General features: G+C 34.9%; 6 protein-coding genes across 8 annotated transcripts; 2 read left to right on the plus strand and 4 right to left on the minus strand.

The window, feature by feature from the left end:
- The first annotated feature begins 1,039 nt into the window (after nt 1-1,039).
- On the plus strand, nt 1,040-1,978 carry LOC107499018 (olfactory receptor 1030-like). Its single transcript, XM_016122785.2, has one exon. It carries the CDS (start codon nt 1,040-1,042, stop codon nt 1,976-1,978), a length of 939 nt encoding a protein of 312 aa, XP_015978271.2.
- A 5,619-nt stretch (nt 1,979-7,597) lies between these two features.
- LOC107499175 (olfactory receptor 1019) lies at nt 7,598-32,043 on the plus strand. The gene is made up of 2 exons (XM_016123119.2): nt 7,598-8,188; nt 31,108-32,043. The coding sequence occupies exons 1-2, from the start codon at nt 7,598-7,600 to the stop codon at nt 32,041-32,043; spliced, it is 1,527 nt and encodes a 508-aa protein (XP_015978605.2).
- LOC107499168 (olfactory receptor 5AP2) lies at nt 20,439-25,969 on the minus strand. Of its 3 annotated transcripts, none has more exons than XM_036221019.1 (2): nt 25,957-25,969; nt 20,451-21,376 (listed from the first exon to the last, which is right to left on the minus strand). In XM_036221019.1, exons 1-2 carry the CDS (start codon nt 25,967-25,969, stop codon nt 20,451-20,453), a joined length of 939 nt encoding a protein of 312 aa, XP_036076912.1. The 3 variants fall into 3 exon arrangements, with proteins under 3 accessions (XP_015978591.1, XP_036076912.1, XP_036076911.1); XM_036221018.1 differs by lacking the exon at nt 25,957-25,969 and adding an exon at nt 21,932-21,944; XM_016123105.1 differs by lacking the exon at nt 25,957-25,969 and having other exon boundaries at nt 20,439-21,422.
- Nucleotides 32,044-40,408: 8,365 nt separating the features above from the next.
- Nucleotides 40,409-41,344, minus strand: LOC107499184 (putative olfactory receptor 2B8). The gene has a single exon (XM_016123126.2). It carries the CDS (start codon nt 41,342-41,344, stop codon nt 40,409-40,411), a length of 936 nt encoding a protein of 311 aa, XP_015978612.2.
- Nucleotides 41,345-54,386: 13,042 nt separating this feature from the next.
- LOC107499030 (olfactory receptor 9G4) lies at nt 54,387-55,337 on the minus strand. Its single transcript, XM_016122811.2, has one exon. It carries the CDS (start codon nt 55,323-55,325, stop codon nt 54,387-54,389), a length of 939 nt encoding a protein of 312 aa, XP_015978297.2. The 5' UTR covers nt 55,326-55,337.
- Nucleotides 55,338-63,094: 7,757 nt separating this feature from the next.
- Nucleotides 63,095-64,030, minus strand: LOC107499035 (olfactory receptor 1013-like). Its single transcript, XM_016122825.2, has one exon. It carries the CDS (start codon nt 64,028-64,030, stop codon nt 63,095-63,097), a length of 936 nt encoding a protein of 311 aa, XP_015978311.2.
- Nucleotides 64,031-72,089: the final 8,059 nt, after the last annotated feature.

The following is a 72,089-nucleotide window of genomic DNA, read 5'->3' on the forward strand; positions in this document are numbered from 1 at the left end:
ACTCTTTCAGTTGTTTGGGTAACATGATTATTCTTTCGGTGTTACCATTTACATGTTTTAAATAACTTCAACTGAATTGATGTATTGAGGTATGTTTTCGACATTTTGCAGGTGTTAAAATGAGGTAGAATTTCAGTAAAATCATTATGATCATTTGTCAGCCTTTTCATGAGTGTTTCCTTCCCAAGTAAGTCTTTTAATACATTATCTTTCCCTTTAGCACTTACTCCATGAATATTTAATATTACTGCTATATGTATACATGCACATGTAAACTTACATAGACAGACATACATTGTTCAGGTACTGTGTATATATGCGTGTGTGTGTGTGTGTGTGTGTACACATACATATACATATATATAATCTGTTTTATACAAAAAACACTGATTTGCTTTTTGACACATGAACCAATCTTGCCCCCAATAATTTTCAATAATATATAAAGCAAAGGAGATCCTGAGCTGAGTCTTAAAAGTTAAGTAAGATTTGGTGGTAAGAGGGCCACCTAGATGACAATGGGGAAAATGGACATTACGTTGCAGCTACAGGGAATAGCTTGGCAACAAGCTTGAGTTTAGAGGAGCACGTAGACAGATCCTAGTTAGAGGAGCATGTAGACAGATCCTAGTTTTATAAGGATGTGTGCCACACATCAGTTTTACTTTCCTAAGTCCATTTGGGTATGAAAACGCAGATGAGTTTCAGCAACGATGCATTAAAAGATATATTAAAAAATGGGATTACAATTTGAAAGAAAATGATATTTAAGAAAATTCTAGGTGAGCTTTTCAAATATGAAAAGACTTACAGAAAAGCATCGAAAAATATGACTGCCTTTAAGTAAGGGAGCTCTATGTTAGATATTTCAAACATCAATTGCCTGCTTACAAGGCTACTTCTTTATGCCACATGTATTTATAAGTTTGAGAAAACAGGAAGATATATCAGATGACATGATGGAACTAATGGATGAATGACAAAAGACATAAATTTCTGTTTCTTTTATTTAGACCTCATTTGAAGGGAAGCAATCACAATGTTAAAGAAAAATTACACAGTGGTGACTGAGTTTATTCTCCTGGGACTGACAGATAGAGCAGAGCTGCAGCCTGTCCTTTTTGGGGTGTTCCTTGTCATCTACCTGGTCACAGTCATCGGCAACATGAGCATGATTTTGCTAATCAGAAGTGACTCGAGACTTCACACTCCCATGTACTTCTTCCTCAGTCACCTCTCTTTCACAGATCTCTGTTACACCACCACTGTCGCTCCTCAGATGCTGGTTAATTTCTTATCCAAGAGAAAAACCATATCTGTCATTGGTTGCTTTGTACAATTTCACTTTTTCATTACCCTGGTGATCACAGATTATTATATGCTCACAGTGATGGCTTATGACCGCTACATGGCCATCTGCAAGCCCTTGTTATATGGTCTAAAAATGTCCAGATGTGTGTGCATCTCTCTCGTTGCTATTTCTTATGGTTATGGCTTTGCAAATGGTCTGGTACAGACCATCCTGATGCTTCGTCTCTCCTTCTGTGGACCCAATGAAATCAACCACTTTTACTGTGCGGACCCACCTCTGTTAGTCCTCGCCTGCTCTGATATCTACGTCAAAGAAACTGCCATGTTTGTGGTGGCAGGTTCCAACCTCACCTGCTCTCTCGCCTTGATTCTCATCTCCTACGTTTTCATTTTCACAGCCATTTTGCGTATTCGCTCTGCTGAGGGGAGGCGCAAGGCCTTCTCTACCTGTGGGTCCCATATGACGGCTGTCACCGTCTTTTACGGAACGCTGTTCTGCATGTATCTCAGACCCCCTTCAGAGGCAGCTGTAGAACAGGGGAAAATTGTGGCTGTGTTTTATATCTTCGTGAGTCCTATGTTAAATCCTTTCATCTATAGTTTGAGGAACAAAGATGTTAAAGAAGCAATAAGGAAAGTTGTCCAAAAGAAATTGTTGGATAAATAAAATAGTCATTCTGGAAGCTTGAAACAAAGTATTTTCTTGAAGGCTCTCCAACAGAAGATACTGTTAAAGTGTGTATAAGTACCTATATTCTCTCCTCAGTCTATGTCCATTATTTCTTCAGAAGGTACATGAAACCAGCTTCCTTGATCCAATAGTGGTGCCCATGAGAATGAAAAATTAAAAAAGCTACTTATATTAAGTCCTGTATCTACTCTCTTATTTTGGTAGTCACCATCACAAATATTCCCTACCTATGGTATTATATATTTTTCAAGGTGTAGGTCAATTTACATTTTTTTAAAGATCTTCAGCATCCCTACAAATGTTTTATTGTTTCATATATTAAAACTTAGAGAGATCTTTATGGATTTGTCGATTTCACTTTGTATTTTTTTTCTTTAAACAATCGCAAATATTTCTTAATTATGGTTTAACACATTTTGCAAGGTGTTAAATTAATGATGCTCTGCCCACCTTGATCATCATTTCTTTTGTACTCAAACTGGGCCAATATCCAAACTGTAAGTTGCCACATCCTGATTCAAGCATTCACAGGGAAAACAGCGGCACAAGTGAGATGTGGTATTATTTTACCTTTTAGGCACTATAGGTGGTACATTTCTTGCTGGACAATTTGCACATCCATCCATGTCATAGCACCCTACTACTCATATTTGACATTTCCTCCTGAGTCTTACGAAATTATGGAAGCTAATGGTGCCAAAAAAAAAAAAAATACTACTCTCAGAAGAAATGGAAGCTGAACAGAGCAGCATTATATTAGGTCAATCTAGTTGATTAGCATGCCTGCAAATGTTTTATTGTTTCACATGTAAAAACAGAAAGGTGTTTGTAGACTTCTCTATTTTACTTTGTAATTTTTTTCTTTAAACATTGAGATTATATTATTAGGTCATATCCAGTAATAAACCAGTATTTTTCCTTTAAACATTTTATAGTTTTTATTCCATCTTCAATGACTAAACTGTTTTGTCTGATATTCAAATATATTGTGTATATTTCTACCCTTTTACTTTCAGTTCCTGAGTACCTGTAATTACTAAATTTCATATTTATTTGTGAATATTGGTATATAGGAATATTTTATAACTCCTTATATTGTGCTTTAAAAAACTTTTCCTTATGCTTTTTCCCCTTTTTCTAACCATGAATTAAATTGTTTTCTAATTTATCTTTTTACTTCTTGTTGATTATTACACATTTTGTTTTTCACTTTTAATAAATTACCTTAAATATTAATATACATACTTGGCCTATCTAAATTTTTATTTATCAGACAGTCTGCTGTGGAATAATAAAAGAAACTTAGAATATTTTAATTCTAGTACTTCCCACTTTACCTTATGTATTGAAATTGTAAGTAAAATAAATTATTGATGATAAAGTATTGTTTAATAATAGACTGTTTAAATATTGTTATATGTTAGATATGATTACAATTATAATACATTAAATATTTGTTTAATATCAATGTTCCTTTAAATTTAGCCAGATCTGTCGATGAATCTCATTGTTCTTTTGTATCTCACTCTTCACAAGGGGTTATTTTCTGAGTGATATATACCCTTAATTAGTTCTTTCAGTGAGAATTCAAGTAAGATAAATTCTGTTTTATTTGTCTAAAGATTTCTTGTTTTAACTTTAATTCTCAAAGAAGAATTCATTTGAGCATGGATCTAAATAGATAGAAACTTGCTTTCAGTACTTAAAATATTTTGTTTTCTGGCTTCTATTAGTTTTGTTATACAGATGATTCATTTACCAGATTATTTGTTATGTCTCTATAGGTAAAATATCTTCTTTTTTTAAGTTGGTAATCTTCACTTTCGGTTTTGTCTTTGTTGGAATTTAATTATATTTATCCTTTTCCATTTTCACCGCCTTCTTAGCTTATCTTTCTAAGTCATTTTCTCTTAGTAGATGTTCTCACAGCTTCATGTACTTTGAATTTAGAGGACTTTTCACAATTATAATTTTAACACTATCTGTGTGATTGATTCATGGTTGTAGCTTCCTCCTGCTTTCCAGAACCATAAAACCAAAGTCCATGTCTAGTTTTGCTCACTATTTTAAAGCTAGCATTTATTACAAAACCTAGAATATAGATAGTTCTCAGAAAATATCTGTTGTGTTAATAACTATTACTATTCCCTTTGCATTATGGTTGAGTGCAAACTTTATTCTCTACCACTTGCCAAAAAGATCTTCATGAATTCTTAACCACAGAAACCTGATTATGAAACTTTAAATATGCAAGCCTCATCCTACTCACCTCGAAGTAGAAACTCTTTAAGGACATAATCATCTTTGACTTTCTCTTATGCTGTCTACATTGACAGTAGAGTAACTAATATAAGTTTTTCCTGAACATTTGTTAATTACATGAAAGGATGAATAGATGAATGGATGGATGGATGAATGAATGCTACTATACCTGGAGAATTTTAGTATTGTGTGAGCTCATCACATTTTTTGGCTAAACTATTAACAACTTGATATCAAAAACTTTCGATTGGCTTGTGTGAACCCCAGCCTCACAATTTACTAGTTATATATACCAGGGAAAATTACTTAACCTCTTTTTGCCTGAGTTTACCATCTATAATGTATAGATAATAATGCTAATGACCCATGAAGTTGTGTGATGATTAAGTATTTAACTTCTGCAACCTATAATAATTACCCACATTGTGTTTTCTTTCTTGTGGTTTCTTATACGTACTAGTCACTCATCCCATTTCATGTCACTATAGAGTCTCGTTTTTGAGGGACAAGAAAATTAGATCAATAAAATGCAAAATTACCTAAAAGGAGATAACCAAGATCTGTTGTATATCCACTGAAGTAACCACACATTGTGCACTCCTTAAATTACTCAGCAAGTGTCTATTGATTAACTATTATCTCCCAGAGCCAGTGCTAGTAGTGGAAATCACAGTCCTTGCCCATGACGGTTTACAGTCTAGTGATGGCAATACAGATATTATCAGATAATTAAAACAGAGCATGTTAGACAAGGAAAGAGAAAGTTCTACAATGCTTAGAGGCAGAGAAAGCATCATTTGAGAAGACTTCATTTGAGACTTTCCTAATGCCAGGACCAACTTGATTCTGATGAGAATAAGAACAGCACTGACTGGAGGAAAGTTGAGGGAATATTTTTTTAAATGGTGAGGGAAGAACAGACAAACTGTGGCTGTTGGTTGGGAAATGGCGGCTACGTATAATTGAGAAAGTAGTCAACTCAGTATGTGAAGACAGGAATTCAAATCCTATTCTGCCTCTTACTAGGTACGTAACACTGGGTAAGTTATTTATCACTGTTCTTTTAGTGGAGCCTCTGTTGATTTAGTTAACAGTTAAGGATAAAGTTCTTATCTCTTAGAGTTATTGTGAGAAATCAATTAAATTATTTTCTTAAAAGCTGTCCACACATTGGAAGTGCTTATCAAGGTTTTTGCCAAAGACCCCATCTGTTTCACAGTCGTGCTCATAGCAGACCCTACCCAAGACAGCAATGTTCATCAGAGGGGACGTTGCTATAGGGTCTGGATTTTAAAAGAGGAGACAGTTTGAGTAAAAATGAAAACACAGAATCAGACCATCCTGAAAATTTCAAGATGACAGCTTTTGGTGTGCCTTCCATAGAGTTCTCAGGACAAATGATGAATTCAAAATGAGGAAAAATATGACTAAGGCACACGATTACCTACTAATCCAGCATGTTCCAATTAAACCCAAGAGAGATGATTCCCAATGTAACACTCACTGCTGCAACCCTTAAGTACTCCTGAGATTTCCTAAGGAATAGCTCCCTGCCTCCCACATCCTGGTATAAAAGCAGCTTCATTTTACAGCTTAAATGGACATCAAGAATCTTCCTTAATCAGAGCTTGGGAAAATAGGTATTTATCAGAACCAGAAGTAAGTCTTGGTGTTTTTACTTTATTTTGAGTTGAAGAAATTGTATTAATCTCAAGCCAAGAGCCATATATTCTGTGCATTTTCCACTCTTAAAGGTCAGGTGTATTTTTTGGACTTTGCCAATCAGTGGGGCTCATTAACCATGTGTTTTAGCTGTGAAAGAGGACATGCCTTTCTCTCAGTGGCTGTAGGCAAAGAAGTAGAAAGAAGAGGTCAGCTTTGGAAAGTCTTAACTCTACATCTTGCAGCACTCATTACTTGCCTACTTAATGCAAATTATTTTTTCTAAGTATTTAAATGATTTAAGTATTTTATTCCTCTTGGCAACTGCATTTCCCATTTTATGCAGAGAAAACTTAGATAGGACAGGTTAAATACCTTACAACAAGCATGGAATTCAGAACTGGTGTAGTCAGAGTCAGAGTCACTGACCAGGATTAGATTCATGAAATTCTGACCCTAAATACAAAACTATTGACCCCTTAGACATCTAATATGTTAGAGCAGCCCTGGCAGAAATAAATTCAGAGCATAAATAGGGATAATTTGAAACAACCAAAACAGAACAGAGGAGGGGGTAAAGGTTTAAATTCATAAAGGGAAGCGATAAGGTGCGTGCACAAGTAGAACTATTGTGTGATCAAAACTTTCTTTCACATAAACTTCATGGTAACCACGCAAAAAACAATTCAGGGCTGAGATACTTAACATAAGAAAAGAAGGGAAGAGTAGGGTCAAGAGCAAAGAAACAAAGAAAACATCAAGAGCAGAAAACAAAAGATAAAACCAGGAAAATACGGAAATAACTCCATTCACGCTCCTTCCTATAAACAGAAACTCATTTTTAAAAAAAGGTTAGTAAACAACTTTTCTTCATCTGCAGTTCCCAATGGCATGGATTTTATATATATATATCCCTGTGGACAAAATGTAGATCTACTTCTCAAAAAATTGCTTTGTACACTCAAATTCAAAAAGCACTTAATTCTCCTAAGTTTATGACATTATAAAAAGCTCCATAAGGATCCAGAGGTGAGGAAAACACTTCGAGTAATTCATTCTTTAATGCTACACTATTTTTTTAAAAAAATATATGGTATATAAATATGTGCTTTGAAGTCACAGTACAAAATGGTTGGAACTTGTCCCTGCCTCTGAAGAACTATTATGTAAATAGAAAATAGATGCATAATAATGACAGGATGTTTTAGAGAATAAGTTAGAGGTATAGAGGGTATACTAGAGGCATAAAGTAGGAAGGGGTGAATTCGATCTCAAGTATGATGCAAGTGGAGTAAGAAATGCTTCACGAATAATGGGCCTTTAAAGTGGGCCTTATAAAATGAGTAGGAGTTTGGGTGGTAAAAAAAAATAATGCTGAGAGACAGAGGATTTTTGCTCAGTTGTATATATGGACATAAATATGGGTGTAAAAATAGTTATCTATGGGTATAACTATACATGTAACTGTAGGTAAGATAGAAATAAAATGGTAATTCAATATAAAGGCAAATGATATAATGGCTTAGTAAAAATATAAAGTAGATTTACAGTAGTTTTGCTTTTGAACAACACATGATTTTTAGAGGAAAAATCATTTCAATAATCAGTAACATGATTTGCATCTTCACGTCTTCCCTGTTTCCGTTTGTTTCAAGAGCAGACGCTCAGAAAATGCCCATCAGGAACGACAGTGCAATCACAGAATTCATTCTCCTGGGGCTCACAGACCGCCCTGAACTCCAGCCTCTCCTCTTTGTGCTGTTTCTGCTCCTGTACCTGGTCACCATCTTGGGCAACCTGGGCCTGGTGGTGCTGATCAGATTGGACTCCTGCCTTCACACGCCCATGTATTTCTTCCTCACTAATTTAGCCTTTGTTGACTTGTGCTACACCTCGAATGCCATCCCGCAGATGCTGACTAATTTCCTGTCAGAGAAGAAGACCATCACCTTTGCAGGCTGCTTTACGCAGTGTTACATATTCATCGCGCTGCTCCTCACTGAGTTTTACATGTTGGCGGCCATGGCCTATGACCGCTCTGTGGCCATATGCAACCCGCTGCGTTACAGTATGAAAATGTCCGCGCGGGTCTGCATCTGCCTGGCCGCATTCCCTTACGTCTACGGCTTCTCTGATGGGCTGTTCCAGGCCATCCTGACCTTCCGCTTGACCTTTTGTAGGTCCAATGTCATCAACCACTTCTATTGTGCTGACCCGCCACTCATTAAGCTGTCCTGCTCTGACACTTACGTCAAAGAGCATGCCATGCTCATATCCGCTGGCTTCAACCTCTTCAGCTCCCTCGCCATCATCATGGTGTCCTATGCCTTCATCATCGCCGCCATCCTCCGGATCAAATCAACAGAGGGAAGACGCAAGGCATTCTCCACCTGTGGATCCCACATGATGGCCATTACCCTATTTTACGGCACGCTCTTCTGCACGTATGTAAGACCTCCAACGGATAAGACTGTCGAGGAATCCAAAATAACAGCTGTCTTCTACACCTTTGTAAATCCAGTCCTTAATCCATTGATCTACAGCCTGCGGAACAAAGATGTGAAGCGCGCATTGAAAAAGATCCTCAGACGAAACATGGGCAGTGAGTGGGCAGTGCCTCCACTTTCTAATAAACCGTAACTCTAAACCTTTGGCTCAAGTGTCTTGGCATTTTGATGACCAGTTTCGTATTCTCTATGGACATGTCTCAAGTAGCTTATCGGCAAAAAAAAAAAAAAAAAAAAAATGAGCTACTCTTGTTAACTTGGGCCCCGGCGCCTCAGCATGCAGTCCAGGGTCCATCAGCAACAACGTTACTATGGAGGTTGCTATGATGCGGGAGTGCATTCGGCACCTCAAATCTGCGATATCAAATTGGTGTTTGAATCAAATCCTAAGTGATTTGTAAACACATTAAATTAGAGGAGCGGTGCTTTAAGTGAAAATTCCCCTTCGGCATGCCTGGGGCGCTGGTGTGCTCCTATCGTTTTTCACCGTAGACAGGATGAAACATGCTCTCACTTCAGTATCTTGTCTAGACTATTATTCCCATCGATCTTTTGGGACTAAGAATCTTTAAGAAACAAACCCTTCTGTACTCCTCCCTACTTGCTAGGTAAAACCTGAAACTAAGGGTCATGATAGTGGTTTCCCGGTTTCTTGTGAACATGCTTATAGAATGTGCTTCTGAAGGCTCTTCTGAAGGCATGGGAATGGGAAGAGGGAAGAATAGAATGATGATTCTTTCCTAGACCTGAGTTTGTGGATCTGGTTTGTGGCCTCTGGGTCATAGGATCCCACTTCCTCTCTTTGACCTGCAACCGTGGCTCTACAAATTCAGGTCTAGAAAAAAATGACTGCTTTCTGCATCACTTGGATTTCAAAGATTTAGAATTTACTAAAGTTATTTATCTTCTTTTCTAGCTTTTAAAAATGGACGTTTGGATTATTCGTTTCACTCTCACGTTCTTTTATCATATTAAGTGTTCATATATTTTAACTAAACACTGCTTTAGCTGAAAGCTAATTTTTTATAATTCACTTTGAAATATTTTCTATCTTCCCAAAGATGTCTTTTTTAAATCTATGAGTCATTTAGCAGAGAGTGGTTAAGTGTCATACATTTGGGACTTTACAAGATATTTCATTATATTTTTGTAATTTAGTTCTCATGTCAGAGTACTTACTAGCTGTATGATTTTATTCTTGAAAATTTATTCACTAGTATTTTTCCAGCCTTATTCAAATATAATTGATATATAACATCATATAAGATTATAGCATACAACATGATGCTTTATAAATATATATTTGAAAATAATCATCACAATAAGGTTAGTCAACACATCTGTCATCTTACATAATTACAATGTTTTTTGTTGTAGTAAATAATTGGATATTTGGTAAATGGGAAGAAAGGGTAGATTACTATTTCATCTTTATTCTGTCCGTTTTCATGTGTGTGGGCAAATAAATAACGTTGGTAAATTCCATGCTTACCAGGTTTTTCATGACATATTACTTTCAAACTCCTTGACCTAATTCTTTGAACTAACTTATTACAACGCATTATATCTTGTCCAAATGATTTTATTTATGGGTTTTGTAGTTTAACCACTTTATTCTAGATATAAAAAATTTTTAGCAAGCACTCAGTAGTAATTTTGTGAAAAGGACTATACAAAACACAATCCAGACTAGGAAAATACCACAGAGACACCAAAGTCTGTGAATTATGTCATTATTTTATATCTTTATTAATTTTCAGCTGATCCGATTGAAGTAAATGGTTATCTAAAATGCAAAAATTCCATGAGAATAAACTCCTGATCATCCAAAGGAATCGGTTCAAAATAACAAACTGATACAATCACATTGTGCCAATCCCAAGATTATAATGAGTATAAACCTACATAAATTACTATTTGCCTGCAATTTTCTCTTGTAGTAATATTGCAAGTATTTATTCAGGGTGTATTGAAAAACATTCCAGGAATAAAAGTTTCAAATTACAAGTTGGGTATAAATCATTTCCAATAACTCATCCCTTGAGCCACTAATGTCTCTGAGAAAATCTTTTCCAGAATCAGATAAGAATGAAAATTCTGACTTCTGTGCTTGCGATTTCTCTTTGTATTTCTGTTTTGTACCTTCATAAATAGGACTCAGGTAACAACGGAAGCAGTTTTGAATGTTAGCATAATTTTTAGCCTGTATTTCTCTTTTTGATTGGTTAGTAGAAAACAGAAAATCTTATTAAAATTATGTGTTTACATTAATCATTTTGCTTTACAACTAGCATTTTCTCCATTCATTCAATAATTTAACACACATTCAATAACCTATTGGAGTAAATACATGACAATTATAAACATTTTTTTTAGAATATCTATTGAAAGAGGAATCCCCCCCCCAATAAAAAACTAAAATTGGTAAACAATTCAGAAGATGGACAAATACAAGCATCCTTATAGTCATTCTGGCAAAAATGAAGCTCTCATAGAATTTATAAATCTCTCTTTAAATTATTGGAGAGAGAGACCTTAGGAGCAATTTAATATTCACTAACAGATACATGACTGGTAATGAGTGTAGGATTTGTAACACGATGACTCAGAATGGTATAAACAATGGGAATTTTAGAAATTATTTAGTCCAATATGATACTGAATAAATGAAGACTCTTAAGTCTATAGAAAGAAAACCACTCTATCAAAGTGAAAAAAAAAAAAAACTTTCTAAATGAAGACTCGAAAAGAGATTTTACTAATATGTCATTGGCTAGTAGGAAGTCATGTGTATCATGATCTATAATTTAGATTAACACATTGTAATCAGGTAACGTACCTGCCTTTATATTTGTAAGACACTGGAATGGAAAATCAGGAGATGGGGAAGGTGCTGGAGTTCATTACAGCAGAGTGGAAAGTGAAGGCGTTTCTTGGGAAAGCACAGGTACGTGACATGTGTGGCTCCACCAATTCTATGACCCAGCTAGCTTTTCTCCATTTCTTCCTTTAAAATATCGTTTTACTCAGCTATTCTTGCTTCAGTGTGATCCTGCTACCTAGGACATTTCCATTTTAACTGGACCCTGAAGAGTGCAAATTTTACCCCAAATGACCATTTCGAAAAGCAATATTTCAGGTACCAGTGACACTTGAAGACGTGAGCTTTGCACTTTCCGTTATTGATTGCCATTTATTTATTTATTTATTTATTTGTTTGTTTGTTTGTTTGTTTTGAGTGGGAGAACAGGATGGATATTCTTGGGACTCCAAATTTTTATCAAGTGTTTATCATGTTTACCAATTTACCATAATAGTCACTTGTAGATTTTTGTTTAATAATCTCTACTAAACTACAAATAATGGTTTTTTTTTTTTGCACTTTACATATCAAGAAAACAAACCTATATATGTATAGATAGCCTGTGAATCAAATTCATCACATGATAAAAATGAAGCATCATTAAGGAAAAAAAAATTTCTTCACCATGAACAAAGCTGTGTTGTCTGTGTTAGATAGTTTATTTATGATCATTCCCACCCAAAGGAAAGCAATTTGACATTATTGGGCCAGTGAAAGCTAATGTGCAGTTTTATTTTGGTTATATTTCTTGAAATAAGAAACATAGACTTTAAAAAACTCATTGCTACCTACACTGATTCCTGAACACCAAGAAATTTCAAATTGGGCACCAACATCACAGGGAAAACCCTGTTTTAGAAGGATGTCCGCTTTCCTGCCTCACTAAAGTTTCAATAATTTTTTTGTATGATATTTCTTATGCAGAGAACAAATTATTCATAGGTATTATAAACCGGTTCAACAATCTCTTCATTAATTTAATATGAATTACTTGGCATTCTACATTAGGAGGTAGGAAATGTTAAGAGTCATGGAGCATCAGTTTTGTTACTTTTTTGCATAAATATCACAAAAATAAATAATCTTAACCTCAGAGCACACTGGGTACAGTAAAAATTAAATAAGGCAGATCCCATAGCCATTAAACATGAGGCTTTGACATATCCCAGCAGTGTAAGCTCTATAAGAATTTGCTTATAGAAAGAGAAATAATCTTTAGTTGAGTTTTTATTAAGTATTCCAAAATCATTCAGATACTTACCTTCAGTGGGCAAAGGTTTTAGCTCTAAGGCAGCAAGTTTGACTATGTCATAGAGTTACCAGAAATATTTTTAAATTGCCAATGATATTTCTCATATGCACAGCTGAGATCAAATATTACTTTTTATATGAGATGTTGAAAGTCATGTTTTCCAGCTACTTTTGGTCCTTAAAATGTGAATCAGGCAAGAAACTTAATTAAAGTGATCTTGGAACAGGGTTGTGGGTCAGAGACAGAATCTTAAAAAGGGAGGAGAGGGAAGACTAAAGAGGTATAGTTTTAAAAATTGCTTAACATGTAGTAATTTTAATGAACAAAAATTAAAATGTGTGCAGGTTATATGAGAGCATTGAAAATATTTGTGACTTGTCTCATCTCATATCCATGTGTATTAGTTTAGCATATGCCTTATCCCAAATAGACACATAGTTAAGCAACTGTTATCATTTGTTTGATAAGAGATGATGAGAAAAAAGGTGTTAGTATTTAGGCAGGTGTACAGATGATGTGTTCAAAGGCAGAAAAGATTTGAGTCCACGTGTGATTGATGTACAGAGCTCTGGCATTACATTGTAATCTATTTTCTTCAGAGCTCTTAGATTTTTTCAGCTTGTTCCTATTCCCTCCCACTTATGGAGTAACTTTTACATGCTCAGTATTTCCTGCAGGCAACTTTTTTGAGAACATGAATCAATGACAAGATCAAAAGTGCTTTAGGACACTACCATTGGCACTATGAATGAAGGTAGCTTTCCACGTTGTACAGAATATATCTTACTTCCTTGTATTTTCTCTAACTTTAGGGGTGCAATGATTCCAGCAAACTCTGGTGCTTTTTGTGAAATGAGGTTTTCTTACCCTAAAGAGAACATTTGAAATGCTCCAGGCTCTTTGAACAATTAAGCTCAAGAAAGACCGCACATTCTTGTCCAACTTTTGTAGCTTCAAATGTATGCGAACATATAGATTTTGAGACTTCCTGCAAGAGGGAAATCCATCCTCTCTTTTTCCCCCAAACTCAGCATTTTTCAAACTTATTTTTACCATAAACTTGTTTTGTTGCCTGATATCTAGTTGTTCCAATGAACACAATTTTGGAAACACTAATCTAAAAACTCAGGTGATGGCCAGCTTAATGTTTGTTTATTTGCTCTATTTTCTTCATTCTTAATTGTCCCCGCCCATTCAGTTGCAGGATTCTTCTAAAGGAAAATATAATAGAATAGCATAAATTGCTTGGTAAAACTGAAGTGCCTGGGCATTTGGGAAGAAATAATATTATCGAAATATAGACTTTTCTTCCTAAACTACAGAGTGTGGTCGCTAAACTTATTTACTGAAAAGGGTAGGAAATAGGCAGATTAAATTCCTATCCATTTTTAATATTTTTATTGTCTTTATTAGTTGTTTAATGTAATATGATAACTGAACTGGTGCTACTATTTAAGGCATAGTTGTCCTTATTTAAAGATTAGATGAGTATCTTCATGTCGTTACAATGGAGGATTTACATTATTAAGGCAAATATTTTCCAAATGGACTCCTCCTTCTAGTGAGTAAGGAAAGAACACTTTTTCTATCTACATAAATCCTGATTGTCTAATTATTGTATTTTCCTACTAGAGACCAAAGTTGTAGATTTAAGCCCTGCAAACTTTATTTCAAGTTAACAGAGAATGTGGGTTCTACGTTACCACTGTAATTTGAATGTGACACACATACAAACTCCAAACAAATGTCAAAGACAAATTCAATGACATGTTACCTTTTAGCTTTTAGACATGTTCACATGTCTTAGCCTGTGTTGGAGACTTTCAAGTTCTTGGCTGCTTGCTACTTTCTAAACATTTTATTTGACACAATAGAAAATTTTCTTTGCATCTATGTGAATATGTTTGATTTCTCTGCAAAGCCTCCTGTTACTGCATGTATAGCTCACACTAGCTGAAAATCATTTCTAGCTTGTCTACCTAGAAAATTATGAGTTATTTAATCCCCAGTTAAAGATTATTGTTCTTTGATTTTATCCTGATTCCTGAACTGGAGTAGTTACTTTGTTTAAATCTTTATTATTGAACTACACTTTTAACTTTAATTTTCTCTTCTTTAGTCTCCTTTATCAAGAAGGCATTAATCAGCTCTTTCAAGATAAGTACTGTTCCCAATTATCATTATTCCCCTGGCAAAGTGACTTGCACATACGTAGTGTTCAATGCTGTTTGTGTGCAAAGGTTACCTTATTATAATGATTAAATCATATAACATCTTGGAAACATCACAGAGTCCAAGTAGCAAACTTTTGAGGGTACTTGTTTCTATCTTCAGGCAAAGCTTAGACACTAGAAATAGAGTTGGTGACATTGACATTGCACAGAATTGTTATAGCACTTCAGTAAATCAAGGCTACAGATTTTTTGGTTATTCCCTGGTTAAAGATAAGTTTAAAAATTGTATTATTTGCCAAAATGTAAAATAAAAATAATAAATTCTGATACCTCTTTAAAATTGAAGGGTCTTAAGATCTTGGAACATGGGCCATGTTACCATTCAGTAAAAACTCAAGTAATTTGAGTGGCCATTTCAGATAATATCTGTCCTTTCTAAAGGGATACAGCCTTGCCTGTAATCCAGTCATCCTAAAAGTGTTTAAATTTTGAGACCATCATGTGAAGTCTGTGACAGAAAATAGTTAAATCCAAAGTATGACAGCAGAAATAAGAGAGAGACAGAGAAACAGAGACAGAGACCCAGTGGTACAGAAAATTACAAGCCTATGCTAATTCAAATTAGCTTTGTGTTCCTTCTTTGAAAAAAAAAAACCTGAATATTCCATTACTGTATGTTGAAATCACATTTATGCATAATGAGAGAGATAGGACTTGGAAGTAACTGTTTATTAAAAAGTTTAGTTTCAAGGAACATAGGATAGTTTGTTTAAAAAAAAATGTCATCTAACAGATGATCTTTTTATTTCTAACAGTGAATTTTTAAAATTGTGGTTAGTGGGTACTTTAAGTTCCAGATGCCAGAAGCAACTTCTTGTCTTCCATCACCCTGTGTCTTCAATTGGAAGGATTCTTTTTTTATTTTAAAACTTTTATTGATGGCTCGCTATGAAGGCAGGGAGATATAAAGAGGTCTCTTCTCTCAAGGAGCTTTCTGTGTTAGGAAACATCACATTGTATTTTTATGATTTGCTTCCGTGACTAGGAGCTAGGTTAAAGTTACAATATCAGAATCACAGAAGCAGGAAAGATGGCGAATCATAGAGAAGGTTATACATGTGCTATGTCTTAAAATATGGGAGATCATCTGAAAAAGAATGATGAGATGGACAAAAACCATTGGATAAGCAACAGTATTATGTATTTTTAATATGCAATGCCTGAAAAGCAGAATAAAGGGAGATTAAATACAAGATCTGGTTTAATTTCTTATCTAAAACCATAGGCTGGAACTGAAAGCCCAAATATTACTCAGTCTCTTTTAAGTGGCTGCTTTTCTATTAAGATGACAATCACTCTTTCGATGACAAAGGGATATACTAAGATCACACCTAGTATATTTTACCCTGACCCTACCAATTTAAAACATTTTCTGTTGACATTTCAGTGGTCACTTTCTGTAAAGAAAATCCAGTTCAACTGGGGAGATATCCCGGTCACGAGAATCCCAGTCGAACCAGCTGAAATCTTTAAACTTGTCCCAATCCTATTGCAGCTACCAATAAACTATGTATGTGTGGGCATTAAGAAAAGGATGTCCAACCTACCCTAGCTCTTTAAGCTCAAATGACTTACCTATTCTAAGATAAAACAACATGACACTTTATCTTCAGGATTATGAAGAATACCTCATTTTTAAATCCCAGAAACTTTCACTCCATAAGCCTTGGAGTTCTTTTTCTGTGATTCCCCCTTATATTTACCATGTAGTTTTTTCCCATTATTTTCTCCAGCAGTCTAGATTACTTGCCCCGTTTATAAACACCAGTTGACTTTGGCACCTCTATCAGGATTAAGTTCTGATATTTCTCTCCGGGTCACTGGAATAAGAGGTGGCCTTGTTTTAGTTCTCTGGACATATTTTGGCTCAGCCTACTCCTTATCACCTGTCTTCTGGCAGTTACGTACACCACCATCCAATCATGAGAAGAAGTTGAAGTCATTCCTCCCACTACTTGGCCTTTCTCTGTCCCACCTACTTTCATACTGGGCTTTATACCTTTGAATAGGGATATTTGGTTATTTCCACAGGTTCTGTGGAATGAATGGAATTTGTACAGAGTGATCATGTTCCTCAGAATGCCTGGGGTGTTTGGTCCAGCTCCTTTACCAGCAAACAAAAAACAAACAAACAAACAAACAAACAAAAAGCTCCTTGAGAAAATGGAATGGAACCAGGATAAATGAAGGTAGATTTGGTCATTTCTAAGTGTCCTATACCCTGAAGGTAACAGGCATTTAGAGAAGTGCAAAAACTATTTAATGATCCTGAGACTCCATTGAACACATTGAATAAATTAAATGGTAAACAAGTGATCAGATCCTGCCTCTAAATTTCAGAATTCCACTCAAAATCTGACCCCTACTCATTTCTACTAGAATAAGGTTTTCACTGCATTCGTTAACTTATTTATGCAATAAAATTGAGTGAATTTGTTTTATGGAGGAATAGCCAACAAAATCAGTCTTGTTACCTCCTCATGCAGCTTGCAGCTTGAGCTGGGGGAAACAGCTACTGTACGGTGAGGTGAAAAAAGTAAACTCCAAAACCTATTTATTACCTACAAGTCTTATGGGACCTGCTGCTCCTTTCCAACACTTTCCTTATTGCAGTTTTTTTCCTCCTATCATTGCTCACTCTGGCCCATACCTATTTGTCTTCTTACTATACCTTCAACAAACCAAGGAGAATCTTATCTCTGGCACTTTGTATTCCATACCTGGAATGTTCTTTTATAGACGTTCATATGATATCCCTATTTGGGCATTGCTTAAATGTTATTTCCACAGAGAACTCCTCTCCGACTCCCACGTCCTATTCTATTGCCTTCTTCACTTGTCTTCAAAGCACCACTCATAGGTATGCAAAGCACACACACCCACACACACACATACTTATGTACACATGCATGTACATTTGGTTTAGACAGTAAAGTCTTTCTCATTTGAATATAGATTTCATGAGATCAGAAACTTTATCTGATTTCTTACCTTCTAGATTTCCAGTACATGTTATATCTTATTTTTTCCACTAATAGATTTTTAAACAGCTCCGTTGATGTATGCATATGTTCCAATTCATCAAATTATACATATTAAATATGTGAAATTTTTAATATATCAACAAATAGTTTTTAAGTGGATTATAGTTTTAAAAAATATGAAGAGTATTCATTTTCTTGTTCCAAGCACAAACTAAGGAAGTATAACAGAAAATACCACTTGTAATTTACTCATAGAGAAAGATATTTAAGCCCAATGACACATAAATACGATGTTAAAATACAATTCCTCTTCATATACAAAACATGATTATTTGATAGATGTCCGAATATGATAACTAAGCAAAGACAGATAATTTCTTAACCTTTTAATGTGTCCCTGGATGCCAATATATAAATATAGAACTCAGAGGTCAGAGCTAAAGATATGGATTCTATAATCATAGCAGGCTTCTTAAATCACCTACGAAGTGGATGCAAATGGAGAACCAATGTTCCAATGAATGCATGTAAAGGATTATATCTTTGTCTCCAAGATTTGGAGGTCAACATGAAGAAGGGGAAGAGCCATCAGAATCTGAGAAAAAGTGGCCATGGAGGCAGAAAGACAACTGAAAGAGTGAAGTTGTACAGAAACCTGAAAAAGAGTATTTGGGGGATAGCTGGAGGAATTAACTATGTGAAATCCCACTGAGATAGCAAGTAGAAAGTAAGATAAAGGGTGATCTTTGGATGCAGTTGTGTTAAGTTTTCATATGTCATTGAACAAGATCAAGTTCAATGGAGAGATGATACAAAAATACAATTGGAACATTATGTGTTATGAAACACATATTATGTGTTTATTGAAAACTGTGTAAAAGTTTGAAAGTAGGGACAACGACCAAAGGTAGTACTTTTGAAAAAACATAATAGTAAGAGGATCAGAAATAAGTTGGTGACTGGATGGGACTTTCAGTCAAGGAAATTATTAAGAAGGAAAATATTAGATGATGTTTGTAAACAAATAAGAATATTTCAGCAGAGTTTGAGAAAGTGATGCTTGGGAAGAGTAGACATATAATTTCTAGATTAAAGTTCAGAGAAAGCTCCAAAGGTGTGAAAGAACGATCTTAGGTAGAAGCAGGGATACATTATTCATTATGACAAGAGGGAAGAAAAATGTATGTTTAAATGATCTTATTTAAATATTTATATTTTGGAGGATGAATTATGAGGCAAGATCAGAAACAGAGAGTGAAATTCCGAGTGGTTTTCTCTAATTATACTAAGCAGCATAAGTGTAGGACAGAACGAAGAAACAATTAAGTTTAACTAAGTTGGGATTTAATTGGATGAACAGAATGGAGAGAAAGGGGAACCATGTAATTGAGGGTGATTGGAGCTGAGTCATTATATAATGGACGATGGGATCTCAGTGGCTCAATAGTGACATATGGAGACAAGAGCAGTGAAAAATTAGTGATAAAGTGCCATTTTTCTTAGATTTGTGAATAAGAAGCAGTTGAAGGGTGGCTATTACAGGAGATGACTTAGAATAAAAAGAAACATGAAGGATTCCAGCCATGGTACAGTTCTGAATGTCTTTGAAAGAAACTTTGATGAACAGTTGAAAGTGGAAGTTACATGGAGATGGGAAGACTATTCAGGGTTAATAGGAGGAGTCAACTCCTCCTTCGTGGCCTCTAACGTTGTTCAAGGGTGAGGTGATCTCACTTAGAGTATGTGATGCATGAGTATTCTTCCTCTTGGTCTGCAGTGGATAGTGAAATGGAAAGAAATAATGAATAAACATTTACCTAATTCCAAATCATCACTTAGCCCTCTGTCCACATGCCATCTCATTAAAAAGGTTGTTTCCCCATTGCTCCAACACTGACAGCTTCCTGCCCCACTACAATGAAGAATACATAGATAATTTAATTTGATAAATGTTTATTGTAAACTGTGTACAAATTTGAGAGATAAAAAGTTAAAGTACATCGGTTATTACCCTCAAAATATTTCAATTCACAAAGTTAGTAAAACATTCTCTTTTGTTGCTGTGGTAATCATATTATTATAATACCTAGAAGACTCTGTCTTGTATCTTATTTGGTACTCCTGACATCCTTGTGAGTGCAATAGTGTTATTATTTATAGTAGATGCCATGGTACATGAACCAGATATGCCTTTCATGGTTGAAGTATTTGTTTTTCCAGCTTCCAAGTGTATTGGCAACTGATGCTTCATAGCTGAGTTCTGCTCTTAGAACTGCTACTGCTGAAAGAAATTGTAATGCCCAAGATCATCACCCCTCCCAGTGGTTAAGCCATATCCGAAGGACCCGATACTAATATCTGGTCTTTTTTTTTCACAACTTTTACAACATTTATATATAATAAAACTGAGATTAAGAAAAGCTAAATATTAAAATTGCAACTTAAACCCAGGTCAGCTAACTCCAAGTATTGTGATATTTTACCAGACACTGCCTTCTCCTACTGTGTGAATTTATCGTATAAGCCCATGGATAAACACTTAAGACACCAGGAGATTCGGAAGTTTATCTTACTTTAAACAATCTATTTTAAAACCGGGAAAAGTATTAATATGAAAACTTAATACAAAAATTAATATGAAAACTTATTTTCCTCTACATAACAGGATGATGTGTAACATGGCTTTACAGTATGCGTTTCTGTAAGATCTTCTTTAGGGCCTCTTTTACATCCTTATTTTTCAAACTATAGATGAGGGGGTTTAGCATAGGGATCACTACTGTATAAAATACAGAGACAACCTTGTCCTGCTCCATTGAGTAGCTAGACGTAGGGCGTAAGTACATGAAGAGAATAGTCCCAAAGAATATGGTGACAGCCATAAGGTGGGAGGCACAGGTAGAGAAAGCTTTATACCTACCTTCTAATGATGACATCTTCAAGATGGCAATGAGGATACACAGATAGGAAATGAGGACAATCACAACACAGCTGATGACATTAAAACTGGAGAAAGCCATGATCACAATGCCATTGATGTGGGTATCAGAGCAAGAGAGTTTGAGCAGGGGTGGGGTATCACAGTAGAAATGGTTGATCTTATTAGAGTCACAAAAGGACAATCTGAAAGTCATTCCTGTGTGTATGGCTGCATTCCCAAAGCCCGCTAGGAATGAGGTAGCTATTAGCAAGAAGCAAATTCTCCCAGACATGAGAACTGGGTATAGCAGAGGGTTCCAAATGGCTGCATAGCGGTCATATGCCATCATGGCCAAAAGGAAGCATTCAGTCCCAAGGAAGGAGCCAAAGAAGTAGAACTGGGCAGCACATCCATTAAAAGAAATGGCCTTATTCTCAGCCACGAGGTTCACCAGCATCTTAGGAGTAACAGAAGAAGAGTAAGAGGCATCAACAAAGGAGAGGCTACTGAGGAAGTAGTACATAGGAGTGTGGAGACAGGGGTCAATCTTAATTAACACGATCATCCCCAAATTACCCACCATGGTTGCCACATAGACTAACAAAAACAATACAAAGAGGACAATTTGCAGATCTGAATTTTCCGAGAGTCCTAAGAGGATAAATTCTGTCACTTCTGTTTGATTCCTGCCTTGGACATCTTTCATATTTCCGATCATTTGAACTGCAATAAGAGAGAAGATAGAACATGGAATTTGGTCGGATAAATATATGACAAAGCTATAAACACTTTTTTGCTGACACATACACATATAAATTCTAACAGAAGAGTGCAAAGAGAAAAACATAGTAAAAAGTGTGTTGAACTTGATAAGTGCAGTCCTAGATGTGCAGCCCACTAACAAATGACCTTGAGAAGGATGACTTAATCTCCATTAATGAAGATCACTTCTGGCGTTAACTGCTTATGGGACCATTATATGAACTCATCTTTAAGATGTACCTCTTTTAATTTTTTATGATAAATTAATTTCTACATTAACATAATCTCTAGACACAACTTCTGGAGAAAGACGGCAAAATTAACTTAGGCCACTAACTATTCTTCCATAGTACTAATGAATGAATAAAAAAGACAAAATTAGTAAAATTAGTCAATAGTGTCAAACAAGAAGAAAATAATTGAATCTCCTGGGATTGCAGGGAACTTCTTACCTGAGCCTCACCACAAACCAGTGAGGGAGACAGTTAGGTACCATCCCAATAGTGTTAATAAGATTATCTTTTGTTAGATGACCTCAGCAAAGTATAGGGCTTTCTTGGCTACTCAGTGGTGAACTCTGGGCTAGAACACAGCCCTCTTAATGTCAAATTATTTGTTATTCCTTAACACTACATTACCTCTCTCTGTATTTCACTGAACAAATATGTAGCCTAAATCCTCTTCCTTGGAATAATCTTGCTGTAAGAACTTCAGAAAGAATTAAAAAGAAGAAATGGGTCTTTTTCTCTTGTCCTCAACCAGAAAATTTCCCTGAGAGTATTATTCTAACAAAAATAGTGAAAAGAATAAAGTGCCACAGACGTGTGTGTGTGTGTGTGTGTGTGTGTGTGCGCGCGAGCTAAGTACATAAGGAAAGGTAACAATGAGTAAAAATAAATACTAAAATGTACTAAAATTTATGGAGCATTTCCAGTGCTCAACATGTACTGCATGCGTATTGTTTCTGCTCTATTTTATTCAAATTCTATAAGATAGGCAGTATTATAATCTTTTTGCACATGGGAAATGGACGATACAAAAGATTAGCAACTCTTACCCAATGTCACAAGGTTAACCTAGTACAGACTAATTTATATCCAGCCAATGCAACTCTCATATTCTTATATGAGGTCATTTATAATAATAATAATTATAATAGATGTAAGCTCTAATACAAATAGCAATTGATATTGTAATTCTCAGAGCTTTGTTAATATTCCAGAATATATTTGGTTTCATTTTAAAAAGTCCATATATCTCATGAAGAGAAAATATAATTATAGTGGCTGAAAATTGTCTTTCTAAGAACTTTCATTAATTTGCATCATTAGCAAAATACCATTTGTTTTATATCTGCTGCTGTGAATTACATCCTCTGGTCTCCCCTCTACTCTGGCAAATACATTTCTTGCTTCTCCACAGTATTCCTGCCCCCCCTGCTGAGGTTTTACAGCCAACTGTCTAGTCCAGAGATTCTGATCTTGGATTTCAATTTCTAAGGATTTGTGAAAATAATAGTAAGATTTCCTGAGAATTGCTGGTGTTTAAAAAAGCCTTAAAATCACATTATTTACTGCTGCTTATCTTTCTCCCAATGACTTGCAAATTTTGTAGTAATAAAAATGGCAAAACGTTTACTTAACATACTTTCTTAGCCACTCAGTGCTCTTGGAACTTTGGGTCGATGAGTGATTGGAGAAATTAACAGAATTGTGAATTTTTCTTCATGTCAGTAAGTTACATGAACAGAACGTTCTATATCTTTTCCTTACCTTTCTTAACCGCTGGATTTCTATATGATGCCTTCGCTTGTTCCAGGTCAATGCCCAAATTCATTAGGAAAAAAATTAATAAAGTCTTCTTAGAAATATCACTCACTTAGTTTCTCTCAGGTTAAGCAGGAGGCACAGTTGGAATGAACTTCAGATGCCACCAGTTACAGGAAAGGAAAACTTGAACCCTTTACCTCTTCCTTGTCATAAAAGAGTTACTCTGCATTCAACAGAGACACTTTCTTTCTTTTATTTTCCCTTAAAGATAAGCACCCCCAGTTTGTTATCTCAGGGTAAATACATTTTAAAAGATCGATTATATTGCTGCAGAGCAGCTGTAATATTGTTTGAAGTTATTTCCAATTGTAGAGTCTCCAGACCAGACTGTGAAGTAAGCATCCTAACTCACTTTAAATAGCACATATTTCTTGTTTAGTCTCTAGAGACTGCATTCCTCATTTCACCTTATTTTAATCTACTTGTTTCTCCCCTCTGAAACTAAGGAGATCACATGTTCTTTTCGTATTTCTCTTCTTTACCCTTGGGATTCCTGAGCCCCATAGAGAGTGACTTTTCATCCACATTTCCTACCACTCTTGAACATCTTTTTTTTCTACAGAGAGTTGGCAGTCTGATACTTAATGGTCTGGTCCATTTGGGAACATCAAAAGAATCCACAAAACAGTAGTTCTAATCCCTTGAGAGTCTTGTCTTCTATAAGGACTTTGTGTACATGTAAGTTATGCTGCCTTGCTCATGGTAAGGAGCTGATTGGAGAAGGCACAAGGAGCTAACAAGAACAAGGACTGTTTTAGTTTTCGATCCTGACCCTGTGTCTCACTAATTGTGTGACTTTGGCCATTGTGCCTTAGCTGTTTCATTTCTAAGTGAGAATACTAATGTCTACTTTATAAAGTTGACTCTGGAGATAAAATAAATGAATAAATGTGAGCTGCTGTATTAAATACATATGGACAAGTGTTTAATAAATAAGAGTTTGCCCACCTTAACACTATTCCCTACTGCCCAGAGCAAGAACCAGTTATCAGCCTTTGCAGCCTAGATTGAGACTAATCAGGTTCCCCAAATACATTTCATATAAGAGACACAGAGTTTGAAACAAATTGATCAATATCTGATCACCATTTATATTATCAATGTCACTTTGAGAAGATATTCTAATTAATATGTCTCGGCACCATTTAATTAAAAGATGCATTGAATTATCTCTACAAATTCAGACAAGATTTGCATTATTGGGGTTAAATCTTAACTGCCCCCCAACTTTCTTATTGGTACCTTGGAGGGAAAATATAGTAGGCATCTATCAACACAGAGTCTGAAATATTGGCAAATAACGTAGATTTATTTAATAACTAAATAAATAAATCTTCCTCAATTAAGTGTGAATTAGTCGTTATGTGAGAACAAACTGTGATTAAATTAAATGAGATTAAGTTTTGTGTAATTGGAGTATAGATGGAGGTTGGAAGAAAGATCATGTGGCATTAAGAGGTAAGTGACACAGGATGTGAGGACCCTAGGTGATGACAGAGTGGTGGAATGAGACTTCTAGGCAACGAAGGAGTAGTTAATCGTGGACAGGATAGGTGTTAGGTTCTAGTCATCCCTGGGTTATGAAACAGGACGTCTCAAAGAGTTTTAGAATAAAAAAGGACTCATTTCTAATCCTCTCTTGAGTGTCATTCAAAGAGATACCAAGGGATGTTATAGCTCCCTGCCAGTAGGACAGGGACCATCAGAAGTTAGGCCGCAATGTAATCTCCATGGAGCATTCTGATAATTCACGCTGGATACAGAAATGTGCACTTGGTACCATAAGGGATAAACCATTGACAGGTTACAACTAGCTTTTCATGGAGAACCGTGGGACTCTTAAAGTCCAATAAGTAAACAACAAATATTTTTTGATCAACTAATAGTGGTGATGTAGAGTAATTATGATGTGATCACCCTTTTAGAGAATTATATATAATATGAATTATGAATTCCAGAAACACCTGTTCAGCCAGTCCTCTCTCATATCATAATTAGAAGATACTAGGGCTGAGTAATAATAGCAACTAATATTAACTGACTGTTAATGATTTGCCACTGACTGATACAGTGGTGTTGATTGCTGGGAGAAAGAGTGAATCAGAGGCATTGGGGTGGAAAGGTAGAATAGCTAAATGTTTACCTTAGTAAATGATATTATCTAGTACAGTCCCAGATAGCAATAAATTATCCATGCCCCATACAATTTTCACATATCCTGTCAGTTGATGTACTTAATAGAATTATCCGAGCCTTGAACTTATATCCATTTTACAAGTAAACACATTTTTCATATAAATATGGAGTATTGTTGAATGAATTTTATATGTAACAAATTTGCCACAAATGCATCTATTAAGTAATTCAAGGAGAAAAAAAAAAACACTAGCTTTGGGTTTACCAAGAGCTGTATATCATTTCAGAAATTCATATCATGAACTGAAATGTTGAAAAATTGTTTCAGATGTCTCTACAACAAACCTGTAGCAGCTTGCATTTTTAACTGTCACATTTATGGAGGTTTTTAATATATGTGCAAACATCTGTATTTTTAATTATGTAGTTAATGCCTGACCAGTTAGTTAATAAAAGATGTATTATGTAATTACAAACTGGTTTTTTTTTTTACTTCTTCTATTTAAATTATGTGCATAGGTAAATTAAATTATTTATGAGTACCATTCAGGAGCATAGAGGGAGCAATATAACTTACTTACTATAAAAATGTCATTTGGGTCTGAAAGGGTAAAGACACACTGTTCCATAGGTCGCTTACCATACCAGTCACTAGCCATCAATAGTCCCAATTAAATAGATTTTATATCATCTGGCAAAACCAAGAAAAGAGAGAAAGAAATTTCAGTAAACTAGTAAAATGTAAAGGCAACCTAATAACCTCAGGTAAACAAACATCTCCAGTTAGGAAATTTATGTGGAAGGACAGATCTCATTTATAATTACCAAATATAAAAGACCTAAGCACAACCAAATGAGAAGAAAAATTAAGAGAACATTGAGATAAGAGTCTGTGAAGAAAAAGAGTAAAACTTCAGAAACATACAAAAGTAAATTTCAATATGTATGACCACATACATGCTCTTTGATTGTAAGACTTGGTGATATAAGGTGGAAATTCTGCTAAGTTAATTTATAAATTTAATGCTGTCCCAATAATACTTGTGGGAGTGTTGGTCCACCTTTAGGAAGGGTGAGCACCACTGGGTATCCCACATGCCGCTGGCTACCACATGAACAGTTGAGGCAGATGATGGTAAAAGAGGTCAAATATATGGTAACAGAAGGAAATTTAACTTTGTGGAGTGAACGCACAATGCAATAAACATATGATGCATTATTGAATGGTACTCTTGAAACCTATATAATTTTATTAACCAATGTCACCTTATTTATTAATTAATAAATAAGGGCACTCTATATAACATGAAAGTATTAGCCTCTTTGAAAGGACTTTCAGGCATTGGCAAACAGGCTTTTGTAAATTACCATCAAAATCACACCTTTAGGCAGCTCTGGGCTGGTAGAGGGGTCCATATAGCACTTATGGGTGACTTAATCATCACAACTAGAGTGGCTCATGAAAACTCCCTTGTGCGTCTTTCTAAAATTAAGGCTTAAGGAAGAGAGAGTGAAATTCCTTGGGGGACAACAGCTCATCAAGTCTTTGGGTCTCCTGTGAATGCAGAAAAAAAAAATCATCATATTTCTTCTGGGGATTTTTTGCGAATGAGACTTAAATACTTCCTGCACACAGGAACAAAGATGGGATGAGCAAGCAGCTCAGAGACGACTACCAGAGCGACCAACCATCCTTGGATACTTCTCAGAATATTTGTTCAGTACAACCCATCAAGAAAAGAGAAGACATTCAACTTCTCATCAACAGGTAGAGAACAGGTCAGGTCACAGGTCAGTACTGGGGACAGAAAGACAAAAAGATGTGACCTATTGCGAATGGAGCATAACATTGCTCAGCACTCCTTTGAACAGGGCCTTGCCATTTTTGAATTTGAAAGGAGACATAGACTGTGGGTTTGGCTTTTAAGCACCTCATGATAAAGCTAAATTCAAAAACATGCTAGATTCAGAAAGTTCCATAGAGTTTCATTCTCCATTCCATTCATTTCACAGTTAAGAAAGCTGCATCTAATACGGCAATTCATTAAGTCCAAAAAATTTATTAGTGCAAAAAATAGAACTACAACCAGGATTCCAGACTCTTATCTCAATAGTCTCTTCATTTAAACATGGAAAAGCAGTTGATACATTGAACTCTAAAATACATTTGATCTGTATTTGCTTCTATAAAACAATATTTTTGTTGGTCTTTTAAAAATATTCTTTTATTGTTAACTATGAAATGTGCTTGTTTGCTCACTATTCTACTATGTCTTCAAGTGTCAGATGAACTTTAGTTACATGAGACTGAAAAAAAACATAAAAGTTTTTTCTTAATCAGCCCTGACTTTAAACTTTATAGCTTCATCTCTACTTGTTTTGTCATTTAATAGAAGTGCTGGTAAGAGTCCACGATACATCACCTCTATGGAATAAGCATTGAATTTTTTTTCCTGGGAGTTAGGAGCACACACTCATTGATGGAATTAAATCATCTACACACTTACACACAATTGCCAAATGCATTACGAACTTAGCCCACAGCTGACACTGAGTTCAGCAATACATATATATATACACACACACATACATACATATATACATATATATGCACATGTACACACACAAATATTCTATTGCAGAAAGTTATTAAGGCAGGTATTAATCTTATTTAACAAATAGAAAACTTATTTTAAGAAGACAGGTAGTGTGCTAGAAATCAATAGTAGCGAATGGCAAAGCCTGGATTTGTCTGTGCACTGTAAGAGAGAACAAGCAGAGTGTTTTATGATTGGTGAAACACCTTCTCGCAAACTTCTTCATTTAACCAGAACCTCGAATCTATAAGAGAAAGAGAATGATTTTTTAATCATATTTTCCAATTGAGTAAAGCACATTAGTACATACCCAGCTATGGGTCAGTCATTCCTCCTGGCACTGTGTTCTCACCAGAGATCTCACATGCTTCTAACTCCTGCAGTCTGGTATCACCCCTGGATTTTCAAGCTTGATATCTGGGTCTGTTTACTATACACAGAATGATGAGGTTGGACTAAATGAGTCCTTTCAGTGTCAACAATGATATTATTTTCTCTCTTTCTGAAGTGGAAGAACAAACTGAAAAATGGAAGGACTATGGTATGTATATATATATTTTTTTCATGGTGAGTTATTTTCAAATTCCCATATGAAGCTATAGGGAGAAAAAGAAACACAGCGCTCTACATGAAATTGGCAGTCCCAGATTCAATTGCTGATTCTGCAACTAACTCATTGTGCGACAACAAGTCCCCTCAGCCTAAGGTTTTTTTTCTCAATAACTAAAGTCTGAGATAACGTGTATTCACATGTAGTGAGAATGAGTTGAACCAGGGTAGGGGCAAGTATTTGTTCTTTTTTTTAATAGCTTTACTGAGATATAACCGACATACAATGAATTGAATATATTTAAAGTATAAAATTTGGCATGTTTTAAGATATGTATACACACATGAAATCATCATCAAAATTAGGATAGCAAACTAATCCCTCACTCTCAAAAGTTTCTTCATGCCCCATAGTAATATTCTTTACTGCTCCTCTTCACACACACCTCTACCCAGGCAATCATTGACCACTCATCTGTCACTATTTATTAGCTCGAATGTTCTAGGTTGTTATACATGAAATCATTATGTGGTATGATTCCTTTTTGCTTGTTTTTGTCTTAGCCTAATTATTTTGAGGTTCATCAATCATGTTGCATGTATCAATAGTTTATTCCCTTTAATTGCAAAGTACTATTTCTTTTTATGAACATACTATTATTTGTTTATCCTGTCACCAGTGGCTGAGCCTTTGGATGGTTTTTCTGGAATGGTTGGATCATGGGGTAGATGTGTTGTATGTTTAATTTTATACTGCGAAAGTGTTTTCCAAAATGATTGCACTATTTTACTTTCTCACCAACAGTGATGAAAGTTCCAGTTCCTCCACTTCCTTCTCAACACTTAGTGTGGTCCATGTTTTAAAACTTTAACCACTCAAATAGATGAGTAGCAATATCCCATTGTGATTTTACTTTGTATGTACTTAATGCAACTGATGTGAATATTTTTATACGTTTATTTCCTATTCATATATCTTCTTAGCTAAAGTGTCTGTTCAAGTTTGGAGCCCATTTTTCTTGGGTTGTTTGTTTTCTTAAAAGAAATGTATTTTTAAAATAACTTCTCCAAGGTTTGTCTTTTCATTCTCTGTACAAAATGATTCATACATTCCCAACATATTAAAAATGACTTTATTTGGAGTAAATATAAGTCTTTTATGAACTATAAACTCTCAGACTGCTATATGATATTGATGATTCATTATTATATCCCCTTCTTTGTTGTAGTTAGTTATATTCTATGCACAAATTGTAAGATGGGAGCATTACTTTCATCCACTTTAGGATTTAAGATAACCTATTGTGAATGTCCATGAAAGACACATTACACTATCTGCTTTCTTGTCTTTCCTAAGTGGTAAACCAGTTAAAGTAGATACACTCTGACTTCTGTCTTCAAGTTTAGGTAGAGGATGCTACTTATTTCTGAATTACTTTGTGTTTTGGTTTGGTTTGGTTTTGCCCACTTTCTTTTTAGAATTTTTCAATAGACTAAGTATTCATTCAATTAAAGAGAAAGTAGTTTAACAAATGCATGTCTCTGTGTGACCACAGAGTTGGGTAATAATTGATTTATTCTCCCTGAGTGAGAGATCTTTGAATGTTAACTTTGAACTGAGCTATGCAACAAGCTGTTGGCTAAACAATACCATTGCCCCAAGACACAGCTGTGTCTTCACTCTCATCATGCGCCATGCTCCCTGGGTGCTTCTAAAGATCAGAGAAACAAAAGGACTAATTTTGTGACTATGCATGACAGGCGAGACAGGAAAAAGAAAGGTAGGCATGAAAACGAAGAGATTTAACCTCCATCAAACACATATAGACAGAGAACAACAAAGTGAAGTGGACTCAAGAGTCAGAAAGACCCAGCTCTGCTACTTGCTAACTGTTCACTTGTTGAAGTTACTTAATATCTAGCCTTGTTCTTTTCAGATATAAGATGAATATAACAGTGGCATCTACTTCATAAGGTTGTTGTAAGGATGAAATACATAATGTGTTTAAAGCACTCGCTATAGTTAATAACTTCTACATTTTAAAAATTATTGTTGCTGCCTTTTCTAATATTGCTCACCCTCTGCTCCAAGTATTTTACTTTCCGTAAAATATGTGTGTGATGTGATGTTCTCTACTCTGAGAAAACTGTGTATTTTATTTTTTACTTTTGTGCCTATCTGTAATGAGAGTTAATATTTATTCATATCTGTGTTTATATTTGCTTTGTTTTAGAAAGAAAGAAGGGACCATCAGAACTTCTCTTCTTTACTAATTAATAAGTTGGATAAATGCACAGATCAGGTCATGCATTGGTATCACATGATAAATGACCTCAGAACACCAAGGTCTTTGGAGAAGCAGAATTTGCTATCTCCAAGACACTAACATCTCCTGTTTTGACTGGGCACCTGGAGAGAACACACAACCATCACCTTCACCAAAGTCATTTGAGTTACCCTATGAGTCGTAGAATCTAATTACTAGGAAAATTTTTAAAGATCACCCCAAATAATAAACCAAATCCAGACACACATAAAATTGAAAAGATGGATACAGAGAACCACTCAATGGTGACTGAGTTTATCTTTATGGGCATCACTCAGGACCCTCAGCTACAGATTATCTTCTTTGTCGTCTTCCTCTTGGTCTACCTGGTGAATGTAGTAGGGAATGTTGGTATGATCATCTTGATCATAACAGATACTCAGCTTCACACACCCATGTACTTTTTCCTCTGCAACCTCTCTTTTGTTGACCTGGGCTACTCCTCAGCCATTGCTCCCAGGATGCTGGCTGACTTCTTAACAAAGCGCAAAGTCATCTCCTTCTCCAGCTGTGCCACCCAGTTTGCTTTCTTTGTAGGTTTTGTGGATGCTGAGTGCTATGTCCTGGCTGCCATGGCCTATGACCGTTTTGTGGCCATCTGTCGACCTCTCCACTATAGCATTCTCATGTCTAACCGAGTCTGCTTGGCTCTCATGCTAGGCTCTTACCTGGCTGGCCTGGTGAGTTTGGTTGCTCACACTTCACTCACCTTCAGTTTGAGTTACTGTGGTTCCAATGTCATCAATCACTTCTTCTGCGAAATCCCACCACTATTGGCCCTCTCTTGCTCAGACACCTACATCAGTGAGATCTTGCTCTTCAGTATTTGTGGCTTCATTGAGTTCAGCACTATCCTCATCATCTTCATCTCCTATGCCTTCATCTTTGTTGCAATCATCAGAATGAGCTCAGCAGATGGCCGCCTTAAGGCTTTCTCCACCTGTGGATCTCACCTCACTGGCGTCACACTTTTCTATGGCACAGTCATGTTTATGTACCTGAGGCCAACATCCAGCTACTCCCTGGACCAAGATAAGTGGGCCTCTGTATTCTATACTATTATCATCCCCATGTTAAATCCTATGATCTACAGTTTACGGAACAAAGATGTGAAAGCAGCTTTCAAAAAATTAATTGGAAAAAAGACTCAACAATAACAAAAAAAATGTAAATGTGTTATTATAACAGGTAAATGATAATGGTAGAAGGATGGTGATATGAGATGAAAATGCAAATAACTTTCCAATAATCACTATCTAAGTTACTATTTATTTGCTGAGTGAATCTTAATTACTAGAAAGTTTCCTGAAACTCAACTCTATGATCTGAAAAAATTATAACTTAATATTTTTGAAAGACATGCTGAGCAAGATTCATTAGCTTTTTATTTAACATTGGGTTACATATTGATTATAAATGGAGACAAAAGTTGATAGGGGGAATAAATAGCCAATTACCTTACAACATATTTTTTCAGAGCCATAAGAAATGACAAGCATAAATGTTGACTATTTCTCTACTCTGAAAATTCAGTTAAATACATGGGGAATAGGGATAGCATAAGGAATGACTTAAATCAGCCCAGGATCCATCTACTCATATTCAGCAAAACCTTGTAAATGCTAGATACATGCCAGGTTATGGAGCATACAAATATAAGGCATACATTTGCCAACAAAGAGTTTATTGTGCTTTCAATTATTGCATTAACTCTCTGAACTGCTGTCACCTTTAATCAAGAGCCTTTTCTTTTCTATCTTCAGTCTTCCCTTCTGGAAAGTAGTTGGTTTTACCAAATAATCACTGGAACTCTTTGATCTCCTCTGCCTAATATTTAAAGGGGTGAACATCTAAGTTTTGTCAGCTTCACATATTGACATCCTTTCAGCCCTTGGGGAAACTGCAGGACTCTAGGACCCCATGAAAGATACAGTTTGGGTCAATCACTAAGGCTAATGATAACAAAGTTGTAATGTCTATAGGATTAGTTGTCCTGCTCCCATCTGAAAGTTTCTCTATGCCTTTTTTTCTTCTGATATTCTTTAGATCCCTGACTTTTCCTTGGGTGTCAAGGGTCTCCCCGCTTTCCACCATCATCCCCAGGTCTTTATTCAAGAATAGTCTAATTAACCCTGATGTATCAGTGATTGATAATAGATGATATAACTCCTTTTTTGTGTGTTCTCAAAGCTACAAAATTTTAATTAAGAAGCAAGAATGTCAGGTGTCAACAGCAGGTAAAGGCAGAAGACTGGGATCTGAGGGAAGCTAAGTTTTATCAGATATGCTGAAGCTCCATCACACCATCAGTTTTAAATACTTACAATTGGTAATCTTTCTACCCCAATCTTTCCTCCATGCAATGTAATCAAGTTCAGGAAAACACAATGCTTGTACTAAAATGTGGAGAAGCTACATTCATTATGAAAGACACCAAAGGTTTTAGAGATAAAAGATGCAGGATTTACCAAGCTCTTTAAATGGGTGTCATAATAATGAGTTGCAACTATACCAGTTTACAATTACCCAATCACATCATGAATTTCCAAAAACACATTCGTCTCGTTACATTATAGAGAAAGTATAGTAGCTAATAGACAGATGTAGAGTTGGCAGTTCAGAAATCATTCAGAGATTTAGTCTTCAGTTCCTTTTTTTTCAATCCAACATGTAAATCTATATACTGTGTGAAAAATAAGGAAATAGGTCATTCCTATTTTATTAACTGCATTAAAGAGAAAACCACAGGCCCAAAATAGTGTCATTTGTGATAATACCCATGATACCAAACCTAGATTTAATACCTGACCTGGTTGTTGTTTTAACCCTTCCCACAAACATAATTATGAGCAAACAGTCTGGAATTTTTTAGTCGACCTCAATGAAGTGATCTCATTTTGGCCCTCTCAGTCTCCCATAAACAGAAGAGGCAATCTACATATGGAAAACCTTTTGTGGTTCCCATTCCTCCCAAAGACATCCTGGTCTGAACATAATCCTTTTTTTTGTTTGTTTTAAGTTCTTTTCCCTTACCCTTCTTCCTATAAAAACCTTTCATTTTGTAAAACTCCTGGAGCTTCCTTCCAATTGCTAGATGGGATGAATAAATTAAAGCCAATCAGATCTTCAAATTTACTCAGTTGAATGTTGCTCTTTAACAACTACAAACTAAGTATGGATTATAACAAATATATGTTATAGTTCAAAGAGACGTTGCCTTAGAGTCAGGAAAATCTTTGAATCTCAGTGACCTTGTTGAAGACTGGCTTTATTTCTTAACTAATTATTGTATCTGGTCAATAAACAAAGCACTTTAAATCTCATTAAGTTTCTATAACAATTATTAAAGACAGGCATTATCTTCATTTGAAAGATGATATAAAATAAAGCTCAGACAGGTCAACAAACTTGTCAGACTAATGGAAGAGCTACACTTTTCATTCTGTCTAATGACAAACACCAAGCCTTAGACTGTTTAGCAAGAAAATTTCACCTAGGCCATGGTATCTTGAGCAAGTTACTGGACCTCTGTAAGCCTCAATTTCTTCATCTACTAAATGAGAATGACCATATTTACCTTTTGACATTTTTCAAAGGATATGCTGTAATCTCTGTGAAGAATCTGTCATATAAAAACACTTAATAAACATTAGTTGCTTTTATTTTTTCTTCATTTATATTTTAACTATCCATAATTAAGCTATCAATGTGACGTAATGAAGTACAAAAATTGTTTACTGTGTAGTTGGTGGTAGAAGCATACGTATCACTTATAATGGCAGGTGAAAAATGAATAAAAGTTTGATCACCTTGATCTTAGTTCATTCCCACCAATAGTTATTTCACATGAACACATTAATATCTTTCTACTTCAGTCTTCTTATCAATAAAATGGGGGCTATTATTTATATCTTATTTATCCTTTTAGTTTACTCAACTAGAAAATAAATGTCTTATATTTGAAAAGGCCTGAATTCTCTTTCATATGTAAAAATTTTGGTGCAGTAATAAATTCATAACAAAGGTAAATATATCAATTATATTTTCTATAATAAACTGAAGAAATCATATGAGTTGGTGTTCTTTTAATCAACAAAGAGTTGGTAATCACTATACCAGGAGTTGTGAAAGGCAAAAATCGATGCAGAAGTGGTTAAAAAGGGAGATGTCAGAGATATAGCTGAGATTGAATTCTGCTTCCTCCATGATCAAACTATATAACCTCAGGTGAGTTTTTTTTAATAATAATCTGTGTTTAAGATGTGGTGGACAATGCGATACATTTATGTTTTTTATAACATGATATACATATGTATACATAATTTCCTGACTTCATGAAAATATATGCATAGGGAGATAAGATAATGTCAATTCTCTGTATCACAGAAAAAATAATAATAATAAATGATGAAAGAGAATTACAGGCAAAGTGCTTTGGAAGCTCACGCTAGAAAGACAGTATTTTTTCTTGAGAGATCACGGTATCTTTTTGGAGGAGGGGGCATCTGACCTGTTTAAATTAATCAGGGAAGCAAATGAGGCAGCCAATGCCAGAAGAAGAAAACATAGTACACATAAGCAAAGAGGCTAGAACCATGAGACATGTTCATGGGCCATTTTATCTGGTTGCTCTCTGGGAGAGTGAAGCTAGAATGTAGCTCAATATCTGGAATTAATTGAAGGACATGGGAGTTTATTGCTTGGAAAATAGGGAGTTTATCACTTGTAGATTCTGGAGAAGATTCCTCTTGGCTCCCCAAAATACTGTCACATATCCATCAGCAGAGCAAACTTTAGGGAAAACAATATAACACCATAGTCTGTAGGCTAGTAAATCTGAATAGATTCTGGCTACTTGGAGCAGATTTCAAATGGTGTGCTTTTCTTAATAGGGTTTGGATAAAACTCTTATATTTTGACATATGTCTGGTCTTCTCCCAGAAGAGGAATTTAAACTGAAATCCCTGCCTTCAATCTCTGCCTTAGAGAAGATACCTGGAATAATTAGTGTCTAAGATTCTTTTTCTACTCCAAAGTTAGCCCTCTTCCATAATTAAATCAGGAGCTATACAATTGTCAAAGTCCTTTGTTTGGCATTCAAAGTCCTCTTCCTTAAATCACCTCTCTGGTAGTATTCCTCCCTGCTCTCTTAGTGCAACAGATTCTCCTGTAAAATTATATATTGAATGGTACTTGCATTTTTTTTTATCTCTTTGTCTTTCCCATGTCCAATCTCTGTGTCTTTGATAGCCTCAACTCCATGTCTCAGAACATCCATACTCTTTTCTTCTTCAAAAGACAGCTTAAATACCATTCCTTGAAAATCCCTTCCCCCCAACCTCGCTCTCTCTCTGTCTCTGTCTCTCTCTCTCTGTCTGTCTCTCTGTTGTTCACTCTGTCTCTCTGTCTCTGTCTCTGTCTCTGTCTCTCTGTCTCTGTCTCTCTCTCTCTCTCTCTGTCTGTCTCTCTCTCTCATTTACTAGACTGATTAAAAAACCCAGTCTTCTGAACAGCATGATTCTTTTATTTATAACTTACCTATGGCTGTGTGTTTGGATATTATAGCTACGCACATACATGTGTAAATGCCTTAAAGGCAGGCACTATATAAGATGTATCTAGGTTTCCCCATTGCAATAGTGAGTTCACAATGAATATGTAAAGAATGTTTGTGAAAAATGAGGAGACATGTGTATTGTGCTTTAAACAGCTTCAGGGAGTATTAAACTGTGAAGGTATATGAGGAACTTTGGAAGCAGCATTTCAGTGTCTGTGTGTTTAACTCTGTTAGATCAGTGTTAATGAGAACAGGTCCCTTCATCAAACCAGCTTTAGGACATTGAACTAGGAGCTCTTAATCAACACTATGAAAGGCACCCACAGATGACATCTGAAAATCTACATTTTTTCTACATCCCACTTCCCAAAAGTTCAAATCACATTAAACAATAATACCCCTAAAATTTCTCCCTTTGTATACTTTTGCTTATACTACTAGTCCCTATGCTACAAACTTTATTAACCCACCTAAAAACCACTTCTGTATTATGTTACATATCAATCATCACTTCTATAAAGCATTCCTGGACTCACCAAGAATACCAATAATACCTACAACATGGAGTTGTTGTGAGGAGTAAGCAAGATAATGTGACCATGGACAGTTGTCCCTCTTACTCAAGGCAGTTTGGTTTTCATCTGTTATTCTGGAGTAAGTATCAATAGTGCTTCATTTCAGTCTCAAAAATGCCCTAGTTCAAATATTAATACATATGAAAAACATAGGTAGTACATTTAACCACTCAGGTCTTAATAATGTTATCTTTTTTTTATATACAGGAGAGAAATACGATGCACATAATTCTGCTATAATATTTATACTCCTGAATATGCAGGCTTCCTTAGTAGGCTATGAGATTTTAAAGTAAGCTCATTTTTTTAATTTTCAGGTCCTGGAACATAATAAGTGATCAACAAATGCTCATTGAAAAAATTAATGTCCATGGCCTGCTAGATTAGAGAAGAACTACCAAAATCTAGTCTCAGTTCTGGATCTCAGGAAACCTACAAAAATTATGTACAAGATCTTGAGATTCATAGAAGAGCATTTTTGTCCCCATTTTTTAAGATGATGAAACTGGAGTTATAGAAATTTAAATGGTACATCAGTATTCTCTTAGTTTATAAGTAATAGCACTTGGATTAGAACTAATTTCTCCTGATTTCTCATTCAAGGTTCTGTAGAATAGGGAAATGTAAAGCATTGTAGGAAGCTACAGATTGATCATAATTTGGGAAGAGGTTTGGAGAACCTTAATAAAGGGCCGGATTCATGACTACATTCAGTCAGGTGATTTGATTATATTGATTACTCTGGATTTAGGCAAGATCATATTGTGAAGCACTTATTGAAAGATTCACACTTGCCTATGAGTAGTGAGCCGAGTCTTTGCAAGGTCAAATAGTCTAGAAAAGTCACTATAACATGAATAAGTGAGGGAAAGAGACAGAATAGGAGATGTTATCAAAGAAGCAGTTCAGCTTTCAGATTGCACTGAAAGGGTGATATTGATGATGAATAATTAATTTCATTATAACTATATTCCTTTTCAGTATTTTACAATCTAACTGGAATATTAAATGAATTTTTTTACTTTAAATGGAAAAATACTTATTAAGAAAGCTTGTAACATGATTATATGATAGTAGTATTTGTTATATCCTCAATAACTGTAGTGACGACATTAAAATCTCTCAACATTGCATTATTATCCTTAAAATTAACCAACTAAAACCAAAAAAAAAAAATAAAAATATAAAGCCATTTCAAATTTTGACAGGTTTGTAACATATCAGTTTTATAATAAATCTATTCTAGAGAAAACAGAGATAGCTAGATATAGATAGAGAGATGATAAAGAGATATAGATAGATTAATAGAGGACAATATATAGATACATAGATACATGCATAGATACTTATCTAACCCAATAACTGTCTCATTTTGTAAATGAAGAAAATGAGGCCCATAGAAAAGAAATGACTTACTCATATTAACATAGCTTAATTAAAACTTTCGAAGTATAATTTTATTATTCTCATTCTAAAAATAGTCTCCTAGATTTATAATACTGATCAAAATAAACTAGTCAAAATGGACTAAATAGGTAAAACAATAATAAATTGCTAGAAAAACAAATATCTAATGTATAAACAACCAACTAAACATGTATTTTGTGCTTATAATGTTTGGGAAATTTTTAAATACTACCTTTTACTTCAAATCATTTGCTCAGGGGAAAGTTGGTTAGAAGTATATGTTTCTAGTCCTCTCATTTTTTAAGCAAATATGAAACATATTAAGTCATTTATATATCAAGGCAAATATACAGAAATGTATCCTATTATGTAATGAATTCAACTATTCATTAGTAATTTTTCCTTTTACTTTTAAACGAATTGTAAACCCATGAAATTTCATTTACTGATCTATGTGACCTTCATATCTAGGTTAAAGAAATAGTTGTATTTTAGTAGTTGGTTATCTCCAAAAGGTGAATTACATCTTTTTTATTTTACTCTAAATTGTGAAATAAATGAGAAACAATTTTAGAAAGAGTTTATCTCTAATTTAGCAGCATGTTAATCACAGACCTTATTTAAACTTATTGAGTATATTATTGCTAATTATAATCTACTATTCTCTTAATTCAAAAAAATAATTCTTTGCAAAGATACCACTGGTTGAAAAGATTCAAAACAGAAAATATTCATTTCTACAAATTGGTGATATACTTATATATCTATGTTTCACACAGCATCCAGAAAAACCTTTTGTAAACATAAGTTGTATCATATCATCCTTCTTCATAATACTCCCATTTTACTAAGAATAAATTCCTACTCCTTGCCATAGTCGACTTAGCCTTGCGTGATCTGGCTGCTGCCTGCCCGCTCAGACTCACCGCCCCAGACACACTTCCTGCTGTTCTACTTTTCACTAGTTTCTTTTATTCCCTCAAACAGAGAGAACTCTCTCACTTCTTCACAGTCTTTGTTCACAACCACTCTCTACCTAGAAAGCTCTTCCCAATCTCACTTATACCTCTCTTGGTCTTTGTAGGCAGCCTCCTCAGAGAAATTCACCGTACCTATTATAGTCTGTCGCTGCCCCTTGATGAGTATTTCCTTTAATGCATTTATCACAATTTGTCAGTATAAGTGTATATCTTATATGCATATTATAAATATTTATATAGACATTAAAAAAGAAGTATTTTTATTTTATTTAACATTGCATTATATAGTAATTCAATGACATGTAGTGAATGAATTAATTAATCCAGTAATTAACATTTGACCAAATCTGTTTCTGATCATTATTGTCCTTTATCCACACAATTATCCTAAGAACACCAGGAATAAAACTGTCATCAAATAAAATCAGATTTATTTATCCACTACAAAAAGAAATGTTACACACCAGGATTTTCAGGAAAGGTGAAGTTTAGATGAAATTTAAATGAAGCAATATTTTAATAAAGGTCTAAAGCACAAAGTAGATGCAAAATCCTGTTTCCCTGGAAACTACAAAATTAAGAAGTGAAATGTTGCATCCAAAAATCCTTTATCCAAAGTTCTGACTCAAGTTAGAAATTAAGAATGCCTCTCTATATCAAAATACTTTAGATCCTCCAGATAGGAGTAAGATGTTTCATCTTACTGACATAATTTTAAGCCATTAATTTCAGACAGTCTATGATTTTAGAGAACCAAGATTTTTCAGGAAGTAAGGAAAGAGTAGTCGGTCACATAATGGAAGGAGTTGCTCTGACACAGTAAAGTTGCGGTTTGTCCTTGGGAGAGGCAGGTTTCCTGCCAAGTTTGCAGCTGGATTTATGTGTCTTTTATGAGTGCCAGGGAAGATGTTAACTGTCCAAGCTATTTTTTATTCCCTTACTTCATATTCAGAAGTCAATGGTCTTAGATAAACAGTTAACCTTAGCATCTCATTAAGAGCTCTCATGTCCTCTGTTTTGCAATAGCTCTCCTTAAAGCTCCTTTCACATCCTGGTTCCTTAGGCTATAGATCAAGGGGTTGAGCATGGGTGTAATCACAGTGTAGAACACAGCAATGATCTTTCCTCCAGCCCTGGAGGACTTTGACTGAGGTCTCATGTACATGAAGATAGCAGTTCCATAGAATAAGGCCACCACTGTCAGATGGGAGGCACAGGTAGACAGTGCCTTGTGCCTCCCAGAGGCTGACTGCATCCTGAGAACTGATAGAAGTATCCGGGCATAGGAAACAACAATGAGGAGAAAAGGAATGAAGACAATGATGATACTGAAGATAAAAACGACCATCTCAATGAATGAGGTATCGGTGCAAGCCAACCTCAGGATGGAAGGTACCTCACAAAAAAAGTGATTCAGGACATTAGGCCCACAGTAGGGCAAACTCAAGGTGAGAACATTGATAACCATGGAACTCAGAAAGCTACTGGACCAAGAAACGGCTGCCAACCGGACACAAGTGCTTCGGTCCATCATTACAGTATAATGAAGAGGATGACAAATGGCTACATATCTGTCATAAGCCATGACACCAAGGAGCACACATTCAATCATTCCAAAGGAGAGAGAGAAATACATCTGAGTGGCACAGCTGGAGAATGGGATGGTCTTCTTTCTTCCCATCATGTTGGAGAGCATTTGTGGGACATTGGTAGATATGTAGCAGATATCCAGAAAGGATAAATTAGTTAGAAAAAAGTACATGGGGGTTTGGAGACGAGGTTCTATCTGGATAATAGTGATAATAATAATGTTCCCAGCTACCGTCAATAAATAGAAGAATGAGAACATAACAAAAAGAATGAGCTGCATCTGTGGCTGGGATGAGAGCCCCAGAAACACAAATTCAGTCACAGTGAAGTTTGTTTTTGTCATAGCCATTTTTCAAGCCACCTCTCACTAAACTATTTACTCACATGAAGACAAAATCAAATGCCCTATATGTCACAATGTTGGAAATTTAAGACACAAGAACAAGAGATCTTGGTCTGAGATTATATCTTGAGTATCTGAGTTGTGCTACAAATGGAAAGATTTTATCTGCTTTTAGAGGAAATATTCTTCTAATGAGATAAAGAATTTGAAATTCAAATACTCATTAAAGTTAAGCAGATATTCTTCTCCTTTTTTTAAGGAAATGTGGGGTTTTTTTTTTTACCTGTTTATAGTCTTTCCAAAACCTATTTATTCTTCAAAGCCATGCTCTTACTTTACCTCTTCAAAAAGATCCAATCATGTCTTCGTTCATATCTAACAACAGAGTATCATGATGCGCCATGCAAGTAAACAGCAGTGAAGGGCATTGCTTCATATGCTTCCAACTAACCTATAAGTAAGTGTAGGAACAGCAGTTTGTGCTGCTACTGTGTTACCCTGATGCAGCCTACTAGTGTTTAGACACCCTAGTACCTTAAGAACAAAGACTGTGCATACCAACAGCAAAGACCAGTCATAGAGCACATTAATTGCCAATTCTCCCATCACTACCACTTCCATATTTTGGAGTCTAGGATGGTTTCATTATGGTCTAAAATAAGAATAATAGTAGAACCAATTTTGTGAGAATTTTGAGGATTAAATAATCTGTATAAAAAATTAAGGCAATGTTTACATATACAAAGCAATCCACAAATAAATGCCATCTATTACTAATAGCCCTAATAACATACAATAGTTCTACATTTAGCTGAAATTCACGTCACCAATAATAACCATTTCAGAGAAAAAATATTAATGAATTAATTAGTATCATATATTAACTAAATTGTTTTATATACTATTAGCATATTATATATTAATGAAATTTAATTATTAAGTTAAATCAAGACAAGTTAAAGTCACTAGGTGTAGGTTACTGAAAGCTACTTAGTCCCACCCTGTGCTTTCTTATTCTTAGCTCATATATAGAATTCATAAGTTTGGTAAACTGACTTCCAGTCCGCAGCCAATTAAAAGAAGTGATTTAGAGAGAGATGAGATAATGAAAAGTCCTAGAGAGAGGCACAGTTACAAAAGTAAGAAGTTGTCAGCCATTTATCTACTCATCTGTTCATTCTTTTTTTCTTTTTCTTTCTTTTTTTAATTTTTTCATCCTTTCTTCCTTTACTGTTTCTTCCTGTTTTCCTCTCAAAAATATCTTTTTGACAAACTAATATATACCAGATGGTTGGCATACTCTAGTAACCACAGCATACATTTTCAATACTCTCATCCAGTTTACAGTCCAGTGGAAAGTTGCAAATTGATTCCTGAGGGAATGGGGAAACTTATCAAGAAAACATTTAAGAGCCAAGTAGTTACAGGTCACGAAAAAGACTATTTGATGTAAAACTTGCTTTTTCAAATAATATTGATTCATATGTAATAGATTTTAGAAAGCTTTCTTATATTTTGATTTAAATCAGGGCTTTTCATATCAAATAATTCCATAAACTGGTAAACTAAATTATGTAAAATATGAAGTCTGGAGATAAAAGAAAAATGAGCCTAGAAAGAGAAGAGAGTAATTAAGTCACAGTCCTGTTTTCATCAAGTTAATGGTAAAGGTTATGAAGTTTCTTTCCAGGCCCACCCCTCAAACAGCATTTAGAAAGTTCTGCTGCAAATAAAAAATGTTCTGTTGATTTTTAGGCATGATCATAATGATAACAGTTAGTTTCTCAGTTGACAACAAGATGACACACAATCAGAAAATCTCACACCTGCTGGTGAAATGCATGGGATCCACCTTTGGGGAGCACCAGTGCCATGCCTGGCTCCGCCACTCACCAGCTGAGAGACCTTGCACGATTCATGCCAAAATTCTGTGCCTAACTTTCCTCATCTGCAGGATGGGGAAGCATCCTCATAGAGTTGATGGATGAGGTAAATGAGAAAATGCTTGTAAAACACCTAAAACAGAATTAGACACATATAGTAAAGTCTCAATGTATGTTAATTACTGTGATGATCCATGTGACCCTCATTAGAGGATCTTTGTCAAGTGTACAGACAGGAATTATTGGCACTCTTCGACCCAGCCCAATGACAATGAGATGAAGTCTTTAAAACAGTAAACAACGTATTCACAATCACACAAGGAATTACTGAATATATATGTAAGCATCTAACACACACACACGTATATATTTATATCTATATTGATAGTAATAAAACCACACCAAAAATAATAGTCTTGATTCCATAGGCATGCTTGTATATGTAGAATTGTGTTGACTTAAAGAAACATAAATATTGTGGACCAACATCTAAATACTGTCTATATTTTAAAGACTCAATAAAATACAATAATCTCTTAGTCTCTCTTAATGCACAGTTGTCTGAAAGAGTACTTTTAGTTCCTTTATGACTGTAACTACTAAAAACAAGCTTGAACCCATTCAATTGCCAGTTTGTCAAGGTATAAAATATTCTGTTCCTGTCAGAACACACCGAGTTGCATCTCCATCACAAAGATGAGAGAAATAAAGGAATTTTTGTAAATAAAATAACATCCATAGTATGAAGTAAGCTCACAAAATTAACTGCAGGGTTACAAAAGCCCTGGAAGTTTTATAATTACCCACAGATTCCATATTGGCATTTCAATTAACCAAGCAATTACCTACTTACCATACACTCTCCATTTTTCTATAAAGGCAAAAACTACTCTTGCCAAATACCTTCTAATTTGTCTGCCTGGAAAACTCCTATCTGATCTTTTTGAAATTCTCCCTAATTTCATTCACCCAGAGTTAATCAGAGTGTCCTCTGCTGAATGATTTCCAATTTCCATTTTTTGAACATACTTGTGAATAAAAATTTATTAGTCTCTCTCCAATTGATGGGATTTCCAGGTACCCTGTCATATTTGTTCATGTTTCTCCTGTCCCTAACACATAATAAACATTATTAAATGTTGATTAAACTCAAATAAACCTTTCCTACTTCTACTTATCTTAAGTCTTGAGCTCAAATTAAAAATAAATTCACCATTGTGGTAGCTATGACTTGGTCTAAGTATATAGTCAAGCAAAGTCATTTACTCCCTATTAGTTTCTTTTTTCTAAACAATGCTATCTATTGCTCAAAAAATCCATCTAATTCAGTTTGAGAAAAAGAAAGAAAAACTTGATATGGCTTGATGCCAAAAACGTACATTGTGTGCTAACATACTTTACTCAAGGTCAGGTTATTTTGGCATCACTTAGACACATCATGTTAGGCATTTTATGTCTTCATGGATAAATGACTTATTTTTCTACAAATCTAAACTATATTTTATACCAAACCAGAAAAGGCTGCTGCTTCCTCAGAAATTCCAGATTTTCAAAAGTGAACTCCTTAATCTTTGTAATTTAAACTACTTATATAACTGAATATGTTATTTTTCCAATGTATAATTAAATTGTTCATTAAGTTTGGTAGATAGATTTGATAGATAGTAGCAATATTGTTGGTCTTTGGGAATACCTTATTTTCCAGGGATAATTTTTCAAGGCACTATAGTGTAGAGGTAAAGGCATGAACTCCGGACAAGGACAACCTGAATATGAATTCTGACCTCACTATTTTTCTGCTAGGTCACTTGGGCAAGTTTCTAAACTACACTGAATCCCCTATTTCTCCAGTGTTGAATAGGAACTATGTTAGTACTTAATTACTAGGATTATCTTGATGATTATATTAGAAAATATGTCTGGAAGTTTTAGCAGAGTATCTGACATAATAAGAACTTAATAAATTATAGCTAAAAATATCATATAAACTCCAAGTTTACTCTATTTACTTGTGTTCTAAAGGACTATTAGACATAACCATATTAGAAGTACTTGACGTATTACTACAGAGATGTTTAGAGACTACACAAAACTCATACTATGTGTGTTATTATTGCCAAAATTTGTGATGTATTTTTGTTGGTTTTCACTTTATCAATTAACAAAATTTATTGTTAAAAAAAAATCAGCTTAAGGACTAAGAAGTTTAAGGACTAAGGAAAATAAAAATAGCATCATGATTCTGTTCCCCACCGAGTTAAAAAAGGACATTAGGAAGGGCTACCAGGAAGCCCATAAATATTTTTCTAATGAATCCATCAGAGTTATGGAAATTATGCTAGAAAAAAATTTTTAATAAAAACACCATTTACAGTGTAATTGCACTGTAGGTGATAATTTACCACTTATTATGAACTAGCTTTACAAATCCTCTTGAGCAAATAATTGGAATCTGAAGGAGAAAGAGGAAAATATAAAAGTAGGGTCTCCTAGAAGGCCATGCTCTAAGAGAGAACCAACCCCCAACATCAGCCAGAATGCTATGTAGGAAAAGATCGTAACAAAGTTAACAAATTTTGATCTCCAGCAGAGACAAATAAATCACTCCCCATGCCACCCCAGAAATAAAACTTTCTCTATGTAAAAGAAAAAATTACCAAAAACAAGAAAGAGAGAGAGAGAGAGAGAGAGAGAGAGAGAGAGAGAGAGAGAGATTAATTGCTGCCCACCATAATTCTTCATTGTGTAACAAGCATTTTTAGGTACTTTGGGGATAATAAATTGCATTTTGGCAATAACTCCAAAATACATTTATATCCATTTTGAAGATAAGAAAATTGATGATCGGAGAGGTTATACAATTTTTCCAAAGCCAGAGTATTTAGTAGAGCCATAATTTGTACTAGAGTATGCCTAATTATGTCCGGTAATAAAACAACCAAATAGACAAATAAATAAATAAATGGATGTATAAATAAATAATAAATAAATAAAACATTTTTCCATTAAATAACTGATGGTTTTATTTTATTATTACTATTATTTTTTTTAATATCTCAATAATCAATTGCAAGCCTAAGCATAGTAGACAAAACATACCGTAAGGCCATACACCCTTAACCAATGTGTAGAATTAATCTGCTTCATGCCTGACCTCATCATATACTCATGCAATCAATTACCAGTAAAAAACACAAAATATGCATGTTATCCATTGGCAAAAAATACAAATCCATGGAGATATGATAACTATGACTAAGATACTGCTATAATCCAACTCTGTTCTTTTATAGAATAAAAATAAGAATAATGAATGCATACACAGTGAAGTCCCTAAGTCATCTGAGTTTTCTCATTTTAGGACCTTAGGTTGAATTTTTAGATTCTTGAGGGATAATGTCCCAGATCAGTAATTAACATTTAATTATTTGTTCTGAGAGATTCTTGATTAATGCATTTGTTAGTTGCTCCCCCTCTTCTCTCTGCCCTGCATATGAACCTTTGCCATGGTTAAAAGTTACATGTCTTTCAAGTGTCCAGGGTGCCCTCATCCTTCTCTATTGCCTACTACTGGTAGGGATACAAATGAGTTCATGTATCACAAGAACAGCAAACTCTAAAATTCAGACTTCAGAGACCATATAAAGAGACATTTCCTGGAATCAACTGGATTTTAGAGACGGATCTGATCCTAGTGTACTCTCAAATGTCCACATAGCAAGTATGAATCTTAGGCTCTCTTCTCTCTGATCATAGCAAACTCTGGAACCACCTACTATTGCCTAACAACTAAACACAAAACTATTTATTAGAAAACAGTAAGGCCAGGAAACTTATTAGCCTCTTGAACTCAAATATACCATTTCACTTTCATGAGCTTCAGCTTATTCATCTTTAAAATATCCATAAAAATATCTAGACCATTAAATCGCTCCCTTGTTTTAAAGCTAAAGGTAGTAAAAGAAGGAAGAAATGTAGGAACAGAGGAAGGAAGGAAAGTTAAATGTTAACATTAATTAACTCCCTCCAACGTACAAAGAGCTAGATGAGCCAAATGATGTCTTTGCATAATAATATCATGTAATCTGATGATTCTCAAAATTTTAAGTGCTTTACAGTTGGTCGTTGTAGTTCGTTTGTTTAATTAAATAGGAATCTCTGCAGATAGGACTCAGATATAGGTATTTTTAAAGCTCCCCAGGTGAGCCCTTGAAGCCTTATTTTCCAATATTTTTACTGGGAAAAAAATACATTTGTGGATTTAGACAAAGCTAAACCTAAAATATTCATCCTTTTAGGAAGTTCTCTTTTGCTACTTCCATTTTTTGCCCCCTACCACAGGAGGAAAAAAATTGCAAGAATTGTTGTGTGAAAACAATCTTAAAAGTACCACATCTATCTAAGACTTTTTAGAATGCCCAATTCTACTTTGCTTTGATATAGCTGGAGTCTCCCAGAATTAGGTGTCCCTAGGTATTGTCCCCTCAGAGTGCATCGACTCTGGATTGTAATGGAAACTATTCATTATCTAAAGGAAAAACAATTCATGGCATACATAGCATCTTTTAGCATATATTTTCTCATTTGAGCTTCACAACTCTAGGAGACAGAGAGGACTCTACTAGACTTAAATCCAGAAGGAACATATCGCTTGTCTAAGTTTATATAATTTGTAAGTCACAAGAAAAGCATTTAAAGATTTCTTACATTGTCTAGGGCCATGGTCAGCACCTATTACATATTATTTAAAATGTCCATACTACCCAAAGCAATCTGTGGACTCAATATAATCCATATCAAAATTCCAATGCCTTTTTTTTCCCAAAAAGAGAAAAAAACAATTATAAAATGCATATAAAACCATGACTAGTCAAAGCAATCTTAAACAAGAAGAACAAAGTTGGAGGCTTTACACTTCCTGATTTCAAAATATATTGCAAAGCTACAGTAAATAAAAGGTATGGTACTGGATTAAAAACAGACATATGTCAGTGGAACAGAATAGAGAACTCAGAAATAACCCCACATGTATACAGTCAACTGATCTTAAACAAGGGTGTCAAGAACACAATGGAAAAAGATGGTGTCTTCAATAAATGTTGCTGGAAAAACTGGATATCCTCACACAAAACAGTGAAGTTGAACCCTTATCGCATACCATATATAAAAACCAACTCACAAGTACATATGTAATCTTAAAAAGAAAGATATATAGGGGAAAAATTATGTAGGATCTTTTAGATGAATGCTTATCAAACTTTAATGTGCATATGAATCACATAAGTTTCTTGTTAAAATGCAGGTTGTAGTTCAGTAGGTCCGAGGCAGGGCCAGAGAGTCTTCCTTTCTAAGATACCAGACGATGCTCATATGCTAGCTCTTGAACCATACTTTTAAGTTGTACAGTTTAGGTCATGGTAAGGAGTTTATACTTTATTCTGATTATAATATTTGGAAATTTTAAGCACTGATATATTATTATATAAATTAATGATCTTAAATTGCTTTGGCTGTTATGAAGCAGCTTTGGGAACAAAAAAGAAGCATTGGTAGCATATAGGTGAGAAAAGTTAGTGGTGCCTCTGGTTAGAATAGTCTTGAAGATGGTTAAATGTGGAAGAAGAAAAAGAGAGAGATAAACCAATTCTGTCAAGTTTATACATAGCTTCCATCCTTGCTACCACAGATACTTTGTAATGTGCCCACTTTTCAAATACAGAGCTTTCCAAGGAAAGCAATCAACATTCTCAGTGTGGATCATTTGTCTCCCTGATTACTGAATATCTTTTCTGTAATCAGTGTTTTCTAGCAAACACTTATAATGGAATATGAATATCCTCACACTGTCCTTTCCAAGAGATCCATTCATATGTCCCTCCCCTACTTTCTTGTCACTAATTGTCCTATCTTATTCTAAGTCTCTGCTCAGTCAATCTAGTTACAGCTCATGAAACCTCATGAGTTACCTCAACTCCAGGAAAAGTTCAAATAATATTATTAAAACATAAAAAAAAATTACAAATAAGCATATAAATAATCTTAGGATGTTACAACATTAAATATAGATATAATAAGGAAATTAATAAAGTTTACGGTATTGATGTTAACAATATGTTTTGTTATTGCATTGGGAATGTTTTGTCCTCAGTATTTAAACATTTCAAAAGAATTAATCATATTGAATGTTGAATTACAGTATAAATTCTGAAGGTTCTTGAGGAAACAATGAATTCCTGAATCCAAATGGGTGTACCTGCGTTCATAAATTTGGTTTAATTAAACTTTACACTTCATACTTGTTGGTTTACCACTTTTGGAAACCAAACCTATACACACTCCTCAAATTCCTGTCAAAACAGACTGGCGAGACCAGATAACCTTTTTAGTGCATATTTCCTCTAAGAGCAAGTCTTCAATTTCTTCCTCTGAGCTACCGATATTCAACTTTCACTATAGAAGCATTGTAGAATGGTGAGGTTGGGTGTAGTGAGGATTACATGAGCTCATAAGGCAACTCCTTAAATGTAGTCATTGGAGATTTTTGTCCAGGGGAAAGCTGATTCCCTCAGATTGGGGGAAAGTTAGGAGCTGCCTCTTCAGATAAGGATTTTTGTGTTTAACTTTGTCTTTGTCTGCCCAATGCCCATGTCCTATTATTTTATCATCCCAATTTTTCCCTCCATCAGTTCCTTTAACTTACCGTAAAACCTCTGGCAAGGTTAGGCTTTTAACTGGTATTGCTTTTCTGCAGTTCTTACAATTAGGCCCTGGCTTGGACTTCAACCATACATTTCCTAAAGAACTAAAAGAGATGAGAAGTGCCTTTAAACCTGCAGTCGAGGCTTTCCAACTGCCCTATCCTCTTCACAGTAGGATCATTAAAGTTTTCAATTCGAAAGACCCCATAATTTTTACAACCAATATTATTGTGGTTGTGATCGATGATACACCCAATCAATCTATCAACACTTTGCCCTCCTATTGCACTTCATACTATGACATTGTTAGTGATCATTTAAATTATCATGATGCCATTACATGCCATGGCTTAGTAGTGTCCCATTTCCCTGGCAAGTGTATATTTGCACATTTTTAAGAGTTTGATTCTAGGGCTGCACCTCATATTTATTAATATATCAGTCAGAGTCCTCTCAGAAATCAGATGGCCAACTCAAACTGGCAATTTAAGAAGAATGTAATAAAGGGACTATTGACATCAGAGAATGGGAAAACTACAGAGTATGGGATAAACTAGTCCTTTGACAAAGCATCTAGGCCTCAAGGGAGAAGAGGAAAGAGCAGTTACGAGAACCCAGAGATAGAGGGAGAAAGACTGCATGATGAAGGCCACCAGACAGAAACTGTGGCATTGGTTTGGAGGTAAACAAGGTCTTCACTCACCCTGCAGGTTTAGATTCTGAAAATAAATATTCCGAACTCAGGCTTTTCTCCATTCACTTTCTACCCCATTGGCCAAATTAGCTAATACAGTTCATATGAGTTCGTGTCCTAGAGCAGAAAGCAGGATGGAAAATGTTGGCAGTTGATCTAGAGGGGCAAATGAAAGATATCCAGTACCCTGCAGATGTATCAGAACCTATGTGTTTATCAATATTCAAATGTACATATACGAATACATATCTGTTATATGAATTGTATTCAGCAAAACTCTGTAGAATGGAAAAGAAAATTGTGATTGAATACATCTATTCCTAGGGAATGGCAGTTCCTAAACAAAACCTCTCTGAGTCTTATTAAATAAGATTGACCTGACATTTGTCAACACCTGGTTACCATCTAGAATTTGTGGTATACATGGGTAATTCCTGCCATTAAATCTCTGACATCTGTGCACCACAACCTGGGTTTCTGACTGCCTGTTTTGTTTTGTTTTTCAGTTGAGTACCAGGTGAGTTGCTGAAGGCCACTTAAACTGGTTAATTTGGAGAAGGTTTATTAAAGAGATTGTTACAAAGAAAGGTAAGGTATGTGGTGTAGTGAATTCCCAAGGAATGGTGTAACATTCTGACTAATAACTTCTGAGAGTTGTTACTTCCTCTATCCCTGAAGATACAAGAAGAGGGAAGAGGGTATGAGCATTAGAGGAACAGGGTCTCTTTTGGTATATCTTCATGATCTTCCTACTGAAGGCTTGAAACTACCGAGAGTTCACTAAGAGAAGTAATACCTCACTCATAAAGACAAAAAAAAAAAAAAAGAGCAATTCATATTACAGAAAAGGACAAATGAAAAAAAAACTAAATCTAAATGCACAAATGAACTTACTACTATAAAGCTACAGAATTAGGATGATAAATTATTGCCATAAAAATAGACATGAAGATCAATGGAATAGAATGGAGAGGAAGATGTAATAATGGAAGAATAGTCATAGAGATACAATGGTGCTGGCTTTGAAGATGGAAGAGAAGGACCATGAACAATGAATGTGGGCAACCTCTAGAAACTGAACCAGACAAGGAAATGGATTCTCCCTGAGAGTTCCCAGAAAGCAACAGTCCTGCTAACATCTTGATTTCAGCCCATTTGGTCCCATGTTGTACTTCTAATCTACAGAATTGGATGATAATATATATTTGTGTTGTTTTAAACTACTAAGTATGAGGTACTTTGTTATAGAAGCATTAGAAAACTAAAACAACGGTCGACCAATTTTTGACAATTTAATGGGGAAAGAAAATTCTTTCAACAAATGGTGTTGTGACATGTAGTTATTTACACGCAAAAAAATGTTGAATCCCTTTCTCACACCATACACAAAATTAACTCAAAATGTATCATTGATTACCTAAATGTAAGAACTAAAACTATAAAAGTCATTAATAAAGAGAGCAAATCATTGTGACCTGGGGTTAGGCAATAATTTCTTGAATAAGACATCAAAAGTAAGCAAGAAAAGAAAAAATAAATTGGACTTTATCAAATTTGAAAACACTTGTATATCAAAGGAGACCATTGAGAAAGTAAAAAGCTAAAACAAAATATGGGAAAAATATTTACAAGTCTTGAGTCTGTAAAGAGATTTGTATGCAGATTATATAAGAACTCTTACATCTTAACAATAAAGACAAAAAAAAATCTAATTTAAAATGCCCCAAAGATTTGAATAGATATTTCTCCAAAGAAGATAAATAGCCAATAAGCACATGAAAAGATTCTCAACATCATTTGTCATTATCAAAATGTGAATCAAAACTACAATATTATACCACTATTATTACTAAAATAAAAAAGACAAACAATAATTTGTGTAGGTGAGAAAAAGAAAAAATTAGAACCCTTGTACTTTGCAGGTGAGGTAGAAAAATAGTACAGTTAATTTGGAAAACAGTTGGGTAGTTCCTCAAAATGTTAAACGTAGATTCACCATGTAACTCAGTGCTTCCACTCCTAGGTGTCTACTCAAAATAAATAAAAGCACTCAAGGTCACTTCAAGGCCTTCTCCACATGCTCCTCCCACCTGATCTCTGTCACCTTATACTATGGCTCCATTCTCATCCTCTGCATTTACTCTCATCCTAGGTCCAGCTAGTCCCTTGAGAGGGACAAAATAGTTTCTATATTTTATACTGTGCTGTTCCCCATGTTGAACCCCATAATCTACAGTCTGAGAAATATAGATGTGAAAGAAGCTCTGAAAAAATTTTTCAGGTTCGCATTATCCAAAATCTAAGTAGACATAAATTCCTCAAATCAGTGTTCAACGAAAATGGACTGCTTTGGGGAAAAGTTGGAGAACTGGATTAAAAAATACCTCTTTTCATATCAAAATAAATACAATGAGGAAGAATTTGTTCGTATTAGTTTATTTTACTTTAGAGATTGGTTTAATGCAAAAAAGAAGTATACATATTATATCTGGGATCCCAAAGGATTAAATTCGACTTTAGTATTTCCCATCAGATTGACCTGGTTTATTTTCCCTACATGAGAGGCTTTATGGGAACATGAAGATGTTATATAAATTCTGGAGATTTGTGGAATACGCCCCTAATCTTTATAATCTAGTACTTATAAACTGTATAAATAGGAGAATGAGGAATGCTAAGAATATTATGATGAAAAGAGAGAGGACAATGATGTAATATCTAATGAATGCACATGAAAAGAATGGTTAAAAATAGTGCTAGTACAAATGGTGAAGTGGCTACAAATGTATTTTATGGTGAGGGCTCATTATAGCAATAGTTATAATCCTTTATTGATGAGGTTCTAACCTCTGAGGCTCATGCTGCTCATTTGTCATATGTAACTAAAAATTCTAATTTGCAGTGTTCTCACAAAGAATATTGAAAAAATATAAACTAAATCTGCCAAGTAGTGAATATGGAGCTGTAAGTTTTTTGTTCTTAAAATCTTCTGGTGGAAGGAAAAAACGGTATTGCATCGGATACTGCATCCGGAATATAGTGGGGGGTTGTTTGTTGGTTCATTTGTTTCAGTTTGTTTCATTTGGTGTTGTTTTCCTTCATGGGGAATATGTGCTGCACTTAAATGAAAGAGAGTATGATAGAGTTCTGGTTCTCTGTGGAAAGATCTTTCTTCCAGAGTAATGCACAATCCTAGAGACATATTTCTGCATGGCTTTTGAAAGGTGTTTTGGGTTTTTGTTTGTTTGTTTTTGTAATCTATTCTTAAAATTTTGCTGATATATTAAATTGATGTAGAGGATACAGTTTACAAGAATATTTTCTATATACTCAGAGTTTTATGAAGGAATATGGATAGAATACTTTACTAAAAATCAAATTTACAAAATCTTGAGTAAATTTCCAGCAGTTTAACCATTTCAAATATTTCCCCCACACAATAAAGTTTGCTTGCCAGATTTCAAAGTCCAACTATGTATGAAAACTATCCAATTCCTCTATTTCTCTTTCTAAGACCTCCTGAGGATAAATTTTACTAAGAAGCAAAATACAGTATTGTGGAACATCAAACAACCCAATACTATTGGTTTAAAATAGTTTAATCACAACAAAGCAATGATTAACAATTAAAAAATAGTTTGATCAGTTTTACATATATTTGATCAGTTTTAAGTATAACTTGTATTTACTTGAAATATTGTAATGTTTACAAACCTATCTATAAGCCAATAATTTGGAAAATGCAATGAGAGTCTTTTGCAATAAGATAACATTTATCTCTGTGGCCTTAGAGACTGTGTGGCTTTCCAGAAGGCCTCTTTGATGTCTTTGTTTCTCACGCTATAGATGAGAGGGTTGAGCAGTGGGTTGACCACAGTGTAGAACAAGGCAGCCACTTTGTCCCTCTCTAGGGAGTAAGTGGAACTTGGTCTTGAATACATGAAGAGCAAGGATCCATAGAAGAGCATGACCGAGATGAGGTGTGAAGCACAGGTGGAGAAGGCTTTGCGCCTTCCTGAGGCTGAGCGGATCCTCAGAATAGCCACAAGGATGTTAAAATAGGAAATCAGGATGGCAAGAATGCTAGAGAGGACTGTGAAGCCCACCACACCCAGGAGGACTTTTTCATAGACCCGGGTGTCTGTGCAAGACATTTTTACCAATGGTGGTGCATCACAGAAAAAGTGGTCAATGATATTTTTACCACAGAAACTCAGACGAAAAGTGTTGGCAGTATGGGCTATGGCATTCAAGAACCCTCCTATGTAAGAGCCAGCAACGAGACCAGAACACAGAGAGCTGGACATAGCTCCTGAATAATGTAATGGGTTACAGATTGCCATGTGGCGGTCATATGCCATGACTGCTAGGAGGTAGCACTCAGTGTAGGCTACGACACAGGAAAAAAACAACTGGGCTCCACATCCAGCCAAAGAAATGCGCTTATCTTCTGAGACACAGTTGGCCAGGATTTTGGGAGTATACACAGAGGTGTACCAAAAATCTAAAAAAGACAGATTGCCAATGAAAAAGTACATAGGTGTGTGCAGATGGGAGTCGATACGAATTAAGATAACCAGGGTCATGTTCCCTGACAAGGTCATCAAATAGAGTGTCAGAAATATTGCAAATAGAATCAGCTGCCACTGAGGGTTCGCCGAGAAGCCCACCAAAATGAACTCAGTCAGGACGCTACGATTTCCCACTTCCATGTCCGCAGAGAAGAAATCTGATAAGGATTTTGAGGGGGAAAAAATAAATTAGTGATTTCTCTATAGAAATAAATAAAGCTATCGATTAAGTCAACAATTACTAGGAGGCTTTTATCTATAACTATCTAGAATTATAGGATTTTAGCCTGTGACTTGAGAAGACCACAGGAATTGATGTTAGAACCTAATTTTGGAATTAAGACTTTTACTTGTTAATTTTTTAATGCAGGGCAAGTTTCTTAGTTTCATCAAACAAACAAGAAAAATAAAGCTTCTAGGTTGTCTGATTGAGTAAAGAATATATGCACAAAAACACTCAGTATAGTAAACATTCAAAATAATTTCAGTATCCTTCATGTTATTGAGAATTTATGTGTCAAGCATTGTGCTGATCGTTACACAAATACCAATGTACTGTACTATTCTTGCAACTATTAGTACAAATAGAAATATATATATACATATATATAGTTATATATGCATGTGTGCATACACACACATAATTAATTACTTACTATGTGTCAGTCAATATTCTAACTCTTAATTTTAATCCACTTAATCCTTTCCACAACTTTATAATGTAGGTACTATTATGATCCTCATGGATTTTAAGAAATAATGCCAAAGTCACTGAAATAGTAAATAGCAAAACAAATTTGAACCCAGAATATTCCTTATCAAGAGTATATGTTCTCAACTGTTAAGCCATTTATGTCTTTTTCTCTCTCGTTCTCCTAGCTAAAGTAATGCTAGAACCCTCTGAATTTCTTTACTTATTAAAAAAAAGCTTTAAAATATCCTCTTTCTAAAGAACGATTTTCGCCAAGTTTCTTTTGTTGGTGTGAAACTTGTATATATGGCCAAGGCATTTTTTGATATAACGGATGCTGAATATTAGGAAGAAACCAATTTTTGGTGTCAAGAATTCATTGAGAAACCACGAATCCTTCAACGTTCATATCTTGAAGCTACACAGCCCTCAGAGAGAGGGTAAAAGGAGGGACTGATTAAAACTCACAGAGTTAGGGCTTATGTCCCAGGAGCTGGCTGACTCTCTGCTAGCTAAAAAGGCATGGGAGAAAGCTAAGCCGAGAGAGCATTGTGATTTACTTCGATGTTTAAAACATTCGCCTTTGAGCGAAACCAGATCAGTTCATAACTAGAATGCAAATGCAAGTGTTCTACCTCAAGGTCTGCTATTCTTGCTTGTTAGGAAGCGAGGTATCTCAATCTTTAAATATTTGGTGTCCTAATCTTTCAAATATAGCTGATAACATTTAGAGAGGGCATTCCTTGATTGGTGACACTGGTAAATATAGCTTGGAATCCCAAAAATCATTCCACTTCTCCAACATTAATATAACTGGATCTCTTCTCATTAACACACAAAGCACAGAGGTTTTTGTCCTATCCCCAGTGTTCCATAAACTGGCTTTAATTTACCTTTATAATTCTCTCTCTCTCTCCACTTGTCTTCATCTACTTAGGTCTTCAACCGAACTAAATTGCTCACATAATTTCTTCACAATAATCTCACACATCCTGAGTACTTTATACTTATAGTACTATGTTGGTATTTATTTCTACATTATAATTGTTGTCCTTAATCTGCTCAAGCTTGAGTAGAATAACCTTGGAAGGAATTTATGGTCGATATATTTATAATGTATAAATAATGGGTTATAGCCATCATCTCAATAACAACTATGAACTTTCTCTGCTGTGTTATCACTTGTCTATACAGTGAAAAATATCCGGGACTTATTAAACTCATCTTTAATGTAATATAATTTCGGAGGTAATGAACACATGTAGACAGCCAATTGTTACTCTTCTGCCACTACTTCCCAAAAATGCAAATAACTGAAAAAATTAACGTTTTTGTCTATTGCTCAAATTAGACAAAAGGTATTTAAATGAGACATGAAAAATGAGCTCAACGCCACCCACTATAGAGGTAAGAAGAGAGGAGAGAGCTGTTCCATGAGGAGAAAGAACACGCACCGTACCCTCCCATGAGTAGGAGTCGGTGAGTTCACAGAGCTGAGAGAGGTTAAATTAAGCTGAGATGGAGAGAGGTAACAGGGGATGAGCCACAAAGCTTATTGGAACCATATTAACAATTTTAGCCTCTAAACCAACAAAAATGGAAGCTATCGCCATTAAGAGAAATTAGCTTGATCAGACTTACATTTTTAAAGTGTACTCTGGGTGCAGATCAGAGACAAGACTGAAAGGGAGCAGGAGTTTTCTCTTGACTGAAATCTCTCTGAAATCTTTGACTATTACCTGTTGAGGCCAGGCCCCTGATAAAGACAGTAGAAAGATGCAGAACTAGGAAAACATGTATTTGGGGAGAAAGTTTAGGGGCAGAAGAACTTATTTTTTCTACTTAAAATGATTAAGTTATTGTATAATTTTAAACAAGATGCCTTGAATGTAGGACAAAACTATTTCAGATTTCTTTGTTTGAAAAAAATTTACATATTTTGTGCCTTAATATTCATTCCAACTTTTAATAAATTGCTTTTAAATTTTTTTTAAAAAACTTCTAGGTAGAATTAATTGGAATTGTATAAACTTGGACTTTATTCTGATAGGTCTCAAAGACTGTCAGTCTCAATCTCTCTTCTAACCAGAAATTTTTATTTATATAGTAATTTAACCTCAAAATACTAGAGAATTTTCAAAGACAAAATTCTTTCAAAGTATGGATTGCTAATAAAAGCATCTCCTCTCTATTTTTACACAGGAAACTACAAAATCTTGTGAATTTGATGAAACATAGGACATTGTACTGAAAGACCCAATCTTATAGTCATTCCTCTGAGTTCTTTGTGAAACATAACTATACTGCAAATTCATTGCATTGTATTTTAGTACCAACTTTAATATTTAAAAGGGAACTATGGAAATTAACTAGAAACCTGTGACCTATACAAAATATTAAAACAAAATTAAAAAAAACAGGACCACAGTTCTTTACTAATTTCCTGATTTCAAGAGTAGATTCTGTTATCCTACCCTATGATTTGGGGCGGCCTTGTGCTTTACTCTGGCCAAAAGTTTAGAACATAGGCAGGCAAGACTGGGATTCAAGAGACTTTGCATGCTTCTCTTATAATTTTGGGGATTCTTCTACCACCATGTAGATAAGCCTGGGTTAGCTTGCTAGATAAGGAGACATCTGGCTATAGTCTCTCTGTGACGATAGCTAACAGCAAGCTTGCCCCTACCCATGTGAGTAGGTCCATTGTTCATTATCCAGCCCCCTGCTCAACTAATAGCTAACCACATTCATATGAGCAAGGCTAGCTGAGAATATATAGGTCTGGCATAGGTAGACTTGCATAACCGCACAATTGAACTGGCAATCAAGTTCAAATATTGATTTCACACTTTGGCAACTCTGCAGTCTTGAAGAAGTTTTTAACAACCTCCAACCTACATTCTTTCACCTTTAAAAGGTAAAAAAATTGTCAGTGCTATGTAGATAGAAAATATACCTAAGTAATGGTAGCTACATTTATTCTGAGTGAGAGGAATAATAAGTGACTTATTTATAAAAGCTGAGCTTCAGGAAACAATAAACAAACAAAGCCAAGTTTCTACAAGAAGACAATTTAAATCATAATGGTGGTACCCTTCAGAATCTTTCTGACATCTTAAAAGTTAATATTTTTGTCACCTACTCTCACACAATTGGACAAAGGAGTGGTAAGCTTGGGAGTGAAAGTTCATTGGCCTTGGATTAAGGAGACCCGTGATAAAGACAGAGTCTGTCACTATCACCTGCATAACTTTAAAAGTGTAGCCTGTCCTCTCCATAACACAGTTTCACCCACATGAAAAAATTTGTTGATTCAAGCACCCAACTTCTATGATTCCAATTTGTTAATGTTCTTCAGAATTTGTTATAAAAATAGAATGGGTAACCTCATAAGCAATAATACAGCATTGCAGAATAGATTAACAGTCCTTATATATACACATATCTTCAGATATATGGGGTGTTATCATCATGTTGGTTGAAGTGAGAGATGGAATTTACCAGACAACATTTCCTTTTTACTTTAAAATTTGTGTGTTCTTTCTTATTTTCCTAAAAATCAGTCCTCTGAGCTTGTTTATATTCTATAACTACTATGTTCCTTAGGTTTTTTTTAATCTAAGAATTTAACAATTCTTAAATTTTTGGAATCAAATCAAGGACATCTTTGAGAATATAATGAAAGTAATAGTGCTTCTACGGAATTTTGAAAACTGCTTATATGTACAAACACAAAATTTTAGAGTTTGCAAATCCTCAGAAATCTATTCATTTTGTAGTTGTAATTCTTAATTAAAAATTCTTCCACTAAAAGATACCTCAGTTTCTTTTCAGTGCTAACAGTTTATAATTTTAAGAGTAACAAATGCTTCAAATGTTTAAAGCTATATTCCTAATCCTCACTCCCTAAAATTGTTCTATCTAGTCATATCTTGTATAATTTAAAATTCTACTCTCCAGATTCTTAAGCCACAGATTCAGAATCCATATATTCTCCTTTTCTCTTACCTCCTCTTCAGTCTTCCAAGAAATCCTGGTGCCCCTACCTTTGAAGCACTTCTTATCACCTCCATTGCTATGGCCTCAGTTAGATCACTATCCTGTTTGGCCAAGAATATTGCAATATCTTTCTAATGTCTATGCACTTGTCCCTCATGCAGTCTATTTTCAGTATATGTCAATATAATCTTATTTAAGATATGGCCATTTATGACATTTCTGTATTTAAAACAACCCTAATACACAACCAATTTATACTGTTAGAGTCCAATTCCATACAAAGTCCTAAAGGTCCTCCATGAGACAGCTCTCCATTGCCTACAGGTCTTTACCTCCTAAGATTCACTTTATTTTCAATTTCATGCCCTCTTCCCACCAACAATCTCCATCCTTCTTATTCTGTTGAGACTCTGCTCTGTTTCCCCAAGACCTATTGTCATCTTCTAATTCCTGTTTATTAAGGTAGTTGCCCCTTTTTCCTTTCCAGAATGCAAAAACATGGATCAGTAAGATTTCTCTGTTTTGTTTACTACTGTATATAGAAAGTAAATGTCAATTAATAAATATTTCCAGAATAAACAAATGGGTAATTATTTTTGTGTCTTGAAGCTTTTTTCCCTTCAGTATTCAGTAGAAGTATTGTCTACTTCTAACCTAGCTCAAATTATTCAGGACAAATTTACCTTCATGTAAATTTTCCAGGCTCTGTGTACTATATCACTAGTAAGAAGGAAGAGTAAATAAAGAGAGGACTCATCTCCATCAAACTCATAACCATCAAGGTGACCTAAAATCTATCTTGAATTGGAAATTGCAATAAAAATGGGAATGTGGAATAAAACACACAGAAAAAGTCAGAGCCAATTATACTGAAACATTCCATATAGAGCAGCCTCTCTAGTTTTGTGTTTCCCTGTAGAAGCTCTGTTTCTTACTCCATCACTGAAACATTAACAATTTTGTGAAAGAATGTATCCCTCTAGCACATGAAAATGAGTACCAAGAAGTAAAAAAATATACTAGTGCTTTGAAAAGCTCAAAGTACCACAACCACTGGAGTCTGAAAGCATTCCACTTTTTTGTCCTCTTGTTTTCTCTACTGTGTAAGTGAATACATGATGACCCAATATAATTACCAGACTGAATTTTGAATTCTAGATGAGAGCTGCAGATATTATTAGTGGAGTCCTATTTAGATGAGAGAGAGAGAGAGAGAGAGAGAGAGAGAGAGAGAGAGAGAGAGAGAGAGAGTGTTTAGCATAACCATAAACTTTTGAGAGGCATGCCAGATTCTATATCCTCCCTTCTAATTACAACTAAAATCACAGAGAAGCTAAACCACTCAGCTGCCCCTGATCCTAGTTGCTTACCTTTGATCACGAAGGACACTCTTAGAAATGATACCCTTTTTCCACTCCTCTGATATTTTAGTGTGCTTTTCTGGACCTGACATATGATTTTCTCAACAGCCCTTTGGGACTTCTTCTACACTGTAGCCCAGAAATATATACCTTAGTCTCCAAAGAATCAATTAGAGTTTATTTGGATTATGAGGATGATATATTAATTAGGATATAATGAAATAAGAAGTGTTTTATTAAAAGTTGACTCTCTTAATGGATCCAGTTACAACATAACCATAATTGTGTCTGATAATAGAAACTCTTTAAATTGAACTAATTAGAATTTTCTACAAATTATCACAAGATCCGTAATTTTTTTCCTTGCCATATGCTCTTCTATCTGTCCAGGCTACTCTTCCTTGTCTCATGCATCAGGAAACTCTCATCAGTCCTTCATAATATGGGTTGAATTGTAATCCCCCCAAAATTTCTATGCTGAAAGCTTAACTCCCCGTAACTTGGAATGTGACCACGTTTGGAGAAAGGGTCTTTACAGATATGATTAAGTTAAAATGGGTGGTTACCATGAGCCTTAATCCATCTGATTGGTGTCTGGAAAAAAATAATAAAAATGGAAATTTGATATCAAGGATTTTTGTGCACAGAGAAAAGACCATGTGAGAAGAAGGAAAAGGATGGCCTTCTGTAAGCAAAGTTAAGAGGCCTTGGGACAAATCAACCCTGATGGCATCTTGATTTCAGCTTTTTAGCCTCCAGAACAGTGAGAAAATATATTTCTGTTGTTTCAGCCACCCAGTCTGTGGTACATTGTGATAGTTCAAACAAAGAATTATACTTGATTATTAACCCTAAGGATTTTTATATTGACACACTCTCATGTTTTCTATATGTGAAGACTATTAAAATTAGGAAATGTAATACCTCAATACCTCACAAAAGTTTCTAATTTTTATTAATTTATGCATAAAACAGAACAAGCTAAGAAATACAAATAGGCAAAGAACCTTAATTGTTATCAATCATAGCTTTACCTAGTAGAGATTTTCCCTCTGAATCTTGGATGTAAAAGTCTTCGAAATTTATCTATATTTCTTTATTTAGCTCTCTATTTCTATCTACACTTCCATTTCTGTCTGCTTCATACAGCTGATACACTTTTGCCCTTGATTCTATAATTGTTGGGGGAATATATGCTTTTATTGGAAGCTCACAGCGATTCTAACATATTCATTCTCTCTTGTATCTCTTGCCAAAGAAGCCTTTGTATCATAGCAAGCAAAAAAATAAGAATCAGAAAAAAAAATTAACTTGTTTCTTGGGTCATTTTATAGTAGAAATTTTACTTATGACTTCCCAACTCACTTTGTCTCCTAACAAATAGGTTAAGAATCTTTGAAGTCAGAAGTTCTGGGTTTGCGTTCCTGCTTTTTCACCATGATTTGAAGCAAATCATTTACTTCATCTAATGCTGACAATGATTCTATAACCAATTTCAATAGTCCTATTTATAGATTTAAATATGTATATACAGGCTATGTATGAACCCTGAAGTGAAAAATCAAAAAGCTGCTCTCTTTTAACATTCTCAGAATCACAATGATTTTATGGATTCTGTTCCAAGCTAGCAGACATAGCAGTTTTTCCAAATGTGCCAGTCTCATTTACTTTAAAAATACTTTAAAATACATTATTTTAAAGAGACATTCAAAAGACAAATGCAGACTGGTGTTTCCACATTATCCAATGATTTTGTTTATTTGTTTGTTTTATTTTATTTTTGAGCGTATAGCTGATAACAATGACAAGGAGATAATCTGTAAAATAAAGTACACCCATCGTTTACCAAGGATTTTTATTTAAGAACACTTTGCTCTATCTACCATTTTCCTCAGGGCATCTTTAACATCTTTATTTCTTAAGCTATAGATCAAAGGATTCAACATTGGAATCACCACAGTATAGGACACCGACACCACTTTATCCCTCTCCAGGGCATAGCTAGTGCTTGGTCGGGAGTAAATGAAAAGAATTGAACCGTAATACAAAGTGACAGCTGTCAGGTGAGAGGCACAAGTGGAGAAGGCCTTGAGGCGACCTTGGGCGGAGCGGATCCTCAAGATGGCAGCGATGATGAAGAGGTAGGAGGCAAGAATAAGCGTAGTAGGAGTAATGACGTTAGAGGCAAGTATAAAATAGAGCACAACCTGGTAGCTTTTCTTCACATCACAAGCCAACTTTACGAGGGGGGGAAGATCACAAAAGAAATCATCAATAATATTATTCCCACAGAAGCTCAGGGTAAATGTCTCACTGGTAATGATGGTGGAGTTAAGAAAGCCACCAAGGCATGAAGCTGCAACGAGACTGGCACATAGCCTGGAGGACATCACCTGGGAATAAAGCAGGGGGTTGGAGATGGCCACATAGCGGTCATAAGCCATGGCAGCCAACAGGTAACATTCACTATAGGCCAATCCAGCTGAGAAGAAGAACTGAGCTAGGCAGCCAGCAAAGGAGATGCTTTTGTCATCAGAGATGCAGATCATAAGGATTTTGGGAGCATAGACAGAAGAGTACCAGAGATCCAGGAACGAAAGTTTCCCAATGAAGAAATACATAGGTGTGTGGAGCCGAGAATCAGCACAGATCAGAGAGATCAGAGTTATATTTCCTAAGAGACTGATGATATAAATGATGAAGAAGATGAAAAAGAGTACTCTCTGTAACCGCAGGTCTGTTGTGAACCCTAAAAGTATGAACTCTTTCACTTTGGTGAAATTTTTCTCATCCATCAGTTTTGGGTTTCCAAGGTCCCTTTCTGTGAAAAGATTAATAAGTATATCATTATTTAAGACATATGTAAGCTCTCTTCTCATTTGCCATTCTAGATCATCGAAAAACCCAACTAATACCCATGTGTTGTTCATTGTGAAACATGTTTATGTGAAATTGGTGTCATTCTTGTTGGATAACTGGAAAACCATCCTATGCTGCTTTGAGAGAGCAACTATTATGAATGCGGTATGCTATGTGTCAGCTTATTTTTAATCTAATTTTTCTTCCTTTTTGGAGAGGGTGATTTGTATATCTTCTGTTTCAACTTAGGATGATTAAGGACCATGCGGAAAATATAAAAAAACGAGTTAGAATGGATGTGCTGATCATCTCTCTTCATGTCTTTGGATCCTGTTGTCTTTTTCCAGAGAACTCCAGGAAGAAGCACACTACCATTCTTCTAACCATATTTTGGAATGACCCTTGGAAGTGCATTTTACTGTAATTTCTTTGAAGGCTATAATTATATTTTATTCAACTTTTTATCCACAAAACCAAGACCACAAGTTTACATTAAGTAGAAAATGTGCAACTCAAATAAAAGATTTCCTCAGATAATAAAAATCTGACACCGTAGCTATCTGTATGACCCTCAAATGTACTCTGAAAGGGAGTAAAAATATTAATCGAACAATCATTATGTTCATAATGTGGATGATTTTTCTATAGAATAAATAGTAAAAACAAAACAAAACAAAAACAAAAACAAAGAAACAATGAAGCTGGCAAACCTGAATGAGGAATATGGTAGGCTGAAGAATGGCTCATAAAGATATCCAAGATCTAATTCCTGAAACCTGTGAATGTTGGGGAAAGAGTTATTAAGAATGTTGAGATAGGTAGATTATCAGGATGAGCCCTAAATAGGATTACAATATCCTTATACAAAGGTGGCACGTGGAGATTTGACTACAGATACAAGAGGAAAAGGCAATGGGATCATGGTAGCAGAGACGAGTGACACAACCACAAAGAATGTCAGCAGCCATAAGAAGCCAGAAGAGGCAAGGAATGGATCCACTACTTAGAACTTCTGGGTGGAGTTTGGCCCTGCCAACATCTGGATTTTGGCTCAATGATATTGGGTTTGGACATCTGACCTCCAGAACTCTGAGAGAATAAATTTTTGTTGTTTTAAGACACAAAGTTTGTGGTAAATTGTTAACACAGAAAGTTATGGAGCTCAATCTGTAACAGTCTTCTTTCCTTCAGAGGTAGAAGCAGGTGACCAGACTGTTGCCCGCAATGGGAGAAGCATCATCTCTGTTCATCTATGTTACAACCCAGAGGGTTCCCACTACAACGTAAGACCATCAAAAAGGGCTAAATTATGATTATCAGAGCTCTGAGCTGGCAGAAGATGTAATATTTCTGCTATTTGATCCAAGGTTTAAAAGCTTCCTCTGCTAATGGAAAAATAAACTTAATCTTTGTCAGATACTCAGCTATGGACTTACGATTGAGCTAAAAACAAAAACAAAAACAAAAACAAAAACAAACTAAAGAATTGGTCTCCTGGAACTGTATTCATTTGATGATAGGAATCTATAATTTTTAACCTTATAATAAATATTATTGGTATAGTCATTATCAAGGTAAAAATTCTTCATAATAAGCAAAAGAACATTGGAAGAGTAACATTTCAGTTCCCTTAGTATTTCACAGCTGTCAGGTGCTATGGTCATTTTTAACAAAGCTTATTTCTGGAAGCAGCTTAAGACCAAGAATCAAGAGAAATGAGTTATGGTCTTGGTTGCTCCTGCCAATTTTAAATAAACTTTCAAATTCTGTTTTCTCACCTATTCTTAGTTCAGTGGGATTCTTTAAGCTCACAGATGTGAGAAAGCCCTTTGAAAACTAGAAGTTAAAACTATGTATTGTATTCTCTCTGAACACGATGTCTTCATCTTCGTAAACTACATTTCAGATTTACTATTTGCTTTACCTCCCAAGGATTTCCCATTATACCTAAGCTATGACTCCCTAGAGTTTCATGTGTCCTTGTGCAGAAACTCCCTTTTTTAACAAGTCTTTTACACAAGATGGAAAATTTCAGGGCTTGTTTGCAAAATTACAATTGGAAATAAAAATTGCAAGAGACACTGCATCCCTGATCTCTCTTGTTTTCTTCCACAGTAATTAAAATATAAAATAAACATATATGTGAATGTAGCCTCATTATGAACATGTATATCAAAACTTTTATAAACAAAAAGAGGTCAAAAGTGGATTAAGACAAGACATAAGACACTGGTAAATAGCATAAATGAATAAAATGTGAAAAAATAAGAACAAGACTGAGCATAAAATGAGGCAAGGGTAAAGCCTGCTGCACACCAAAAAGTCCTATCTACTGCTCTGTGCAGACCACAGATCTCACTAGAAATCTTCTAGCAGACCAAATAACCCCAATATACAATTAGCAAAATCCAAAAGATGAGCTACCATCCAAAAGTTTCAGCAACGCATTACCATTCTTGACACTAACTTCAAAATCATTTTCCCCAAGTTTCCTCGAAAAGAGAATGGGAAGAATTTAAGGCTTCATATATTGAACAGTTTTATTATATATGTAGACACATTTTAAGCTACATTTACTTGCCATTAATTTGTAGACATAAGCTGGCTACTTCACTTGTTAGATTCAATGGACACTCACACCTTCTTCCCACAAAACATCTCTGCTCCCCAACTTCACACATCTCCCTTAACCAAGTAGTCCCTTTCAGAGGTAGATGCCTCTCAGAGTGTTCATCCAAAAGGAACTGATCTCTCAGTCTTCTCCAGGCTTAACACACCTGTTATCCCTATTATTCAGTTGATAAATTAATCAGATACTTCTTGAGTTATATATTAATTATAAATATACAGTATGATCTCAAAGACATATCTGTATCTCTATGATATATATAGTTGCACTCCCCTGAAGGAGTTTCTAACCCGTGCACAGCCCAATGAAGAAAAAGAAACAACTTAAAGTCATGGAAAAATTAACCTATTTTGATTTTTCTATACATTGACCTACTCTATAACTCGTAAGTTTCCTAAGAGATAACAGAAGAGACGATGATGGGCCACACACAGCTACAGAGGGTTTATGAGAATGAAAACATCCATCAGGTACATGTCTAATTGCTTATTTCACTGAAAGAGAAAATTAAGACCTGAAGAAATGACATTGGGAGACATTTAAGCTTACTTCATCAAATATGGTTATAGGAAAAAAACTTAATTTCACAAAGTAGAATTGTGTTATGGTTTGATGATATTAAGAATTGTTTTGTCTTTTATCCATATTGTGATTTACTGATCTTTTTCCTCTGGTTAATTAAACATATTAATTCATGAACATAAAGTGCGATTTCATTTGAATTTCAACTCAAATCCAGAATTTCTCTCATTACCTTACAACAGAAGGTGCCTTCCACTCACCCAAAAGAATCTTCTTTCCAATGGTAACAATACTGGGAGAAAATATAAGCCTGAGTAGCCTTTTGGGATATACCACTAAAAGCAAAGAGGATCTTTATGTGCTGTTCTGGTGTCAAGTGACCAATTAATTACAATACTCAGTTATCTTTCTGGAATAAAGTAGAAAGATATCATTCATCACGAATATAATTGATCCAATTAACCTGTAAGGCCCTTTTGCTTTGTGAGTTTCATTCATGAATTCGAGATAAAAGAGAATTTGCAGAAAGAAATAACCAACAGAATATTCTTTACACAGTAGATGCTTAAGAATTATTTGCAGTCCACAATAACAATAACAATAATAAAGTAAATACTATAGAATTTTAGCTCTGAAACATGTTGACTATCAATTAATAAAGTATGCCCTTTTGCAAACAATAAAACTGAGAAATAGAATTTGAGAAACTGAAATTGAAAGACAAAACCAAAGTCATATAGTTAAAGCTAACTGTATCTCTTCATTAGATCATGATTATATTTATTCATTCAAAACATATTTATCAAGCAACTTAGGTACTCAACACTGAATTACCGATGGAGATAAACTCTAAGAAAGATAAGGTCTTAGGTGATCTTTGAAATGGTTAAGATCCAAGCCCAGGACAGAGACTGAGTGAACCCCAGGTCTACAGTTTATTAGTTGTGTGGCCAAGAGCAATTCACTTAAACTCAGCAAACCTCAGTTTTCCTATCTATAAAATGGAAATAATTTGTCTTCACAAAGTGGTTTTAAGATTAAATGAGATAACATATAATAATGTTAACAAATATCAATAAAATATAAAACAGGTAAAAGCAAAAATAAAAGTGAAATAGTGAGAGATATAGTACCTGCCGTTGTGGAACTTACGACTTCATAAGAAAGATAATCAAATAATATTATAAATTTATATTTATAAATGATGACTAATGTGGGGGGTTATACATGTGAATAACTGCGTCATTGTAACTGAGGAATAGAAATGGCTATGCATAAATTGTATTAAGTCATACAGCCAGTGACATGTAGATATAGATGAATCTCAAATACAGGTCTTCTCGACTCCAAAACATATTATGTGCTAATTACCAGAGATACCCCATGAACAAAGTAGAAAGAGTCCTTGTCCTTGTGGTGTTTCTAGTTTAGATTGTCATAACTACAAAGCAGAAAAAATTGCCTGGTGCGATTATGAGAGGTAACGTGGCTTGCCAAACCATAAAGAGAGTTAACGGCAGAATTAGTATAGTCAGAACTCTTGCATGTACTTTGTCTGTCTCAGGGGTTCTAAAGCTTAGCCTTCTGTCCCCCTTTTGCCCCTGAATATGTTTCTCTACCTCCACTAGAGCAGCAAATCTCAATTTAAGCCCATTATTCACTAGGAAAAACATAGATGAGCTTCCAGGGGTCCACCATACCCCTGAAATGCACCCGAGAAATCTTGTTTGTGTGCTCATTTTTTCAAGAAGATCTATTAGATTCCCAGTAGGGCCTGTGGGCTATAAATACAGGTTTCAGGTTCACCTCTCTCAAAATGAAAGCTTTCTAGAGTGATGTTGACGCTTTCTAAAATGTGTTTTACCAAAGGCATTTGAGTCACAAAAGGTAAAATAGATGAAATTCGTTTTAGAGTGCTTTAGAACTCTGGCCTTCTAGACTTGACTGCTGAAAAGAGTTTTTAGGCAAACAGTAAAATCATTTCTCATTTTGTCATTTTAAACATAACCAGAAGAAGAAGTAAATTAGGTAAATCTTACGAAAACATGGCCAAGAGGAAGATGTAAGTACAGGTATACTGATATTTTATGTTGACATTTTCACCTAGAGAGAGAGAAGTAGAGAGGGAGAGGGAGAGGGAGAGGGAGAAGGAGTAGACGTCCTACGTGAAGAATTACTGGTTTTCATGTAAAAGAATTTCAAAACAGCAGAGCAATCATGGATTTTAAATGTGAATAACAGCATCATTATAAGCAAACATTTGTAGGGCAATGGTTTGTTCTTCCATTTAATTTTATCTTAAAAGAAAAAAAAAGTGTCCGTTTTCAAAATGCTTGCCCTCTACTAAACATACACCGTCTAGATGTTCACCCAGCCATTCCCTCTTTCTGGGTAAACAGAAAGGCTACACTTCTCAGCTCAATTTGTAGTTAAGCCAGGATCATGTGACAACATTCTGGCCAATGAGATGTAGACAAAAGTGAGGTACACCGTTTCTATTTTTGTCCGTAAAACCTCATACACAATCATCCATCCTCTCTCTTCCCCTTTTGCCAAACTTGGTGGTGGTAAATTGGTTATGGTGACACCAAACAAGAAAAGGTATTTGGCTCTCCAAGTCACAACTAGAAAGATGACACATCCCAAGAACTTGAAATGTAATTTAGTTCAGCCCATCTTGACTGAAATAATTTTGGCCACTCGTTAAAAAGCCCAACAATGAAAAAGGCATGGGGATTGTTAAAAAGCAAAAGAAAACTGTAGTTTCTACTTTCAAGGAAGACAATGTAATCTGGGACAATGTAACTGCAAGCACTTATAATATGATATCTTTTGCAACCAAATGTAAAGGGGAAAAAAATCTTATCTTTTGAGTTTCCACTCAATTTTGCCATGAACCTAAAACTGTTTAAAAAAAAAAAAAAAGTCTGTTTAAAAGGACAGGAAGAGGTGGTTGTTATCTCATGAGAATAAAGTTGAATTTGAAGGGGGCTGAACATGAAGGCGAAGGTTGAAGGGGGTTTCCCTTCTTCCCTTATGTACTTTGGTGCTGTTTGACTCTTTGTATTAACAGGCAGACATTAATATACTACCTGTGTAATAGAAATAAAAAAGGATGCAAAATGATTTTGCCAGAGTTTATAAATATATTAAATATAATTAATGACATTCGAATAAATGTTACATTTGACATTTTTTTGCCTTTTTATTTCATTATTAATCTACATGGGGACTGCCAGAAAATACATTTCAACTTCAGCTTAGCAGAGAAAGTCACCTTTCTTGGTGAAAATGTGCCACCTTGTGGTGTGTAAAAATAACATCACATGTTTAGTGTAGCCATAAAAGTGTTCAACAGGAAGCTCCTTCTATTAGCCATGCTGTTTCCATGCTGCTTTAAGTACTTTTATAGAATCCATGCCCTTCTCAGTATCCATGACCAAGAATCCCTACTTTGTAGCACTTACTATTCTATAAAATATATTTAGGGTTATATATTTCCTTGTCTCTTCCCTAAACTGTAAATCCTATAAATGATGGGTCCGTATTGTTTTTGCTCACCAATGTATTATATCCCTACCCTAAACTAACATAGACTCTGCATAGCACCTAGCACAGCAGCAATTGATAAAGATTTGTTGAGTTAATTAATTAATATGCCAAAATATAATCACCTCTGAGTTATTTTTTAGGTTATAAAGAGCATAGCAAAATAATATATATATATGTAAAAAATATAGAGAGAACAGTATGTTCATCTTTCCATCTGCCTGGATTTGCAAAGATATAGGCATGTATATTCTTATACATGGTTAAAAATCCCCTGGAAGAAAACACAAGAATTGTTAATACTGACTTCAGTTAGAGAAGGAAGCTTAAAGCCTAGGTTGTGATCACTTCTTATTGTCTACTCATTTGCATACTTTATTGGAGTATTTACCGTGAACATATATTATTTTTCAATATAAACACAGAAAGCCAAACAATAAATAGTCAAACCAGTGCTAAATGTAGATGGCATGCTTCTTGGTTTTCGTGATTAGTCAAAGAAATAAAATTAAATTCTATATTTTTTATTTTTATTTTTTATCAAAAATTGTACCCTCATGCATTGTTGGTGGGATTGAAAATTTGTACAGTCGCTGTGAAAATAATTTGGAGATTCTTCAAAAAACTAAAAATAGAACTTCCTTATGGCCCAGCAATTGCACTTTCGGATATTATACAAAGAAAATCAAAACATTAATTCAAAAAGATAAATGTACCTCTGGGTTCACTGCAGTGTTATTTACAATAGCCAAGATATAGAAGCAATGTAAGTGCCCATCAATAGATGAATGGATAAAGAAGAAGTGATACATATGTACAATGAAATATTACTCAGCCATAAAAAATGAAATCTTACCATTTGCAACATGGATGAACCTAGAGGTTATTATACTAAGTGAATTAAGTCAGACAGAGAAAAACAAATACCATATGATCTCACTTATATATGAGATATAAGGAACAAAATAAATGAACAAACAAAACAGAAACAGACTCCTGGATACAGATACAAACTGGTGATTGCCAGATGGGAGGGGCATTGGGGAGCTGGGTGGAAAAGTTGAAGGGATTAAGAAGTTCAAATTGGCAGTTACAAAATAGTCACAGGCACATGGACTACACAGCATAGGCAATATAGTCAATGATATGTAATAACTACCTAGTGTGCCAGGTTGGTACAAGACTAATAGGGGGATCACTTTGTTAGTTACATAAATGTCTAAGCACTATGCAGTAAACCTGAAATTAATATAAAGTAATAATTAATGTCAACTCTAATTGAAAAATAAAAAAAT

This window comes from Rousettus aegyptiacus, unplaced genomic scaffold (assembly GCF_014176215.1).
Source record: "Rousettus aegyptiacus isolate mRouAeg1 unplaced genomic scaffold, mRouAeg1.p scaffold_m13_p_5, whole genome shotgun sequence".
NCBI lineage: Eukaryota > Metazoa > Chordata > Mammalia > Chiroptera > Pteropodidae > Rousettus > Rousettus aegyptiacus.

Bases quoted from the DNA above. Each gene is read 5' to 3' on its own strand.
- LOC107499175 (XM_016123119.2), top strand. From the start codon at position 7,598: ATGCCCATCAGGAACGACAGTGCAATCACAGAATTCATTCTCCTGGGG. The intron at 8,189-31,107 runs GCCATGCTCATA...AAAATTGAAAAG, and splicing joins ACACTTACGTCAAAGAGCAT to ATGGATACAGAGAACCACTC.
- LOC107499184 (XM_016123126.2), bottom strand. From the start codon at position 41,344: ATGGCTATGACAAAAACAAACTTCACTGTGACTGAATTTGTGTTTCTG.
- LOC107499030 (XM_016122811.2), bottom strand. From the start codon at position 55,325: ATGGAAGTGGGAAATCGTAGCGTCCTGACTGAGTTCATTTTGGTGGGC.
- LOC107499035 (XM_016122825.2), bottom strand. From the start codon at position 64,030: ATGGATGAGAAAAATTTCACCAAAGTGAAAGAGTTCATACTTTTAGGG.
- LOC107499018 (XM_016122785.2), top strand. From the start codon at position 1,040: ATGTTAAAGAAAAATTACACAGTGGTGACTGAGTTTATTCTCCTGGGA.
- LOC107499168 (XM_016123105.1), bottom strand. From the start codon at position 21,404: ATGATCGGAAATATGAAAGATGTCCAAGGCAGGAATCAAACAGAAGTG.